The 72,089-nt window shown below is 40.0% G+C and overlaps 3 protein-coding genes across 6 annotated transcripts in view; 1 reads left to right on the top strand and 2 right to left on the bottom strand.

Annotated features, from left to right (window-relative positions):
* MOB3B (MOB kinase activator 3B) overlaps positions 1–8,502 on the bottom strand; it is a 201,630-nt gene extending 193,128 nt beyond the window's left edge. For 2 of the 3 annotated variants that reach the window (XM_024754685.1, XM_024754671.1), the window contains exon 1: positions 8,309–8,502. The gene's annotated coding sequence lies outside the window, so the exon portion shown is untranslated. Of the gene's footprint in view, positions 1–7,581; positions 7,631–8,308 lie in introns of those variants that run through there. The other variant, XM_024754679.1, reaches the window with a different exon arrangement.
* IFNK (interferon kappa) lies at positions 3,035–3,659 on the top strand. Its single transcript, XM_024754697.1, has one exon. The coding sequence runs from the start codon at positions 3,035–3,037 to the stop codon at positions 3,656–3,658; it is 624 nt and encodes a 207-aa protein (XP_024610465.1). The 3' UTR covers position 3,659.
* Positions 8,503–27,683: 19,181 nt separating the features above from the next.
* On the bottom strand, positions 27,684–50,618 carry C9orf72 (C9orf72-SMCR8 complex subunit). 2 transcript variants are annotated; one of them, XM_024754718.1, is made up of 11 exons: positions 50,558–50,618; positions 45,379–45,865; positions 44,194–44,253; positions 40,617–40,712; positions 39,834–39,898; positions 38,497–38,569; positions 36,623–36,739; positions 33,516–33,751; positions 31,101–31,158; positions 29,613–29,722; positions 27,684–29,507 (listed from the first exon to the last, which is right to left on the bottom strand). In XM_024754718.1, the coding sequence occupies exons 2-11, from the start codon at positions 45,820–45,822 to the stop codon at positions 29,321–29,323; spliced, it is 1,446 nt and encodes a 481-aa protein (XP_024610486.1). In that variant the 5' UTR covers positions 45,823–45,865; positions 50,558–50,618; the 3' UTR covers positions 27,684–29,320. The 2 variants fall into 2 exon arrangements, with proteins under 2 accessions (XP_024610486.1, XP_024610493.1); XM_024754725.1 differs by lacking the exon at positions 36,623–36,739.
* Positions 50,619–72,089: the final 21,471 nt, after the last annotated feature.

Consider the following 72,089-nt stretch of genomic DNA (forward strand, 5'->3'; position numbering starts at 1 on the left):
ACAAAACTGTACACGGCAGAAAATACAGGGACCTTCAAGATGGTTGACAACGGCCAAATCTCCAGCCACCTCCATCACCCACGGGCAGAACCTCTTAGCATAGAAGGTCAACTGAACAATCTCTTAGCTTGGTTAGTACGTTTGAACTGTCTCAAGCACGAACTATGCTAAGCACCCTGGGTGGGTGGAGGTGGGGGGCACACAAAATTGGGAGATCAACACTTAACACAATTATTTACTTTACAAAGCCAGAATTAAGGAGGACCAAGTACTGTAGAAGCCCAAAGAGGAACAAGCAGTTCTGACTGCGACAATTCAAAAAGCTTTAGGTATAAGAAGTTAAGTGAGGTATGTAAGAAGGTCTGGCCCTGAGAAGAGATTTGCATTTTATAAACTCTGTGTGTGTACGTATGTGCAATAATAAATATATGTATTATATATATATATACATAAACCTATATTCTTTATATGCAAAGTTGTAACAATACTACACTGAACTCCCACATAGTCTACATTATTCATATCAACTGAATTAGAACTGAATCTCAGAGAAAATTCACATCTCCTTTTTAAAGTACCCTAGAACGGAAATGTTTACATAAATAAAGTAGTATTGATCCTACTGCAGATGTATAATATCTCTTTTTTTCAATATATTTTGTTTGAAAAATAGTTTGCCTTATTAAATAAGAAATACTTGCTGCCTATAGAAAACTTTAAAAGTCTAGGTAAATAAAAATACAAAACTAAAAATCACCCATTATTTTTCTAGTCAGAGATAATGACTCAATATTTGTAGCATATATACTTCTAGATTTCTTCTGTACATATATGCATATGTTTATATTTAACAAATAAGACTATATACTACCACGTAAACTTGTTTTTAAGCTACAAAGTGTATCCATCCAAGTAACCAAATATATTCCCACAACATAATTTTTAATGCTTGCACAGATGTCTTCTACAGATGGTTTACTTAACCAAGTACCTACTGCTGAACATTTAAATTGTTTTCAGTTTTTTGCTGTGATGAACTTCCTGACAGCTAAGTCCTTAAAAGACATCCACCATTATTTCTTGGAGGATAAACTCCTAGAGGGAGAATTGCTGAGTCAAAGATTAGGTACATTTTTAAGGCTTTTGATACATAGCACCACCTTGCTCTCCAGGAAGTTTGTGTCAATTTATATTCCTGTGTAAAAGGGCCCATTTTCCTAATTATTTTTCTAAGTTAGTCATCCCACAAAATATCTCTGTGAAATCAGAATTTATACAGAGAGAGCACATAGAGTAACATTATGTAGCAGGTTTTCTTCTCATAGTAAACCAGTCCAAAAAGCCAGGATTTTAAGAAGTCTCACTTGTCTACAATTAGCCTTTGGTGTAGCCAGCTAATTTAAACACAAACATTTTAAGCAATTTTGCGGTCCAAGTTTGCCATATTTATGGAACAGTGGTTGCTTACCATTCTAAAATGATTTTATTGAAAATTAATGCATTTCTTTTTTTAAGGTGGTAATTAAAGCTAACCTTATTTAATGACATCCCATTTCACATTCCTGGAGAAAGAAATTTTCTTTGACCATAACCAGAAGAAGATTATCTGGTCAAACAGGGTGAAAACCATAAGTGGTGGACAGCCATTATTACCACAGTAATACTGATCCAGGTGGGAATTAGCTTGGCTAAAATGGGTGATCACCTACTCATATACCTCCTCAAAAACAAACAGGAACAAACAAAAAAAACTTTCCAGCATGCAGAACCTCTAAACAAGAAGGAAAGACAGCTAAGTTAAAGTTTTAAAATACTGTCTAAACCATATCTAAAAGTTAAAAAAAAAAAAGCATGATACTACAAGAGAGAAGTTAATGAGGCAGAAAAATATTCCCCAATATACAACCCGCTGGAGAACTTCTAAGAAAGAGATCAGATCATACAAAATGCTATGCGGGGGTGGTAAGCACTGGTTCAGGTTTAACTAAAGGAAAGGATAGTTGGAGAGTTTCAACATTTCCTAATGGCAACAGAAAACTAAGCTGGCCTAGTCTGTTCTGTGATAAGTGCCATGCTCAACGACCCACTCTGTTTTTCATCTTTTTTGAGGCCCAGAAAAGTCAAATAAAAAGAGAAAATATCCAAACATAGAAGTTTAATTTAAGGACTTCCCTAGTAGTGCAGGGGATAAGAATCCGCCTGCCAATGCAGGGGACAGGGGTTCGAGCCCTGGTCCGGAAAGATCTCACATGCCACGGAGCAGCTAAGCCCATGCGCCACAACTACTGATCCTGCGCTCTAGAGCCTGCGAGCCACAACTACTGAGCCCATGTGCTGCAACTACTGAAGCCTGCACGTCTAGAGCCCATGCTCCGCAACAAGAGAAGCCACCGCAAGGAGAAGCCCAGGTACTGCAACGAAGATCCAACGCAGCCAAAAATAAAAATTAATTAATTATTTTCTAAAAAGCTTAATTTATCAAGATTAGAAACAACCTAACCTATGTTATGTTCTAGTGGTCTTGCAATCAAATAATCATAGTTATTTTGTCAACGTCTATGATTAACTCAATGAGAGAAGATGTTCGGCTACAGGGTCAGGTAAAAATATTTCCTTGGAGGATTGCTCTCTCTTATGTAATAGTATTAGGTGAGTAAGTGTATAGAGTCCCAGTTTTCAGTTCTTTCTGAAACAGTCTGCATCAGGCTGGTTCTGATGATTCTATAGTACTGGGATGGATCACCCAGGCACCTAAGATAACACAATGATAATGCTTTGCTCACTTCTCTGGAAAAAAAAAAAAAAAACAAGATTGCATTTCCAAAGTCAATGTAGTCACCCAAAGTCAAAAAAGCCTCAGAGGCAAAGGGGCTGAAACCCTGAGTACCATAAAATGACGAATGAGAGAACTCCTCCCCACTGAAGATACCCAGGTGTATAAAAGGCACACGAAGTAAGACTTAAGACCTAAAACCTCACTCACTGTCAACCTTGAGTCTTGTGGGTTTTTCAGCTAAGGGGGTGAGGAAAAACAATGAGCGCCGAGCCTGATGTGATTAGAAAGTGTATGTGGCCGGTGTGCCTCATGGGTCTGTTTGTCACCGGCATCCTCTCTCTGGACTGTAACTTGCTGAATGTTCACCTGAGGAGAGTCACCTGGCAAAATCTGAGCCTTCTGAGAAGGATGAGCAAGTCATTTCCTATAGAGTGTCTAAAAGAAAGCAAAGCTTTTGAGTTGCCCCAAGAGATCCTCTCACACACCCAGCCTCTGACGAGGGACATCAAGGAGGCCTTCTATGAAATGTCCAGACAGGCCTTCCACATCTTCATTCAAGACACCTTCAAATCCAATTGGGAAGAGAAACACCTGAGACAAGTCCAAATCGGACTTGATCAACAGCTGCAATACCTGGAACAATGCTTGGAAGAAGAGGAGGAAAACGAAGACATGAGAGAGGTGGCAGAGGATGAGCGGACACAGTCAGGAACTCCAGTCCCCCAGCTGAGCAACCTAGAGCTGAGGAGGTATTTCAACAGGATAGACAGGTTCCTCAAAGATAAGAAATACAGTCACTGCGCCTGGGAGATCGTCCGAGTGGAAATCAGAAGATGCTTCTACTTCTTTCATAAATTCACAGCACTACTCAGGAGGAAATAAGGTATATTCTTAGAATTCAAATTCCATTTCCCTCCAAAATCTCCTTTTCCTTCTCTTCCTCCTTCATCCTCTGTTTAAGGATTACTGTGCTATGCCAAGGCTCCCCTCGGTTGGATTGGTGGTGGTTTAGGTAATGTTCACTGTTTCTGAAGTTTGGCAGAAAGAAAGTGATGCCAACCACCTCCTGGGTGACCAAGAGTCTTGTTAGGAAGTCCTGAAGACAGTTTTAAAGGAGGATTCCCCCTCCACCTTCTACTCTCTGTTCCTCTTTCCTTTTGCTCTTTCGTACTTGCTTTGCTCTATCTCTCACCTTTGAACTCCACCAAAACAATGGCTAGAGGACACGGATCAGAGAATATTGAAAAATGGAACACCTCAATGACTTAATGCTCTTGCTGCCAAGGTTGTTTATTCTAGGGAAGTTCAGCACGTTAAAAGAGCTTATACACGCTCCCATAGAGTTAAAACCCTTCCTGTCTCCCTACTGTTAAAAAAAAAAAAAAAAATTGAAATTTCTGGCCCATTTGCTTCTCAACTTGGTTTAGTTAAAATGATACAAAGTTTGTGGCTTGGTATTTTATTATTTTAAGAGAGTGAAGATCCATGGTGATATTGGATGGTTGAATTAGATGCCTGTGATTTAATGCAGAGAGCATTGTTCATTGCTAATGCATACGGTGTGATTTTCATATCTAAAGGCATGGAAAATGCTACAGAAAAGTTTAATATCTGCCTTTCATTGTTTTTTGTTTGTTTGTTTTCTGCCTGAAATGAAATGTCTACAGTCAGACTATGGAAGAATTTCAGATTGGATTTTCCCAATTAGAAAGCCACTCTCTATTTGTTAAATAAATTTAATAATACATGACACTTTAATAGACTTTATCTTTTTGAAAGTTAATTTGTACCTAGATTACCCAGACTGTTTACTTAAATTTTCTTGTGTGGTCCTTCATCTGTATTAATTCATCTTCTAGCTGAAATGAATCTTCTCTTCCTCTCTCTCCTCTACCCCATTTCAGAACCATCTACCTTCAAGCAAGAATTAACGGAGACTGTGGCTACCCAAATGCATCAAAGAGGGTGAAATGTACCCGGTTCAGTTCTTGGAAGGCTTCTCCTGCTATTACTTTAACAGCACGCTGCTAAACTGTTTAGATTCAAGATTTATCCAAGTACAGGGCTCCAACAATGTAGTCAAACTGAGAAAGTCTTATGATAAAATTGAGGCAAATTCAGTCCAAAAGTTAGGAGAAATGTTTAAAGGCACAAGAACTAGATACTGGTTATCAGTGGAAGGATCACACAATAAAATGAGTTAGCATAATCCATTTAGAAAAAACAACTCATCAGTAGTAGTTCTAAATTTTAAAAAAGCATTACAAGCTATAAAGGAATTAGGGCATGCAAGCTACTGAGCAGAAAGTATACACTTAATATTTTCCATGAATTTCTCTAATAATGCCTTTGCATGGTCTCCCTTGTAACTCCACTGGGATCGTGTCAGTTACTTCAGCAACTTATGGTTGCAGTCTTGCTAAATGCTTGCAATGCAAGAAGGAAGAGAATTGGCACTTCCAGTCAATAAAGATTGTCTGATTGTACTGGCAGAGGCAGGAGTCAGACAGGATGCTTTAATTACGAGCACCATTAGTCAGAAAAAGGAGAACACTCTCACTGAAAAATAGGTAAGGACAGAAACTGGCACCATCACAAAGAAATACTAACGGGCAATGTGAAAAAATGTTTAATCCCGTTTATGATTAAATAAATACAAAAGAAGACAATAAGATACTCCCCTCCCACCATTCTGGCAGAGATAAAAAAGAGTGATAATATAGACTATCAGTGGGGTATAGGGTATAGGGGAAAAAAACTCCTGTGTATTGATGGGGAGAGGTTAAACTGGCAAAAGTTTCCTACAGGACAATATGACATCTTAACTACCCTTAAAAAGTACATTAACTCCTTAGACCTGGCTATCCTATCTCCAGAAATTTATTCCAAGGAAATACCTGGATAAGATTGTTTAATGGAGCCTTGTTTATAATATCCCTCCTTCTTCTGCTTTAATTTTCACCTCTCTGTATTTTCTGGTTTTTTCTACAATGCTGGGGAGGGTTTTCTTTTAATTCTAAAATTAAAGAAACTGTACAAGCTTATCTTTCACTCCAATTACCCTGTCTTCCTTACTGGAGTAGACTGGGACAGACACTGCCCTTTCACTTTGTTAATGACGCCCTTAGACACTTCTTGAGCAACTCAGGTCCTTCTTGTTTTTCTCCTGCTGCTGCTGCTGCTGCTAGTTTCAAAGGAATCCTTCCTTGGGGATCAGTTTCATAATGTAATCTTCGTAAAGTGCCTTCTGGTACTTCAAAGATTTTGCTTGCTTGCTTTTGTTGGTCCCACTGGTAATATTCAGAAGTCACTGGAGAAAGTGCTCTATGTGTCCACTCTCCTGACTTAGTCTCCTTTGTTCTTCTTTATTAAGTGGAAGCTCAAAAGTTATAAGTCCAGTAAAGGGAAAACTTCTGGAACTGGGCAGAGGCCACTGTGCAGTTTCTACTTAAAATGCTTGAGTGGGTACATCGGTCACGAGTGTTCAGATGGAAGCTTCCTCCCTCCCCTGTCTTGGGGCAGGGATCAAATGGCGGAGGATAAAAAAAGGGTGTAGTTGAGTCTCCTTGGAAGGGGACTGATGGGGTGTCAGTCAGACAGAAAAGGCTGACACCAGTATATGTAAGACTATGTGCAGGTATAGATTCCAACAGGTGTACAGACACAGTCTCCTATCACAGTCTAACCGACTCTAGGGGCACCAGCTGGGGGCCCTGCCCTCTCAGAGTGGCTACTGTGCTTCGGCCCTAGCTCTTCCCCCGCCCCACCCCCGCCCCCGAGGTATAGTTGATGTACAATATTAGTTTCAGGTGGTAAGTCCTAGTTCTTTAATAATCCACAGCCATTAAGAATAAGCACCATGTGTAAGCAAACAACTTGATAGGAAAGGCAGAGAAACAGGGCCACTATAATCTCACAGGCGCACTCACAGGAGAACTCTGTCTCCAGACACCGATCCACAAGGCCTGGGTATCGTGAACTCGGCCCTGGCAGCGTCTGCACTGGGTCCTCCGGATCCGCTTTTCCTAAATGCCGAGAGGGGACCGGGACTTTACACTTGGAGCCCTATGCGAAGACAGAACTCCAGGTTCATTCTGGAGGGAGCCACTTCACTCCTGTTTCTAGACAAAGTCTCGAGGCTTCCTAGGTTATTTGCAGATCTCCATTCTCTTTAAGGCGACTCGCCTGCCCTTCGACCCTTGGAAACTCGCAGACCTCAGAGCCTTAAAGCTGTCGGCCTACCAGAAGTGCCCTGATCCCGTCCCGCCGCCTGGCAGCCGGCCGGCCACACGCCTTTAGGCGGAGATCGGAATCCACTGGAACCCAGCAAAGGACACCCAGATTGGGGCGGAACCTCGCTTCCACTCTCTGCCGAAAGAGGCACCCATCTCAACCTGCGCTCTTCGGCGCGCTGGGGATAAGACCTGAGAAATGCGCCCAGGGCCACAGGCACCCGAGGAGGCGGGGAAGGAACAACTTTCCCTCCGCCCTCTAACCGCAAGGCCCGGGTGGGGCGGCCCCGCTGGGGTCGGGCTCCTCTCCTTCCCCAGGCGGGCTCCCGGGCGCGAGCTGGCCGGGTGGCTGGTATGGAGGCGGGGGGAGGAGGACCCGAGGGGCTTCCTTGTCTCCCGAGCCCCGCCAGATGTGAGAAAGGCAAACAATAGGGGAAACGCGGAGAAACAAAAGGCTATTCGCCACGATCTCAATCGGCTCTGTCGCGTGGTCCCTGCGGGAAGGACGTCTGGGAGGGGTCAGGAAGGTGGGTGAAGGGGGATCTTGAGGAGTTTGGGGTCTCTGGTACTTACTTGCCAGGCGCCGGGAGTCGGCCCTTTACCCTTCCAGAGGGGTCCAAAGTCAGGGAGGGGCAATTAAAGGAAAGTTGAAGGGTTTCCACCTTCTTCCTCAGTGCAGGGAAAGGGAGGGGCTGGGATTCCAGATATTTGACAGTTGTTGGCCCAGGGGTTCGGCAGGATTTGTACGTCCTTTTCACACCCTCTCCCTCCAAGAAGCATCCACAGTCCCCGGGGCGACCTCGCCGATGGAGCGGAGTCCCCCTTCGCAGACCCGAGCCGAGCCTCCTCCTTCAGTATCAAGACGCCCTAAACGTGGTCCCCCTGCCCAGGCGCACTTTTGTAAAAGTTTGTCTTCCCGCCACCCACTGCCCCGCACGCACCCTGCAGTCATCTGCAACGCGGGATGGATTCGGGGACAGACTTGTACCCCGAAGAAGATCGATATTTTTGACAGATCTTTTAAAATCAAGGCCCCGGAGCCCGGGGTGGACTCTTGTTCACACCCGGGAAGGGCGCGGGAGGAGCCGGCCAGAAGCCAAGACGCGGGCAGGGGTCTGACGCGGATTCCAGCCCCGGAAGCCAGCGAACGGCGGGCGGGGAAACGGGGTCCGCCGCCTCCCGCCCTCCTGTTGCACCCGCACCCAGGTGCGCCCCGCACCTCTACCCTCCTGAGCGCGACCCGGCGCAAGCGGCCGCGGGCTGCGCCACCTCCCCTCGCTTGAAGCGAGCTCTCACTCACCGTGGGGTTTTTACCTTCTGCCCCGGGGCCCTGTCGGCTCCCCGCGCCGGGGCAGCTGCAGGCTGCGCGAGAGGAAGAGGATGAGCTCGGGGCAGGAGGGGCGACGCTCGCGAATCCAGCGAGGGGCTCCCGGGCCAGCGCGCGCGGTCTCAACGAGCGCGCGGGCGAGCGAGCGCGGGACTCCAGCTGCAGACGCCGCCGCTCCAAAGCAGCCCCCACCGGCACCCGGCGCGCGGCTACCAGGCGGAGGCGCGTGCGGGGACCCCCTGGCGGTCGCCCGCGGAATGGCAGCTCCGTCGGAAAGGAACGTTAGGTCGCCTTTGGGTCATCTTCCCTCCGGAAAGAGGTGGGGAATGGACAGTCTGAGCAGGGCTCCCGGCCTTACGGAAAAGACATTGACCCTGTGGCCAAGGCGGGGAGTAGGATATCAGATCAGAAAGGGTGCGTTCTGGGTCCACCAGGGCCACATCCAAGGCACCTAGAGAGGAGGAAATTGCTTACCTTCTCCAGGATTTTCTGACTTGTTGAAAAATGCTGTGGACTGCCCGACTGAGGAGAGCATTAATCGTTGGAAAATACTTTGAGATTCTAGCAATTTGCTAGAGCAAGCTGGGAGTAATGGAAAGAGCATGGACTTTGAAGCCCAACCCACATTCTGCCACTTTCTGTTTGTGTGATCTTGGTCCATGACCTCTACCTTGTAGTATCTACCTTGCAGGGTGGTAGTAAAGGGTAAAGTAAACATAGAAAGTATTCCTAGTTCATAGTAGGAGTCATTAAATATAAGCTTCCTGAGGAAAAGAATGAGTCTTCCACATCTTTTAATTCTCCGTATGATAGCATCTTAGTGCACATTGATTGAGAAGTACCAAATGACTAAGTATTGCATTATACAGTTCTTACTACACACTTTAAAGAAGTATGGAAATATATTGAGTAGAAACTAGAATACACAGAGAAAACATCCTTCCCGCAAAAGCTGTTTCCACAACTACCAAGTGAGACCCTCTAAAATCTCACCCATCCTTTGCAATATCAAGTCAATTCTGATATTATAAGAAATATTTAATAAATAGTCATGGTCTAATGATATCAACCCTGGATTAAATGAGTTAATTCTGTGTCATTTGGCAATGCAGAGATAATGAATATTGTGAATATAAAACTCAAACAAGGGGCTTCCCTGGTGGCGCAGTGGTTGAGAGTCCGCCTGCCGATGCAGGGGACACGGGTTCGTGCCCCGGTCCGGGAAGATCCCACATGCCGCGGAGCGGCTGGGCCCGTGAGCCATGGCCGCTGAGCCTGCGCGTCTGGAGCCTGTGCTCCGCAACGGGAGAGGCCACATTGGTGAGAGGCCCGCGTACCGCAAAAAAAAAAAAAAAAAAAAAAAAAAAAAAAAAAAAAAAAAAAAAAACTCAAACAAGAGAAGAAAAAATGGTCAGATACAAAAACCCAGCCACTAAAGCAATGTTTCTGTTCATTGTTGAGTCATGCAATCTCATTTCCAAATTGTCTAAAACCCCATTCACTGCTTTCAAGTTCCTTTTGTTCCTGGGCTCCATGGCAATCAGACAGCACTTCATCATCCATAACAATCAGGGTAGAAGTGTCTCTTAATTACTCTAGTTTACCTTTAATAGTCCTTCTCTCATACTCACTTGTCCCTAATTGGGAAGAGGCTGTTGCCTGCCCCAGAATTCTCATTACGTGGTCTTTTCTGTTCTGTCAAGAAGAGAGGAAAAATAAGGCTTCCTGTCTCAGAAATTAAAGCAGAACATTGAGATCCAACTTCTGCCCTCGAAGATAGGGTTCAAGCTCCAGCGCGCAGATGAGCAGGGCATGTGCGGGGCAAAGAAGGCATTGGATTCTAATCAATAAGCATTAATGGAAGGGTCTCTGCCTCTCTCTTTGGGTTTCAGCCTTGCCTGTAGGGAAAAGAGAACTTTCATCCCACTTCATCCCCTTAGTGGCCCCTTCAGTGGGGAGAAATGGTGAACCTGGTGGTTGGGAGGAAGCCTTTGTTATTTCCTCGATAACTTTAACCAGTGAGTGGGGTCAATATAATGAATCACATCCTATCTCTCACCCACCCTTGATCTAGCTTCCCTGCCTGTGAGCTGGTGGCTGGAAGAAAATGGCTCAACCTTCAGAATCTGCTCTGAAGGGCCAGCATTTTAAATTCAAGCCTTCTTTGGTCCTGTTTCTTAGTCTATTCAGGCTACTAAAACAAAATGCCATAGACTGGGTGGCTTATAAATAGAAATTACTTCTCACAGTTCTGGAGGCTAGGAAGTCCAGGATCAGGGCACTGGCAAATTCAATGTTTTATGATGGGCCGTTTCCTCATAGACATCTTTTCTCTGTGTCTTCACATGACAGAAAGGGACAAGGAAGCTTTCTCAGGCCTCTTTTATAAGGGCACTAATCCCATTCATAAGGGCTCTGCCCTTGTGACCTAATCACATCCCAAAGGCCCCACCTCCCAATACCATCACCTTGGGGGTTAGAATTCAACATACGAATTGTGTTTGGGGGGACACAAACATTCAATCTATAGCATCTTGGGCTACATCTCTTCTCCAGTCTGGCTTTTATCAGAGCCCTGTATTGTACAGCAAACTGGCCCCATCATGATGTGAAGTAGATATTGTTTCCCATTGGCTATTATTCCTTACATGTATGTGTCTTTGCTCGTCTGGAAAAGTACTCTGAAGGAAAAGAATGGGGGAGGGAGAGGATTCAGATATCAAAAGTTCACCCACACTGAATGGACTCTCCCTGTCAGACTTGCTCACACTGCTGTCTTCCCTCAACTCAGGGAAGGGCCAGTCCAACATTTCAATTGCTTAAGGCCCCGTGGAATCTTCTTTGACTTTCCTCCTTTTCTATTCCACCTCTATCAGAAAAACTCATTGGTTTTATCTTCAAAAGATATCCAGGGGCTTCCCTGGTAGCGCAGTGATTAAGAATCCGCCTGCCAATGCAGGGGGCATGTATTCAAGCCCTGGTCCGGGAAGACCCCACATGCCACGGAGCAGCTAAGCCGGTGCACCGCAACTACTGAGCCTGCGCTCTAGAGCCCGTGCTCTGCAACAAGAGAAGCCATCGCAGTGAGAAGCCCGCGCACCGCAACGAAGAGTAGCCCCCACTCTTAGTTGCTGCGCTCACCACGTGCAGCAACTAAGACCCAGCACAGCCAAAAATAAATAAATAAAAACAAAAAAAAGATATCCGGAAGCAGACCTCCGCCCACCACCTCCACAGTTACCATCCTGGTCCAGCCACAAATACCTGCAGCCTGGAATACTGCAATAGCTTCCTACCTGGTCCCCGTGCTTCCTCCCTGCCCTGCGTTTGTTTTATTTTCAATACAGCCGCCAGTGTAATTCCCTTAAAATGTATGTTGCCTTTCGTCACTCTGCTACTCAAAATCCTCCTGGGCCTTCCTTTCTTACTCAGAGTAAAAGCAGCACAAAGAAGTACCCCTTTATCTCTGACTTTGTCTCCCATTACCTTCCCCATCACAAATTCCGCTCCATCCACACTGCCCTCTTTGATTCCCACCAATGCCAGGTAAGCTCCTACCTTTATACTTGCTGTGCCTTCTGCCAGGAACACTCTTTACTCGGATACTTCAAGGCTTACTAACTCACTTCCTTCAGGTCTTGGTCAGAAGTCACCAGAGGGCCCCCCTTTCTGCTCTATTTAAAATTACAGTCAACTGCCACCCTCAACACTCCCTCTCCACATTCCCCGCTCCAATTTTCTCCATAGAATTTATCGCCATGTGATATACAATATATACACTGCCTGTTTTCATTTTCTATGGCTGCTGTAACTAATTACCACAAACTTGGTGGCTTAAAATAATACAAATTTATCTTACAGTTCTGGAACTTAGAAGTCCAAACTTAGGTCTCATTGGGCTAAAATCAAGGTGGCAGCAGGGCTGCAATCCTCTTTTAAATCTATGGGGGAAAATCAGTTTCCTTGTTTTTACTAGCTTCTAGAGGCCACCCGCATTCCTTGTCTCATAGCCCCTCTTCTCCATCTTCAAAACCAGCACGGGCAGGTCAAATCCTTCTCATATTGCATCACTCTTGTATTTCTGCTTCCTTTCTTCTACTTATGGGGAAATTACACTGAACCCATCCAGATAATCCAGGATTATCTTCTTATGTTAAAGTCAGCTGATTAGCAATGTTAATTCCACCTGCAACCTAATTCCCCTTTGTAGCTTAACATATTCACAGGTTAGGGAGATAAGGAAGTGGACATCTATGACAGCAATTATTCCCTCTACACACTGCCTTACTCTTTCCAGCAGAATATAAACTCCATGAGACAAAGGTTTTTATTCTGTTTGATTTATTGCTCTATGCCTAGACCAGCTCAATAAAAGTATAGAAAATGTATAGATACTTGCTATGGACTGTATTGTTGTCACCCACTCTGTGCCCATCTCCGCCCGCCACAACCTACCGCCCAATTCATGTGTTGAAGGCCTAATCCTCAGTATGATAGTATTCGAAGATGTGGTCTTTGAGAGATAATTAGTGTTAGATGAGCCCTCATAGTGAGATTAGTGGCTTACATGAAGAAAAAAGAAAAGACAAGAGATCGCTGTCTCTCTGCCATGTGAGGACATCAGTGAGCAGGGGCCATCTGCAGGACAAGAAGAGATTCCTCACCAGGAATCAAACTGTCTGGCACTGTAATCTTTGACTTCTCCGCCTACAGAACTGTGAGAAGTAAACGTCTATTCTTTAAGTCGTTCAGTGGTATGGTATTTTGTTGCAAGAGCCTGAACAGACTAATACAGCACTCAATAAATACATATTGAAATAATTAATGAAAATACCTCACTGTAGGCATTGCAAATACTTAATATCTATTAAGCACCTACAATATGCCAGGTACTTGCTAAACACTTTACATGGAATATCTCATTTAATACTCAGAAGATTCCCTAGGTAGTAGGTACAGGTGAGGAAATTATAGGCTAGAAAAGTTTGAATTAACTTGCCCAAGGTCATGCAGCTAGTACATCATGTAGGCAGGTTTTAGACTGGGCAGTGTGACTGAAGCCCATGGCCGTAACCCTCACACTTTCTCACCACTATCACGTGGCAATGGGCAACCCTGGCTCTTGCCCTCGAGATACTTACAGTCTAGTAAAAGTGACAAGAGAAACACAAATAGCAATAGCACTAATTGGAACATAGAGATGGGATAGATTCATTCTGGGTGGAGCTGATGGTAGGGAGCTTCAGGGAGGACGTGGCATTTGAGCTGCACTTAAGACGGTGGACCTTGCTGCAGTCAGATGGAAAGGCTGTTTCAGCTAGAGGGAGCCACAGCAGTAAGGACACAAGAAGGGAGAAAATGCTAGGTGTGCTCTGGAAACCAAGATACAGCTAGTTTTCATGCAGTTAGAGGATAAGGGCTGGGATCCCGAAAGCTAGGCTAGAGAGCAAAGGGATTTAATGATTTCTGTTAACAGTTCTTAATGGAGAAAAATCACCTCAAGGAGCTTCCAAAGTAATGTCTGAAGCTGTAACTCAAAAGGCAACAAGTAGAAGAGAAAAATGAACCTTTGAGAAGAGAAAAATCAACTTTTCTTGTTGAGTATAATGTTTTCATTAGACTGTTAACTCTGTTTGCTGCCTTATAAAAGGGCAATCATGGACCTATAAATCTGAGTCCAGGGCACAGATTCAAATATCTGAGACTCAAAAAGTTCTAAAAGAGGGCAAAAATGGATAATGAGAGCAACCGTCCATTCCCGACCTGCGGACAAGTATGGTTTTCACCACTTCCGTTTCACAGATAAAGTAACTAAGGCTGGAAGGATTAAGTGACTCACCCAAGATTACACAACTAGTAAAACTGGGACATTGATTCTGTGTCTCATGACCATTAGTGTTCTGTGTGTCCTGATACCTAAGTGGAAAAGGCCACAAGGGTGCATTTGTCCCAGATGACGTTGTCAGCTTTTCAGCTGTTTCAGATAATCCTCTCCAGGTTCCTATGGGACAAGACTGAGGAATTTGGATGGGACCACTCATGAATCTCACTTCCAAGCTTTTCTTGGGAAAAGAGAGAAGCCAGGATCATCTGAAGGACAAATTATAGAGAGACAAGGTGCATGGTAATTAAGAGAATAGACTTCAGAGTCTGAAAGATCCATATTAGCTGTGTCTAATCTCTCTGAGTCAGCTACTTCATTTTGTAACACGGGGTAAGTAATGTAAGTAATCGTATGGACTCAGTGAAGGGTTGCATGTAATGTGCTTGGCAGAGTGCCGGTCACTGTAAGTGCTGACAGATACGTGCTCAGAAACACTACCTTCTTTTCTTTCCAGCATGTCGTTCTCACACCACCCTCATGTAGCCCCTCCCCCTTGAGGGTAAGAGATCCCAGCACCCAGCATGTGTTATATTCCACACTGAATCCAAAAGACTCACTGTCCCTTGGGATGACATCTCCTGGAATTGGGAACAAAAAGACAATATTTCTGGTTAGGTTGATACAGGGTGAATAACATTCACATTCCTTGCTCAAGTCAGTGCAACTTATTTTTCATAATTTTCAGTTCACACTTTATACATTCTTGGTAAGAGGAAAGCCCTGCTGGTCTTCAGTCACGTGTGAGAAAAGTCCCAGAAAGATTCTGTCGCCAAACCACTTCGTCACAGCTTCCCCTGAGAGGGTACCAAAAGAGCAAAGGGATATCGGTAAGGTGTCACCATAGCAACGTCGTAACAGTCAGATTGCAATAGACTAAAAATGGAGAAAGCACGTTTGCCTAGTCATTGATGAACTTAGACCCATAATCATGTTGCTCTGGAGAGCAGTGCTCAGAGTTCAAGGGCTACTCCAGTTAGATCTGGTGAGAGGTAAAATTTTGTGAAAATTCTATTCATTTTGGCTGAGTCTGATTACCCAGTGTCATTGTGCCGCTAACTGCGATTATTACCGGCAGCTTCCTAACAAACAGTAGATGTTCTCAGAGTCTTTCCTTTCATCGCAAGCAAAGACAGTTTGCAAATCGAAGTGTCTACGTAACAAATCAAAAGTAAGGAGCACTTCCGGCTTACCTACTTTGATTTTGTTTTCAAAATTCTGACTAGTCACAAGGTTGGAGGAATTGTCTCAAAACTTTGTGGGATCTGTAATACTAGCATTTATGTTAATGAACGTTGGGTCCTGGAAATAAATGTGCGTGGCTCCTCCTAAGCACTGAAATAATGGTAATTCAAACAATGTATATATTGGGTTGGCCAAAAAAGTTCATTCGGATTTTTCCGTAATACCTTATGGACAAACCCAAATGAATATTTTTGGCCAACCCAATATTTCAAGCAATTCCAACCCATGACAAGAATCCATGTTACACATGTTATCTTTATAATGACACTAGATGTCTATAGTCATTTTTGGTGAAACCCACATTAGACCAATCCCTTTTTTTTTTTTTTTTTTTTTGGTACGCAAGCCTCTCACTGTTGTGGCCTCTCCCGTTGCGGAGCACAGGCTCTGGATGCGCAGGCTCAGTGGCCATGGCTCCACAGGTCCAGCTGCTCCGCGGCATGTGGGATCCTCCCGGACCGGGGCACGAACCCGTGTCCCCTGCATCGGCAGGCGGACTCTCAACCACTGCGCCACCAGGGAAGCCCTAGACCAATTCCATTTTATAGGAGTGGGACTGAGGCATAGAGAGGTCATAGTCTGAGGACTGGAAAGAACCTATGATACTGTTCAGAGTTATATCACTGCAGCTGAAACAATGATGCAGTTTGGAATCATAATGGACAATTACCTGCAACTCTATACGAATAGAGTGCGTATTCTTTCCTAAGTCATTTTAACATCAATTTTACTGAAAGGAGACTGTGATCTTTCTTTCTGTTTTTAAGATCTGTTTGTACTTTTCACAGTGACCCAATACTCTTTCAGATCTTCCTAATAGACTGTGGGTTTGGGGTTTTTTAAATCAGTTGAATCTTGAGTGAGGGACTCTTCTTCTCAGGAGATAAGCTTGACGTTTTTGCTGTGGCCTGACACAAGCCAGGTGTGGTACACTTGTGGTTGGCCTCAGCACTTTGAGTAATTGAGAGGAACTGTCTCACCATTAAACAGGTCAGCTTAGATATGATCCAAGGAGGGAGACTTGCCAGGAACACCAGCATCTAATGTAGTCTTATCTGAAGACACCGTACAGAGTCTGGATCCCCAAAGTCAATTTAAGAGTAAGATTTGAGGACCTTTCTCAAGTGGGAAAATCAGACCGTTGCGTGCTCAGTGGATTTGGGAAGTTGTGCTTCACAGTAATTCATACAAAAGGGCATAGGAAGATAGAGAAGAGGCTGCTGTGTCATGGATGCTTCAAACGTGGTCACAACCCCCTTCCCTCTTCCAAACAGGAACATAGCAGGAGTCTCAAATAGACTTTCCCTTGAAGGGGGGAAATCACTACAGTACCTTTGTGTTCAGTGCCTACCCACTACCATGGTTTATAAGTCAGTCATTAACTCCCAACTGCCTTGTATGGCAAACTAAGAAGCCGTTTGTGACTATTCAGCTCTCCTTGCATATCTGTGCAAAGAAATGAAAGAAGTAAACTTTCTACTGTCAAGCGGAAGGTGCATGGAGGAACCTCTCCCAACCAACCCCTGCCCTCCTGGCATAAAAAATAACAAGATTTTCCTTTTTACATCATAATTAAGGCAAAACACAAAACTGAGGGCATCACTCATTCTGCCCTACGTTAGCCCCCAGATGTTTTACCTACTCAGGACCCTATTTCCTCAAGATTCCAATTAGATATGATACACTGTTCAATATTTAATTTCCTCCTAAGGAGCTACATCATCATTTGGAAAGCCCCTTGGGTTGAATAATTATTTAATTTCTGAATGGCCTCCAGCCAACCTCAAATGTGATAGTGTCTCACGTCCAATTAGATGAAAGAGACTTGCCCTGGGCATTGAACAGCCCAGATGATGCCCGTCTGAGGAAACACACCTCTCTGAAAGGTTTTCAGGAAAGTTTCATTTTAAACTGGCCCTGAGTCTTATGGTCTAATTCTCAGCAGAGTCCCTGCTGGATAATTTCTTTCCTTCTTTCTTTTATTTATTCTTTCCTTCTTCCCGCCCCCTTATCCCTCCCTCTTCCCTTCCTCCTTTCTTTCTTTCCCTTCCTTCCTGTGTTACTTTGCTCCAGAGAGGATTTATGACAGCTAGGTCACTCAGCAAGATTTCCACCCAACGTTCCAGAAGAACAAATCTCCGTTTTTATAAAATTGAATTACACTTTCATTCCCTTTCCTTGGCTTTTTGCTTTCCTGCGTTCTTTTCTGTTTATGTCAGCAGATGCTAAATCAGGTTTTCACTTGAAGTGGTTCCTCACTGCTACTCAGATTGGGGGTAGAGTCCTCACCAGGAACCCAAAGGAAAGCACAAGTGAAGAGTTGGAAGGACCTTAGAGCTGGTTTGCCTCAGCGTCTAGTACAGCTCCAGAACTTTCACAGGAGACGGAGGGCAGGGGATTCACATTTATTGAGTGCCTATTATGTGCTAGGAGCTGTGTTGGGCATTTTCAATTATATTAGCTCCTCTTATCCTCACAATGACCTTGGATGGTAGGTATGAGTCAGCTTTATATTGGCCTTTCCTCTTTCTTCTTTCAGTCAGCCTGCTCTCTCACTCCTGCTTGCAATCACCTCCCAAATAAACTGACTGCCCTCGAGTCCTTGTCTCAGGCTCTGATTTGGGGGAGATCCAACCAAGATCCTTAGGTTCCTGGTAGACTGGAAATGAAGACCATCTTGTGGGCTGATTAGTAAGGGAGAAGGTTATCGCTGTGAGGTCTGTAAGAAAATAGGCTAAACCAGAGAGAGACCGTGAAGCAGAGTAAACAATTCCAAGCCAGAAATTCTATTAGGAAAGTTTCCCTTAAGTAGAGCTTTCTTTGTGAAAATCTATACAAAGTGTTCATTCAACATGCCTGGGAGACAATACATCAAAACATTAACTGTTTTTCTCTTCCGAGTAAATGTCAATAGAAGTTCCCCTCACTTCTCTTTATCTGTCAGTCTTGACTGCGCCCTGGGGAATCTCAATTCCCTGGGGAATCTCAATTCCGGTCATTGGAGATAATGACCTTTTTTTCCTTCTCCTTACACCAGGTAGAAGACACAGCCATCATTCTCTACCTGGAAGGTAGCACAGCATGTTAGTTAAAATAAGTTGTGGGCAGTAGAGGCAGGTCAAGTTCTAGTCAGCTGGGTGACTAACAGGTTTCGCTTCAGAAACAATCTTCCAAAGTCGGTGGCTTAAAACTGTAAGGTGAATGTCTCGCTCATGCACCATGCTCACGTTGGGTGGATAGGAGTGGGTGGGGGACTCTGCTCCCGTGGCCCCCACTGTAGGACCAAGGCTGGGGAGCAGCCACTTTCCAGAACGTTAATGGTCACTGCGGCAGAGAGAGAAGGAGGCAAAGCTCACAGCGGTTTTCTTACCTTCCATCTGAAATCGACACACGTCTCTGGCTCAAATTTCATTGGCCATTCGGGTGGTCATGCCTGAGTTCCACGGAAGGGGAAAGTACTATCCAACTCCTCGGTGAGAAAAAAGAGAGAGAGAGAAAAGCAGAATACTTGTGAGAAATGTCTATCACATTTGGACAATCATTTAACTTAAGTTTCAGTGTCCTTGTGGTGGACCTTGGGGATACTCTATCTCCAAGGTCGTTGTGAGGGTTAAATGAGAAATTAGCACGTAGCCATTACTCAATAAATGTGGCTTATTTGACCATGATCCTTTGTATACCTGAAATATAGTATTAAGTTTTACTGCAAATAATAGCAAGTTCTTTAACCCTTTTCCATAAATTGCATTTTCTAGTCTTTAAAAATGATCCCTGTGCCCTTTCTCTGAATTTCTCCAAGTTCTGTCTGTTCTAAGATGTGGATTCTAGCACAGCGCTCCCAGCATAGAAAGGACCTCACTACTATTAAGAAATGAGAAAGTACTTTTTTTTTCTTTGTGGAAGGGGAGCTATTCAAATATAAAATGGTGATCACTGTACTTATTATTTATAGCAAGTATTGTTCTAGAACAGAGATGAACCTCTGCATAAGTTCATTAGAACAGTATGGGTCTCATCAGAAAGAACATATTATTACGATGCTCGAAAAACTCAGACTGGGAATGAAGTTACTATAAAACGATGGGCTAAAAAAAAAAAAAAAAAAAGAAGGGGTTTTTTTGGCAATGGGCTTCTTTGGCCAGTATGTTATTATGGTTTCAGCGGAACCATTATCTTGTCAACAGACACATGGTAAAACCTGCAGGGTCTTCCTCTGACTTCATGAGAGTGAGTAGCCTCTGACTTTCCCTAGGGAAGGCAGGGTCCTGGTAGGGTCTGAGCAGGGGCCTGAGGCACAGGCTGTACTCACGCCCTGCCCCCCATCCCTCATCATTCTAGCTTTTGGTTGGGAAAGCTGGCATTTTGAGTATCTAGTCATGAGACTTTCTCATTTTCCCACCCCTCCCGCCTCCCCCACCTTTTTTTTTTTCACATCATGGCCATCGACTCCTGCTTTTATAAGGTATTTTTTATTCTGGAAGAATTTGGGTCAGGGACTCTTTCTGTTCAGCAAATGGCTTGGCTCATGTGGACTCTGGGTTTGTTTACGTTTTTAGGACCTGCTGTTGCGAAATCCTAGTTTATGTTATGTAGCTGGGTTGCTTTAACCAGAATGAGTTCATTTGCTCAAGTTATTTTTAAAATGTGCCTTTTCCTTAGCATATTAGAGAAGCTCTAGTCTCTTGTTTGTGTGGGTCTAGGTCAGAAAAACAATTCCGAGTCTATTGATGGAAGCCAGAGAAAATGTCTAGCCAAAGTGGCTCAAGGGAGGCTCTCAGCTTTGAACAGAAAAGCCTCTCCTCCCTGAATGCTGAGTTGAAACACTGAGTGCTGGTCCCGGGGCTGAAATCCTTGATGCTTCCAGAACCGAAAAGGTCCTGCAAATGAGTCTCAAACTGATCCTACAGGTGTGTGGGAGGGGGCTTTCAGGTGGATATCCACGTGGCAAGAGACAGCCGCTGCAGCCAGGTGGAGCCTCCACCGTCCAGCAGCAGGGAGACTGCTTGAGGCGGTGGGCTGTAGAGACACAAGCCCTCTACCTCCTCGGGCCACATGGGCTTATTCATCAGACTACCTTGGAAACATCTTTTGTGCGTGCATGGTTTTTCTTTCCTTTTTTTAAAAAATATTTATTCAAGTATAGTTGATTTACAATGTTGTGTTAATTTCTGCTGTACAGCAAGGCGATTCAGTTATATATAAATATGTACATGTTTTTTCATATTTTTTCATTATGGTTTATCACAGGATATTGAATATAGTTCCCCGTGCTATACAGTAGGACCTCGTTGTTTATCCATCCTGTATATAAGAGTTTGCATCTGCTAACCCCAAACTCCCAATCCATCCCTTCCCCTTGGCAACCACAAGTCTCTTCTCTGTATCTGTGTGTTTCTCTTTCACAGATCAGTTCATTTGTGTCATATTTTAGATTCCACATATAAGTGATATCATATGGTATTTGTCTCTTTCTTACTTCACTTAATATGATAATCTCTAGGTCCGTCCATGTTGCTGCAAATGGTATTTTCATTCTTACTTATGGCTGAGTAATATTCATATATTTGTGTGTGTGTGTGTGTGTATATATATATATATATACACCTCATCTTCTTTATCCATTCATCTTTTGATGGATAGTTGTTTCCATGTCTTGGGGCTATTGTGAATAGTGCTGCCATGAACATACGGGTGCATGTATCTTTTAGAGTTATAGTATTGCCCAGATATATGGCCAGGAGACGAATTGCTGGATCATATGGCAACTCTACTTTCAGTTTTTTGAGGAACCTCCATACCGTTTTCCATAGTGGTTGCACCAATTTACATTCCCACCAACAGTGTAGGAGAGTTCCATTTTCCTCCACACTCTTTCTGGAATTTGTTATTTGTAGACTTTTTAAAGATGGCCATTCTGGGGACTTCCCTGGTGGTCTAGTGGGTAAGACTCTGCGCTCCCAGTGCAGGGGGCCCAGGTTCATTCCCTGGTCGGGGAACTAGATCCCACACGCATGCCACAACTAAGTCCGCATGCTGCAACTAAGACCCGGCAGAGCCTAAATAATAAATTAAAGAAAGAAAAGAAAAGAAAAGAAAAAGATGGCCACTCTGACCAGTGTGAGGTAGTACACACATTGTAGTTTTGATTCCTTGCAAACATTTTATTTCACAACTGGTTTTTACATATAACTCTTTAGGACATAGATTCCTACCTTTGAGGGGAATCAGAAACCCCTCTGAGAATCTGATGAAGGCTATGACCCCACCATCCAGAAAAATATACATATGTACAAACTTTTGCTTAAAATGTCAGTGGTACCATTGGGATAACACCCAAGAACTGCCAAGAGGGGTCCATAAATCCTACTGCTTCAGAATTTGGAGAAACTTCCAAACTGAGATTAACGGTATGTGGATACCATTCATTCTTTCAGAACTTGCTGAGTTCCTGTTTCATGGCTGGTACTATGCTGGAAGCTGGGGAACACAAGGATATATAAGACAAGGACTCAACCTCGTGTGTGAAGCTCACAGTCTAATGGAGACACACAAACCCATGATAATGGTGATAATAATGAGTTAAGCGTTATGCTAGGCCTACAGGCACAGAGACCTACAAGAGCCCTGAACGGAGGGCAACTGATTCAACATATACCTAATAAACGCATCAAGTGCCAGGCAATTAGGTGTAACCTAGTGCACAGACATGGTCCTAGCCTCAAGGAGCTTAAAGTCTGGAGGCTCTAAATCCAAACTTGAGGGAAGGGACTGGAAGAACAGGACACCAGCCACAGGAAAATCCTGATGGACAAGTCCATCCAGGTGAAGGGCGTGAGTATTCCCAGCAGCGAGAACAGTCATGAGACTAAGGTGGGTGGGCAAGTACAAACTTCATCAGGGCCCCTGAGTGAGGGGACGCGTGGCGAGAGAGAAGGGTGGAGAGGTTTGCTGTGGTCAGATCCCAAAGGCCCTTGTGCTTCACCCAAGGATGGCAGGCCTTCTATTGTGTCAAAGCTTGTCACGGAGTTTTTTGTTTTTTTTTTTTTGCGGTACGCGGGCCTCTCACTGCTGTGGCCTCTCCCGTTGCGGAGCACAGGCTCCGGACGCGCAGGCTCAGCGGCCACGGCTCACGGGCCCAGCCGCTCCGCGGCACGTGGGATCTTCCCGGACCGGGGCACGAACCCGTGTCCCCTGCATCGGCCGGCGGACTCCCAACCACTGCGCCACCAGGGAAGCCCACGGAGGGTTTTTTAAAGCAAGCGAGTGAGGCCAAAGAGGAGATGATATTAGAAAGATCACTCTGCCTTCTGTGGAGAAAATGGATTGGGGCGGGGGAAGGGCATGGAAAGGAGGGCGGTTAATGGGTGAAAAGATCAGAAGTGGGGAGCTGTTGATTTAACGTGGATGAGAAATAACGGCAGCGGAACTAGAGCGGAGAGATTTGAAACACAGGGTGAAGCGTCCGGATAGTACCTTTCATGGCCTAGAATGACCTTCTCCGTGGGCGACACTCTACTCTGTGCGATCAGGCAGTGATGGGTTCACAGTAATAAAATAATCTGGCTACTAAGGTGGTATCACCTGGAATCACAGCTGTAGAATTGTTGTGGTTTAAGAATCAGAAATGGGAACTTTATATTCAGTTTCTTAATGATGCTGATAATGACACGGATACCACTGACAACAGCTGCAACTAGATTTTATTGTTCACTTGCTCTGTGCCCGTTACCCTTTCAGGCGTTCTGCATGTATCAACCCACTTATTTTTTCAAACAATCCTGTGATGTAGGTTCTTTTATTCCTATGGAATAGAGGAGGATATTGAGGTAGCACGGAGACGTTCAATACCTTGCCCAAGGTCACACAGCGAAGAAGTGGAAAAACAGGGATTTGAGCCTTGAGGTCTGGTTCCAGGACTCACGCTCCTATCAGCTCTACTCTCTGCCTATAATGATAGCTATAGTGTCTTTTCCCATAAAAAATCAGTATGAGCATTAAAAAGGAGTTTTTCAATTTGCTCTGAACACTGTAATCACAAAAAAAGGTTTCCATGCCACTCATGTCCTCTAGAAATGTAGCAGAAGAGGTACATGAAGCAAAATGCTGGGTGTGAACGTTTTTGCAGATTCAGGTTCCAAAGAACAGAAAAGGAGAAAAAACAAACAATGGTGTTTTTAAACAATGAATGCTGTTTTCCTTTAGCCACAAGGGAATTTTAAAACTTGACAAATCCATTCAGCTTTCAAAGCATTCCACATTCCCCACCCACAAGCAAATGCCAGAAGGTGCCAGTTTGAGCCAACTCTGAGCTCAGGAATGATTTTCTAAATACTGGATCAGATTTCTTGAATGTCCACGTTCCACAAATGGATACTTACCACTGTCCTAATGGGTCTGATGAAAACTGCTTAGCAATTTATCAAGCTATTCACTTAAAAAGAACATTTCAGCAAGAGATGAGATAGTGAGACACAAATGCAGAAACAGAAAATGACAGGGTCTTACTACTTTGAAGGGATTGAAAATCACCGCCCTAAGATCTTTGAAATTTTAGAGCTGGGTCATGCATAGGCTGAGTTTTAATGGACTCTCTGAGGGAAAAAAAAGCTTCTGATTACAAAAAGAAAGTAATTTCCTTATTTTGCAAGAACTAATTGTTTTTGGAGAGGACAAAGAAAATAATATTTAATAAACTCATTATATTCATTGAAGTAACTTTTTTAGAAGCACGCCTTGTGCCCAATACCATGCTAGACACTGAGATACAAAAATGAAGACACGTACCTTGTTGTCTAGCCTAGTGGTGGAGAAAGAGAAGCAAAGAAATGGTATAATAGACGCAACAAAAGAATGTACTAAGAAGTTAGAAGTAAGACAGTGAAAAGTGAGGTTAGAGGGATGAACAGAAACCGTGTTGCAAAGATTTGGGACTTAGATTTGTGAGTGATGTACAGCCACTAAACAGAAGTGATCATCGGATTTAATTTTAGAAGGATCATGCTGTTATCAATATGAAGAATGGGTTGCAGAGGGGAGACATCAAAGGCAGGATGAGTTCCAGTCTTCATAAAAATCACCCCACTACATTCTGATACATCCCTTTCTGTTCTCCAATCCATTTCCTCTTATCCCCCAGACACATGATTTAGAAATTATCTAATCTTTTAAAAGTACTATTTAGTTTCCAACTATTTGAGGTTTTCCCAGATATCTGTTATTGATTTCTAATTTATTTCCACTGTGGTCAAGAGAACATACTTTGCAAGACTTGAATCCTTTTATGTTATGGAGACTTGTTTCATGGCTCAGGATGTGGTCTATCTTGGTACACATTCCATGTGTTCTTGAAAAGAATGTGTAATCTACAGTTGTTGGGTATGGCTATGTTCTATAAATGTCATTTTCATCAAGTTGGTTGATAGTCTTGTTCGAGTCTTCTATATCCTTATTAAGATTTTTTTTTCCTGTTAAGTCTTTCATTAAAATTGAGCCTATGCATAATGTAGCTCTAAAATCTGTCTTCTTATTCTATCAAACATTGAAAGAGGTTTCCAAATCTCCAACTATAATTGTAGATTTGTCAATTTCTCCTTATAGTTTTATCAGTTTTTACTTCGAGTATTTTGAAGCTGTTATTAGGTGAACAAGCATTTAGGGTTTTTGTATCCTCGTGCTGAATTGACTCCTTTAGCATTATGAAATAATCTTTATCCCTGATAAAGGGATTGCTCTGAAATCTACTTTGCCTGATTTTCTTAATTTTTTTTTATTGGGGTATAGTTGTCTTACAATGTTGTTAGTTTCTACTGTACAGCGAAGTGGAGTTCCCTGTGCTATACAGCAGGTTCAGATTAGTTATCTATTTTATACATATTAGTGTATATATGTCAATCCCAATCTCCCAATTCATCTCCCCCCACCCCTGCTGCTTTGCCCACTTGGTGTCCATACATTTGCTCTCTACATCTGTCTCTATTTCTGCCCTGCAAACTGGTTCATCTGTACCAGTTTGCCTGCTATTAATATAGCCACTCGTGCTTTCTTCTGATTGGTGTTAATATGGTATATCTTTCTCTACCCTTTTACTTTTAATCTGTCCTTTATTTTCAACATGTGGTTTTTGTTGGTAGCATATAGTTGGGACTTGTTTTTTTTATCCAATCTGACAAGTTCTGCCTTTTAACTGAGGTATTTAGAATATTTATCTTTAAATCTCTTGAAAAGATAATTGGCTGTTTAAGCAAAAATAGTAAGTGTGAAGCTTATAGCATATGTAGATGTAGAATGTGAGGCCCCAACAGCACAAAGGCAAGAAGAGAGAAATAGAAGTTTTTCATTGTAAGGTTCTTAAACTGTACGTCATGTGGTATATCACTTGAATGTAGACGGGTATGTTAAAGATGTATATACCATAACCCTAAAGCAATCACTGAAATAAAAGAGTTACAACTAATAAGCCAACAAAAGCGATAAAAGGGAATCAGGAAAAAATACTCAATCTAAAAGAAAGTAGAAAAAGAAGAAAAAAATAACAAAGAACAAATGGTACAAATAGAAAACAAATAGCAAGATGATAGATTGAATCTAACCATATCAATAATTACATTAAATGTAAATGTTCTAAACACCCTGATTAAATGGTAATGATTGTCAGATTAGGTAAAAGAGCATATGAAACACTCATCAGGTACTGAGCTAAGTACCTTACATAGTCTCATTAAGTCCTCTTTTTTTCTTTTATTTAAATTTATTTTTGGCTGTGCTGGGTCTTTGTTGCTGCACGTGGGCTTTCTCAAGTTGTGGCGAGTGGGGGCTGCTCTTCGTTGCAGTGCGCAGGATTCTCATTGTGATGGCTTCTCTTGTTGCGGAGCATGGGCTCTAGGCACATGGGCTTCGGTAGTTGTGGCATAAGAGCTCAGTAGTTGTGGCTCACAGGCTCTAAAGCACAGGCTTGGTAGTTGTGGCGCACGGGCTTAGTTTCTCTGCAGCACGTGGGATCCTCCCAGACTAGGGCTCAAACATGTGTCCCCTGCATTGGCAGGTGGATTCCCAACCACTGCACCACCATGGAAGCCCTCATTTAGGTCCTCTTAACAATCATGAGGTTATCATCATGTCCTCGTTTCAAATATTTAACAAATGAGCCTCAGAGAGGTTAAGTAACTTCTCCAAGTAGCAAAGCAGGGAATCACACTTGGGCACTGCAGAGCGCTAGTAAGCCTGTATGTAATACTTGCTTCCTTCCCCTCCCTCCAATTCAACAGCATTGAGTACCTGCTACATGGAGGAACTGTCCCAGGAGCTGTGCCACAGGACAACTCTGATAACTGTTTGGGAGGAAATCCAGCTTAACCAACTGAGTGACCACAGGCTGTGTAGTATACTTCTTTAAGCTCTAGTCTCCTCATTTGTAAAATGGAATTAAACATACCTGCCTCACAGTGTTGTTGCGATGATAGATTCAGAAAGTCCAGTGGATAGTGTGTGTCACGTGGGGGTGGTGAACTGCTTTTGGTACTTTAACCTGCACCCTGCAGATGACACAAGAAATATCAATTGGTACAATTCCATGTAAAAACCAAAATAGTATTAGAGAAGAGTGACATTCACTGTCTTCCTGTTTGACCTGCAGCACTACAGAAATAGACCATAGAGGTCTCATTTTTAACTTCCAGCATTATATGAAGTTTGGGTTTCTTCTTTGAGAATCTTAGCAATGCAATGAATCAGTCTTCTTCTAGAGAAACCTTTCAACTCAACTATCACATTTATGAATTAACTTTGTTTTCCTGGAGTAAAAGTGTCAATCTTATTTGTTTTTCAGATTAAGGGGTTTAGATTCCTTACACTTTCACTTTCATACTGGACACCTATACTGGGGACCTGGAAGGAATAACTTCAACTTAGGTTGTATTAATATTATTATAACAATAATTTTAAAAAAGAATTTACACAAGTATTATCTTATATTTGATATATTAATATAGAAATTAAAAAATCAAAATGCAGTCCTGGGAGTTAAGCAGACAAAAAAATAAAAAACAAAACAATCAAACCACATATAATTCCAGTATCACACAGAACCTTTAAATATATTTTCTTTCAAAAGAGAAAATCAATCAAAAATTGTTTAGATACAACATGACTGTCAGCAGAGCAGGAAGCCAATCAGTCTTTCAATATCATAGCACTGCTGTTCCAAGTAAATAACTGAAAGACACAAAATTTCAAAGATATTTTATTCAAAATTCTCCATCTAGGAGAAAAGATATATAACAATGTACACACATGCTTTAATAACTTATTTCACTGTACAACTTGCATCCCATACAATGGTACAATAAATCAGCAAAAGAAAATAATTAGCACTTAAATAATCTATCATGTAAATAGCACTGAATACAGGGTTCAACAAGGTGGAATCTGTACATTTTTTCATGACTGAGCCAGAGCATCTGTCAATCTAGTTGAGTATGTGTCTAAAAATCGAGATGTCTACACCTTTATTAGTGATGTGAAAGGCTATTAGGACCTATGTTGGTTTTGGTTAAATTTGGTGGGCGAGGGCAGAGGGGCTCTATCACTTTTATCCCTTTCTTATAAATACTTTTTCCCTTTTATGTTACTTCCACAGTTTTAAATAAAAATATATTTTATGCTTGTGTATACTATTTTGTCAATACTGTTCTAGCACAGAATTATGTTAATTGGTTATTTTATAGCTAGCAAAATGGTCCAAGCACATTAAGGAAACAAAAGAAATTGACCACTTAGTTCTGCCAAAGTAGCACCTAGTAAAATAGCATGTCAGTAACCTTTCTCCTGCTAGTCCTCCTACGATGCAGGCAAAGAGACGTGGCAACAACTTCAAAAACATGGGCAGAAATTTAAGGAAGAAGATACTATTCTTGTTCCTGAAAAAAAATCTTACTAGTTAGTATTTCTCTATTGCATTTAATAATCTCGGAGTTATAATGACTGCTAAATCAAAGGAGGACTATACAAGAGGAAAACAAGATAAAAATGAGAGACTAGTGAAATCTGAACTTCTTCCAAGAGATTATATTTTCCAAGAAAAACAAAAGGCACAGGAGGTATACATTTCAATTTGGCTCAAAAATAATGAAAATTAACTGAAAAACTTGGCAATAACTTCTGAAACATAAAATCCAATTCTCTACATTTTCTGTGACAGAGCTCAACAAACAAACAGAAAAACACCCTGATTGTGGTTCACCATAATCGGGACTATACATACTGCCTGACGTTTCTACACAGACTGAATCCGAAGGACTAAGTCTGCAAAGTAGGATCGAACAATTGATTTCAATAAAACATCTGCTTGATCAATATTTTCTTTCTAAAACTTAACTTATGTTCAAGCTAACTTCCTTTTGTGGAACTGAAATGATTTGAACGCTCTAATTTTTAGCTGATTGTAGAAGTATTACAGTAATCCCCCATACCAAGGAACACCAAGAGATGGAAAGTCAACTAGTATTATATCTGTGAAAGCTAACTCAGATTTCACTTGGATACTTGTAAACCATGAATCATAAGTTTCAAAAAACAGTAGCTGTGGTCAAGTCTATATCCTATATCTTTAAAAGATAGCAATAATATTTATTATAATTGTAAACATACGTCTGTCTCCCAAGAGAGCACATCTAGGAAAAGGTGCATTTATTGTAACTGCACCTAACATCCCCTTACAGGCTTTCTGTGACAACTGGAGTGTAACTAACTACCACTGCTGAGTAGGACTCTAGGGCATAACCCGAGGGAATCATGTTTCCCAATACCACGGAGCTACTTTACCAGCAATTATGATCGGGACGCAATATTAACAAGTTACACATTTAAAAAGTCATTAGAACATCTCGCTCTTGGACACTAGTATAGAAAGGTCTTCCAAAGATAAAGGAATGGAGGCCTGGTTTAATTTTCTCAGCTAGAGCCATTATTATGTTAAGATCGCCCTCTGCTGTTAAATCAAGGTCTATCTTCAGGTTCCGAAGCGATTTAAAGGGCTTTTTCCCCTTCTGCCTACAAATAATAATAAAAAAGAAATCATAATACAGAAAATGTCCAAAGGGAACAAAACAAAAGCAACGTATGAAGGTTTTTCTTCCATTTAGGAGTCTGACTTACGTATCATCTTCTATATATTTTATTAGTGTCAAGGCTTTCCTGTGAAGGACGAGCAGAAACTGTGCAAGGAAAGTACTCCTGAGAGATAGACCGGGTTTCAAATGAAAGACCTGCAGGATAATGAAGCGTTTTTATAAATAATTTGCCCCGTTCTACTTATACACAGCATGTTTCTGTCTCAGCGCTGACAGTGCCTGGCAGATAACTCACATTAGAGCAGCTAACCACTTCCACAGATGCGCCCTGACACACAGGAGGAGGTGGAGGTATGGGTCTAGGAGTGATCTAACAGTTTTGTTATCTTTAAGAATTGACTCAAATTTTTCCTTCTGCCTTAGACTATATCCGTGTTCATTTTATTATTAAAAATCATGATATAAGTTACTTCTAGCTGTGTTATTTAAGTTTTCTCTGCCCACATCTTCAAATAAAATTGGAGCTACCAGAGGTGAGCCATGCTTAGACTATGGGGTTTTTAAATTTTATTTATTTATTTATTATTTTCGGCTGTGTTGGGTCTTCGTTGCTGTGCGCGGGCTTTCTCTAGTTGCGGCGAGCAGGGGCTACTCTTTGTTGCGGTGCTCGGGCTTCTCATCGTGGTGGCTTGTCTTTGTTGCGGAGCATGGGCTCTAGGCGCGCGGGCTTCAGTAGTTGTGGCTCGCGGGCTCTAGAGCGCAGGCTCAGTAGTTGTGGCGCACGGGCTTAGTTGCTCCACGGCATGTGGGATCTTCCCGGACCAGGGCTCGAACCCATGTCCCCTGTGTTGGCAGGTGAATTTTTTACCACTGTGCCACCAGGAAAGTCCTAGACTATGGTTTTGAGATATTCATATTTTTCAGTTCTGGGGGGGTGGGGCTACATGTGTAGTGGTAGAAGGATTTTATTTCTGCTTGGGAAGCATGGAATTACATGACTTGGAATTATCCTTGAACTTTGCAATATGTCACAGACCACAGACCTGGATCCAAAATTCCTAGTCAACGTAACGATTATGTTATTTCAAAGCTACATCTATGACACTATTTCTTGGTCTGATCCCCAGAAAGATAATTATGACAAATCTCTGTTACCTTAAGAAATAAGACCCATATAATCTAAAATTTTCTTCAAAATCTAGATTTTTTTCAAAGGAATGAGACAATAAAGATGCTATCATGTAAATAAGTTTTAAAGACGTTTTTTGCTCAATTAAGGCAAATAAACATTTGTACAATATCCCCCTTACCAAAAAAAAACACCCTTAGGTTATAAGTTAGTGCTTAGAATTAAAACATTTATTATTTGAACTGGGGGATGCTGCATCTTTAATTGTTAATATACAGGCTACTCCCCTCTAACAATTCAGAAGAAAAATAATTTTGACACTTTAGAAAGATCAGAGACTCTACAAAAGGACTTAATTCTAAATTATATTATAGGCAGTGTGGGATATATTGAGAAAGAAAACGTCATACCATTCACTCTGACAATCTCAGGTTTAACATTTACCTGATCCAGGAAGGCTTTTACTAGAGTGTCTCTGTGTAAGACATCTTGAAAAATATTCCTATGAAGAAAACAGGACAAATGTTGAAATGATTTCCACAACCTCTCACACCAGTCAATAAATTAAATTCTTAGAAGTGCGATTATAAACATATTTATAAGAATTAGATATATATATTTGAAAATATAAAATACATACTCATTTTAACTCAAGGATACATTTGTCTATTACTGGAGTTTGTCAGGCCACAAAGTAATTATTTTCTCTTAAATAGTATAAGCAGTCCCAGGAAGGGTATGTATGTATCTATCATACACATTATAAAAAAATACCGATTGCCTTAGGCAATTAATAAATATAATTACCAATTCCTGCCATCTCAAAAATATAGAACAGCAACAAAAATAAACACATACCACTACCACCAAAAACTAAAACAAAATAAAAGGTTAACTTCACATACTAATAACTTCTAATAAGCAGTTTAGGAGAAAAAAAGGTAAGAGGACGAATGCTGGGAAACATTCAGGCGGGATTAAGGAACACACACAGATGGTTATCTGCAACGTCTTGATCACTGGGTTTGTATCCACAAGCCCATCATCTGGCAAGTAACATGAATCAGCTACCTAAGAAAATGTTAGCTACATTGGCAATGAGCAGAGTAAGAAGTTAAGTTGTAATTCACACTGGAGATAATGTTTATCTACCACACAACCTAGGATATAGTAGGTTCTTAAATAAGACTGTCCCTTTCCCAACCCCCTTTGATCTTTTCTCTTCTTCCTTCCCTTTCCTTGCCTTCTACTTCCCTAAGGAATTTACTGGGATGCTAGGTTGTACTCAAGTCAGAGGGTAATATAACATTTACTAAGGTAAGCAATTTTTAACTGAAAAGAAAGACTGAAAATAGCAGGGATCATCATATAACTGACAGGAGTAGCAGGGAAGGAGGTGCGTGCACAGAGGTAATAGGAAAGTACCTAAAATTTCCTAGTTTTAGCAGATGGGTGTTCCCTACTACAGAAGAAGGAAACTCAGAAGGGGGGAAAAATCAGCATTTCACAATTACTGGCTGTCCAACTGCTGGCCAGTGTGGGCACTGACAACAACCTTTCTCTGGCTTTGGAGAGAGAATTCAGCTATTTAAGTCTAGTGTTCTGAATATATCTGTTTCATAAATTGCTTGTATTGGTCATATGTGAATTAGGTGAAGCAAAGTGTTAAAAAATTCCCCCAAAAGCGCTCTCCAGGAACCCACCAAAAAATAGAAAAAAAAAACCCAAACACTTTAGGAAAGAAGAAAATGCTTGAAGGATCAGATTAATTTTGAGAATTTTGACACGTGTGCCAAAATTACCTATATGTGAAAACTTCGGGACCTGAAATTCTTATTGTTTCGTTTTCTAAACCAATTCCCCTAAATCTTTCAAAGGACTCAACAAGAACACCAGAGAGCTGGGAAAAGCTGGGTCCTAATGAAGCCATCTTTCTGCACCTAGAGACACATGAGGCTGGGGATTCCTTGGACATGGTGTTTCCTTACTATGCTTTTGGGCAATACCTTCTGTCTGACTATCAGTGCTTCACATGTCTGTTGCCTCAGCTCAAAATTTTTCTTCAAGACACAGGACAGGGTTGCTTGCTCCAATTTTACTGCTGCCTTATACACTCAAACCTGGATTATACTAGTTAACATTTATTGAGCACATTCTATGTGCCAGGCATTTTAAACTGATTAAAGAGAACCATGATAGTATACTACAATTTCTTTTCCTGATTTCAGAACATCATTTAAGTGTTTTATAATTCAGATTTATCATCTTTTTTTTTTCTAGTTGAGTCCACATTCAACATGTTATTATCATTACTTTTTTTCTTGTTAATTTACTGATCAGACTTTATGGTAAGAAATGAATAACACAATATAAAATGCAAAGTAAAAGAATGCTCTATTAATATATTTTGACAGTTTTGCCATATTTTATATTTATATATCAAGGAAAAACAGACTTAGAATTACCTCTTTAGTTAATAAGGTTTAGTTAATCAGCCTTTTACGACTCTTACACACTAGTCTATAAGCAATGTAAGGAGCTGGGGCTGTCTGGCTGGCCACTATGAACCTTAGCACCAAGTACTGAGCCTAGGGGCTCAATATACGTTTGTTAAATAAATACTTAAATACTTATTTTTAAGGACTAATCTAACCTATCTTATGGGAAACACATTTATATTAAGAAAAGCTGACATTTAAGAAAAAACGCTTGATTAACCAAATACTTCTTCCAGTATAATTCTCCTAGTAATGTTTCTTTCCTTTTAAACACCAAATTGTTTGTTTTCTTTCTACTCATAAAAGATACAGTTTCCTAATATTGCTTAATGACAATATCAAAAAGCAAGGCACGACATACAAATCAGGAGTGAAGCTTTCGTCCGTGTAGATGATGGTATCCTGAGCCATGTCTTCTTCTGAAGTGGCTCTCCAGAATGCTGCCAGCTCTGATCTCATGTATCTACGCTGATTATAAATATGTTCGTGACAGGGTGGCATCTGCTTGACGGTGTTGACGTCCACATCTATGTGTGTGGTGGGATAGGGCGCGTACATGACTTGCCGGAAGGGAAGCACAAAGCTTCCAGTTGAATCCTGTTATAAACGAAAAGAAAATTTACCGAGAGAGGAACCAAGATGGCGGAGTAGAAGGATGTGCTCTCACTCTCTCTTGCGAGAACACCGGAATCACAACTAACTGCTGGACAATCATCGACAGGAAGACACTGGAACTCATCAAAAAGGATACCCACATCCAAAGACAAAGGAGAAGCCACAATGTGACAGTAGGAGGGACGCAATCACAGTAAAATCAAATCCCGTAACTGCTGGGTGGGTGACTCACAGACCGGAGAACACTTAGACCACAGAAGTCCACCCACTGGAGTGAAGGTTCTGAGCCCCACGTCAGGCTTCCCAACCTGGGGGTTCGGCAACGGGAGGAGGAATTCCTAGAGAATCAGACTTTGAAGGCTACTGGGATTTGATTGCAGGACTTCGACAGGACTGGGGGAAACAGAGACTCCACTCTTGGAGGGCACACACAAAGTAGTGTGTGCATCAGGACCCAGGGGAAGGAGCAGTGACCCCATAGGAGACTGAACCGGACCTACCTGTTAGTGTTGGAGGGTCTCCTACAGAGGTGGGGGGTGGCTGTGGCTCACCGTGGGGACAAGGACACTGAGCAGAAGTTCTGGGAAGTACTCCTTGGCGTGAGCCCTCCCAGAGTCTGCCATTAGCCCCACCAAAGAGCCCAGGTAGGCTCCAGTGTTGGGCTGCCTCAGGCCAAACAACCAATAGGGAGGGAACCCAGCCCCACCCATCAGCAGTCAGGCGGATTAAAGTTTTACTGAGTTCTGCCCACCAGAGCAACAGTCAGCTCTACCCACCACCAGTCCTTCCCATCAAGCCTCTTAGATAGCCTCATCCACCAGAGGGCACACAGCAGAAGCAAGGAGAACTACAATCCTGCAGCCTGTGGAACAAAAACCACATTCACAGAAAGACAGACAAGATGAAAAGGCAGAGGGCTATGTACCAGATGAAGGAGCAAGATAAAACCCCAGAAAAAGAAAATTTACTGTCTTTTACGCCAAAAGGTATGAAGAGCTATCTTTTAATTAAAAAAAAAAAAACTGGCTTTAACTTAGCAAACACAGCTCTAGAAATTTATCCTGGACCATGAATCATGATTGTGTGCCAAACTCCAGTGATGTGTGTGTTACAGCACTGGGTTAGGCAGTAAAACGCCAGAAACAACCTAAGTATCCAAAAAGAGAAGGGATTAAATAAATAAAAATGTTTTATTGTTTAGCTGCTAAAAATTAAGTTGCCAATGTTTATGTGTTCATATTGAAAGATATTCACAATACAGTGTGAAAAAGGAAGTTAAAACATGCAGAGTATAATCTAATTTTTGGGGGGGGAGGGGAAGATATGAAAAAAACACTAACAGAAGAAAAAAAGACCAGAAAGATATATGCCAAATATTAACAGGGGTTATTCATTGGATTATGAGATTACAAGTGACTTTTTACATTCTTCTTGATTATTCATATATTCTGTTAAGTCTCAATGAATACGTATTTTTACAGTAAGTAAAAAATGTACTTCTTTCCAGGTATAGTCACTTGGGTAGCCAGCTGCCATATAACAAGTACCTATTGTTATAATGTCAAAGTATTCTCTGGGAAGCTATACAATTTAAACTTGTGTGGAAAACTCTTAACAAATATTTTTTCATTAAATTATAGTTTCAAGTTTTCCACTATGCATTTGGTATAGGTCCCTTTTAGGGATAAAATTATACAATAAATGAGATGATGCTGAGGAAATAAAAGTACTAAGTACCTTATTATGCCTTTGATAGGAGAAGTTCTAATTTTCAGATTTGTACAATTCAAATCAAAAATGAGTTCCCTTTAAGTAGTTTCTGTATTTAAACAACACTATTATTCTTAGTTCAGAGCACGCACATTATTGAAAATGTAAAAGCTGAAAATAATTTTTATTTGCAACAATTTTTATTATTTTTTTCTTTCATTTTACTATGCCTATATCCTCAAGAAAGCATTCACTCTGAGAGACTCACATAGCCATTAGGAAATCTACTTCTTCACACCTTTGACTATAATTGAAACATCAATAACAGATTCAATAAAGTGAAGAACAATTCCCCATAATTATTGAAAATAATTGCTAATTTATATTTATCTGTTTTGCTCCTTGAAGAGCAGAGTCAAGTAAATAAAGGAAAAATATAAAATAATTTTTTCTTTTGTATATATGTGTGTGTATACACACACACACATACATACATCCAGGAATTGCTTGAGTCCTATACACTGTTTCAAGATAGGAAGCAGCTTAACATTTTTTTCAATAAATGAATATGGTACTTTAAACATAAAATGGTAACACAAAAATTCAAATCCATTCAGTAAAAAAAGAAATGTTCCCATTTAGTTAGGGAAACTGATTCAAGCACATATTAAAAAAAAAAAATCCTGAGGCCAGACAGGTAGCTACAGGAAACCAGAGGGAAACACAAAGAAAGCTATTCTGTGATGTTTCACAGATACTAACTATAAACTCATATGACATATACTCCATGTTCAGACCTGTGTAAAAGAAGTCAGCTCCTTGGCATATAAACATGAGACACATTAAATGCTAATGTTCAAAATATGTGTATAAAGATTCTCAAAAATGATTTTAAAAAATTGGGTTCGGGCTTCCCTGGTGGCGCAGTGGTTGAGAGTCTGCCTGCTGATGCAGGGGACACGGGTTCGTGCCCTGGTGCGGGAAGATCCCACATGCCGCGGAGCGGCTGGGCCTGTGAGCCATGGCCGCTGAGCCTGCGCTCCACAACAGGAGAGGCCACAGCAGTGAGAGGCCCGCATACCGCAAAAACAAAACAAAACAAAACAAAAAATTGGGTTCACCCATGATAAATGGAAACTATACCTTTAGTAGGCCTTGTACAAAGAGCCCTGACTCGTATTTAAATGATGATTCTGCTTCACATAATCTGGAGCATTTTCTCTCTGCTGGAGTCAGAAAAAGGCATAATGTTCTTACTATCTGTAAGTGAAAATATTTTAGCATTAAAATATGAAGTAAAAAGGTCACTGGTTTGCTTATGAAAGAGATGTGAATAGAAATTTCAATTGTTATTGTCAATAAAATCTATTCTGAGAAATAAGTATTCCATAGTCACCTGGAATAGTCTATGGGATATCACACTTGTTACTTAAAATAGGTATTCTATGGTCAAGTAAGTTTGGGAAATGTTAGTAAATTTATTGTATGGTATCTCAAAACCTTTAACATTTGAATACATATTGTGACTCTCCAGGTGACTGAAACAATATGCAGACTTTCTCAAACTTACTTGACCATGGAACCCTTATTCCTAATCTTATATTAGGAAATAATGACCTAATATAATTATTGATTGTATCTCCACCCAGCAACAAGTGTATTCCAAACAAGTAAACCGTTTGGACGAGAAAACTAAATGCAGTTAAATCAAGCAGAATTATGGCTTCTGTTAATAGTTCTATATGTAAAATCCCATTACAATGAATATCTAAGTGTCTAACTCCTTCAACAGAATGAGAATTAATTCTTTCAAATTTAATTTAAAATAAGCAAGCCATTGGTTGGGGATTAGAAACCTATCATTCTAACAGGATTTGATCATAGTTCTATTAGGAAAAATAAAAAGCCATCTAACTACCTTGGAATTCAGACTATATTCAGAGTTTTTATATTAGAGCAGTGGTTTTCAAACTAGTGATGGCAACCTTTTCTTAAATTAAAAAGAGAAAAGATAAAAGAGAAGTTATTAAGCTAGAAGAGGATGTGGGATGAGAAAAATGTTTGAAAAACAGAGCCCCAACCATAGAGGCTTTCTCCCTCCAAGAAGCAACTGGGAAGGCCCTGTGGAACCTGAAGGCTTTGGAGCACACAAATTGAAAGCTACCTTCCTTGGGTAACAGAAATAATAATAAGTCACTAGATGCAATATAATAACAGAGGTAAGCTAACCTGTCATAAATGGTTGTACCAGAAATATAATTTGGGTAAATCAAGGGTCAAGTAATTATACAGGGTACCTTATTATATTACAGAAAAAAAATATAAATATATTTGTCAAGCAAATAATCATTCCTAATATATTTCCTGCGTAAAACTTAGAAAAATTAGGTTTGCTTAAATTGATAGATATGTGCACTTTTCTCTAATTAATCATCAGTGAAGAAAAGTACAAAATTCCTTAGTTTATTACCTAATGCTTGGAAAGGTAACTGTTCATTAATTATTTATTAACTCATATAGCACTAAAACAAATGGTCACAAATGTTACTGAATAAGATATAACCTCCATCGATCACTTCATAGCAACAGGTCCCTAAAAGGAATAAATTTAGGGGGAAAAGCAAGATAGTGAAATCAAGATGAATGATCAGATACCATTTCTCTGTAATTAGTACCAAAAGTACATGGCTATCTTCACATTTATTAAAGATAACATTAGGAAATAGAAGACAAATATTTTCAAAACATCTGACCTTAAAATATTCTCAAAACCACTTATACAGTACTGAGACAAGTATTTATGAATTATCACAATGAAACTGATAAATGACTTCCTATTCAAACAGTTTACTTTAAACTCATTTTTGCCACAGGGTGTCACAGTAATTTGGTCAGATTATATTGCCTACTTATACTATTAGATCATCTTGATGGCAACCTAACCTTTAAATTACAATCCATAATACGTTAGCAGTTTTAAAAAGTCAGATCGTTTGCTGGATTATAAAATAAATTACCTTATTTACTTTCTCCGCACTGCTACCTACTACAACAGAACAGCCACACGTCTGCAAGTGGGAGCTGATGGCACTATAAATTGGAAAAAAAAAAAGATTAAAAACACTGACTGTAAAACAATTTCACAAACTAAAAAAAATAATAATAAAGTGAGCTTCAAATAACTCAGAATAGCCTTACATGATGAACACCAAAACTCTGATTATAATGTCATCTCCTATTTTCCACAACATGCCTCTCACAGATTGTATTTGAACCTTAAAGCAATGCAGTTAGTAAAATATTACCATTTTATCGTGGAAGAAACTGAGGTGTAGAGAGGTTAAGTGGTTAATTTAAAGTCAAATGGGATTAAAAATAACATGGATGGCTGACACTGATCAGAATCAGGACTAAAGAGCTCCTGATTCAAGCCATGTAAGGCCTGGAGATTAAACAAACTCACGCCTCTAAGACTCCATCATGAACCTAAAGGAGAAGACTGTAGACATAAAAGCAAATGCTTTATCCTTTCACTCCTTATTTTTTAAAATAGAATTTTGTGATAATCTGTAATTGTAAAGAAACACTCAAGTAGGAGATGAGATTATACATGTAGACGCAGTACTCAGTTAAGGGACTTAGCACATAGGCACTCAATAAATACTGGCTATTATTATTGTTATTATCATTTTCTTAGAAGAAATATAAATAGGAAATGTAAGCTATTAGCTATTATTATGTGCTTATATGTGCCATGCACTGTTTTAAATGCTTAATATGATTTATCTCACTCAAGGCTTACAACAATCCTATGAAGTAGGTACTACTAATATTCCCATTTTATAAATGAGGTAATGGAGGAACAGAGAGCTCAGGTGGCTTGCCCAGGGTTACACAGCAGTAAGCCAGGAAGTCTGGTTTTAGAGCTCACACTTTTAAGCACTGAAATCTGTTGTAAAATGGAAAGGATCAGTACAAATATGAATAATTTTCTTTTCTAGGCCGAAATAAGTCTATACACAATGCAACTTAATTTGAAAGGATTCTTAGTTTCAGCTTTAATGAGAAAAAAAACAAGAAACCAGAACCAAACAAGGGTCCAAGAATTCTTGCCTGAGTACTACGGAAATTCATCTTCTTTAAATATTAAATAGAGTAACATCAAATACCTCATAGGCATGTGGTAAGTAAAGAAGTAACACAAAACTAAGCAATAGTTCAAAGATGCAGTTTTGACCCTAGAATAATGGAGGTAGGCATTCTGTTATTTTCTTCCTTCCCAATCTTGTCACAGGTGAGCGTAAGATTTGCGTCTGCTCCACCCAGTTTTTACAAAAAGAAACAAAATTCTTACTTGAGAAGAAAGCCTTCATGACAACTGTCACCAATATCATCATCATTGAGAACTGTATCAGCTATCTAAAATGAACCAAAAAAAAAAAATTTATTCTGGCTGTAACAAAACGCTGAAATAACACTTTTAATACACAAGTTTTCTGAAGTCTAGGCTCAATATAACACACTGCCCTCATTTCTGAGCATCACAAATCCCCATAAAACAATCTGTGTGCATCACTATAGACTTGCAGAACAAATGATGTGAAAGCTGGTCAGACAGCTTAAGCAACAATGTTTACAAGAACAATTTCCTCTTCTGGGCTGTCACAATCAGGAGACACATCTTAATTACCAAGTCAGGGAGCAACAAAAATAGTTTCCTAAAGATTTCTCTATACATGCATAGTGTGTAATTCCTAATGTCCTCAACAACTGAATGATTAAGGAAATCAGATTAGTGAAGGTAAGTGAACTTCCATTAACTGCCAGTGATTTGTACACTGCTTTGTTACAAAAAGTACTGCATTAAATACTGACTGATTCTCTAAGGTCTGAAATTCTCCCGCTTAGGAAATGCAAAAGTGGAGAAATTAACTTAATGAATTTAATTTTATCATATTACCATTACTGACCAAAAAGCCTCTGGCCATAAAATTCAGGATTTTAAGTGTGTTTGTTAAAGTGGCTAATAATTCATATGAACAGTATATGTGACAAAAAAATGTATATTACTAAAATTAGAATATTACTAATATACATCATAGTAATATCCTATTTAACATTACAAGTGAGAACTTACATCTATTTCTTCAGGGACACTGTGGGATTTCATAGATGAAAGCAGTTCCATTACAGGAATGACTTCTCCAGTAAGCATTGGAATAATACTCTGACCCTGCATAAAAAAGTAAAATGAGGTGAAGAAAAATCACACAATATAGGATAAAGTGGGCAATAAAAAGTAAAAAACTGAAAGCAAAGAATAACACCCTTTGATAGAAATACTTGATAACTTGTTCAAACAGCCCCAAACAAGTCTACTACTCCAAAATATTTCTATTTCTAAAGGATTTACATGCTGTTTAAAACTCCTTTTCATTCTTCCAGGAATAATTTTCTTTTTTTCTCTTTTTTTTTTGGCTGCACCATGCGACATGCGGGATCTTAGTTCCCCAACCAGGGATCGAACCCGTACCTCCTGTATTGGGAGTACGAAGACTTTTTTGTTGTTGTTAATTAAATATCTTTATTATGGGAAAGTTTCCCATATCCCATAGTATGCCTAGAATATGTTACGAATTAAAAGTATACAATTTTGTTTTCTTTTTTTATTGGGGCTACAGTTGTTTTGCAATGTTGTGGGAGCATGGAGTCTTAACCACTGAATCGCCAGGGATATCCCAGGAATAATTTTCTTTAGTCAGAATGGAATCATTGGTTTATCATTTTACACAAAATAATTAAATCACCACACCAAATTTAGAAAGGTTCTCCTTTGAAATTTTATTTGAGATATAAGAACTTCTGTTAATCAAAGGTCACTGATGCATTTTATATTAAAAATGAGGAAAGCCAAGCATAAAAAGGCTTTGAAATCCTCAGCAGATAACTCAGTAGTAAAGTGTGAATCAATACTCAATCTCAGGACTTCCCTGGTGGTCCAGTGGTTGGGATTTCGCCTTCCAATGCAGGGGGTGCAGGTTCGATCCCTGGTCACGGAGCTAGGATCCCACATGTCTCGCGGCCAAAAATCCAAAACATAAAACAGAAGCAGTGTTGTAAAAATTCAATAAAGACTTTAAAATTGGTCCACATCAAAAAAAAAAAAATCTAAAAAAAACCCCTCAATCTCTACATTCATAATAAGGTATAATCTACCCAAATGCAAATCAAAGTCATAACATATATTTTTAAGAATCAATAAAGCAGACAAATTTCCTTCAGTGTTCTTTCAAGGTAATGCTACTAGTTATTACATCTCAAAGATGTAATTTTAAAATCTGCAGTTTCTAGAATGAAATTGAAAATTCAGTACAGAACACCACACACATAAAGTGTCTCAAATACGGGTGCTCCCTCATTTATTCACTGCCACCACCACTCCCCCAAAATGTTTTGCCCATCCTGAATATGTAAACTTTTAGAGGCAGATGAAATTGTCATGTCTATCAATTTTTAGCTACGCATGTTTTAAAATCACCTATTATTTAAGATCTAACAATAAAACTTTTCCCCTCATTCACGTTTTATGAAATGATTATATTCAAACTCTTTACATGCATATTCAAATTAGAACCTCTGTCATCCTTGCAGCCAGTCCACTTTTTGAGTGACCAAACCTAGTTTTCAGAGCCCCTTATCATATAAGTTTCTTCAGAATTTAAATGTGATGCTGCCTCTGGAAATTTTATCCTAATAGGCCCCCTTGCATCACACAGGAGGTTTTATTATTTAAAAAAAAAAAATCCATCTTGTAGTAACTTACAAACATAAAACCACTCATTGTTTTTGCTTTTCAAAGTAATTTTTTTAATGTCTGCTTACAATTACAACAATCAACACACGCAACTCAAGAAGATTAACAACTGAAGCTGCGTTGAATTTGCTTCCTTGTAAAATGATTTTATCAGATGACAGCTATAAGCATCTAAAACTAGCACTGATTAAAGTTGTTTTAGACTATCATCCTCAAACAGTATTTATTGTTCAAAATAAAGTCACTGCAAGCACATGATATGAGATTTGCAAGAACTCGATTATCAGGTGACTCCTCCTGGATTTCAGAAAGGATAGTTATGGGAAAATACCTTCCCTTAGGTGTAGGCATATATAGTATGTTATACACAGCATCTCAGACATTTATCATCATAAGCAAATGGCTATGCTCATTGAAGCTTAACAACAATGACAAATCCTAGACGGCTGAACACAGAAGAGGCTCTAAAAGAAAATGCTTCCAGTTATTTCCTCCTTGGACTTCTCTAACTTGAACTTTTCAGCAGGTGAACGTTTCCCCTTTAAAAACCTCCAGTTTGTCCAAGTATACTTCCCTCCTGACATAGAAAGGATAGGATAACATTTTCAAGAAAAGCCCTTAAATGAGAAATAAACCTAAATGTTAATAGTTGTCAACTTTATAAATACAGGTTTCTGGTTTGAAAAAAAATCCCAGAAAAAGTAGAATTTTACTGGGTCTTAAATTTCGTTATTTTGAGATAACTCAACTAGTTACTCTGTAACTGGCGGGTACATCTAGAAGTTGGTGAAATTCATCCCATTCCTTGGCACCCTGCTTACTGACCAGCAAGCAAAGGCTGGGCTTCTCTGAGTAAAGGGAAACATTTCCTTGTAAGTCTTGGAACTTGCCCCATAATTACCTCCTTCTGACTTTTGTAAAAGTTATTTACAAAAGTACAAACTTAACAATTTTGTAAAGAAGATCATTTTATAGGGTTTTGTATTTCCCTTGTTCATGTTCCTGTATTTTGACAAACTTTTAGAAAAAGTTATTGTTTAAAATATCATTTGTCTCAGGCAGGCTAAAGAGAACCAGGGAGAAGGCTTGTTTAGACTGGAGTTTTAACAGAGGAGCAAGGAGGGTAGCCAAAAGCAATGAAAGTAAAAGCAAAGAACATTTTTTCCTTTGGGGATTCGCCTTCCAAATGCCTCTGCCCTAGGCTGAAATGTTTTGCAATTAATTTCCATAAGGGAAGCTATACCCTTGCAATCATGCTTCTCAAACCCTGGTGCCTGCTCCCTAAGGATGTTCAAAACCATGGGATAAACACAGCATGTTTTCCTGGAGACTTGATACCACTGGAAGCCCAAGTGGTAAGAAGGTGAGGAATATCACCGGCAAACTGTAATATTAAAACAAAAAGATATATCACAGAATAAAATGTAAATTTCATGAGTTTTAAAGATACAACACGAGACTTCAAAGTAATATTATGCTTAGAGCTGTGTCTGTACCCCCAGATACTTTAGGGGCACTCACTCTCCTGTTACAACTACTTCTGTGGAAATGTTTGAGAAGCAATACCTTAAAAAAAAAAAAAAAACTCCTATAGAATTTAAAATTTTTACTATGAACAAGTTATCCAAAACTTATCCCATGCAAACAGAAAAAAGAGAAGCAAAATATTAATTTGTGGATGCAATTATTATTATCCTTTACTTATTTAACTCTTCAGGTCTAAGATATGGAAATTTTCATCCAGTTTATTCCATTTATCTCCATAAAGATTCTGTTCGTGCTCAGGCTCACTCTGTCAAACTAGTATGCCTTCAAGGCCTTAACAGAAGCAGCCCTTAGCTTTATACAGACATATGTAGTGGGTTTGGCAGTGTCTTGTAATATGCAATCTGCACCTTACCTGATCTTCCATTCGCTCTGTGCCTTCCAAGACGATCTTCTGGACATTTTCTTGCCTTTCCTGAGCGAGAGAAAATTCATTAAAATAAAAAAAACCACAACATTTTGATACTTGTTTATTTTTCACAATACAGTTAAATGGCAGACATCTTCTTGGGTAATTTAGTTCATGGGAACAACACGTTCCACTTTAGGGCAAAAAAAAAAGGGGGGGGATTAACCCAACAAATCCACGCTCTCACAGACAATACGAAATAAAATAAAAACACCCTTTTTGTCTGCAGTTAAAAACAGATAATGTGACAGAAAGAGTCAATGTAACATCTGTGTAGTTTCACAAAGGAAACTAATGATTTGTACTTTTCAAATTAGATAAGATCCAGACGAATCTAGTGACTATACAGCTTCCAGATTTTAAATGATTTTCATAAGCACGTGAGAAGAAAGGAGGCAAGCCTGCAAACACAGTAGAAAAACTCTTCTTTTAAAAGATACTATTTTTCCTTACTATTTGGTAAAAGCCTTATAAAATCAGTAAGGCTTTAGTGGACTTCCATGTTAGTATCAAACTGCAAAGCAGAAAGGAGAATTAAATTTGTTCTTCTCATCTGCCAAAATTACAGTATATGGAAATATAATTATCACTATATATTAAACTATAAGATTAGGGGACAACAATGATTTCCTCTACCTCAATCTACAAAATTAAAAGGAATATCTCCTGAAAACCATTTGGTCCAACTTCTTCATTTTACAAATTTGGGAACTTGGCAAAGAAATTAAAGGGACCAAAGGTTATTTGGGCAAAGGCTTACGAAACTATTGTTCTGAACTGCTTACGCCCACACAGTGGTAAGTGAAAGACAGGGTCATGCAATGCAGAAACAAAAAGCTTTCAGAGTCAAAGGCTCCCAAGACAAATCCAGACTCTAAAACTTATGTTTCCTTATTTCTCTAAGCTTTGGCTTTCTATTTACAATGTGAAGCTATCATCTCCTACTTTCCAGAGTTAGAAGACCACAGACATCAGCCTAAGATCTATCAGTACCTAATAGGGTAGAAGCAAATAACAGCTCCTGTTTGAACTTAATTGCATATAATTTCTAAAATTTAGATAAAAATGTATCAGAAGGTAAACTTTCAGTAGCTAGGTTAGCATGCTTAATAAGCTTCCAAACCCACTCACCTTGTGCATCCATATCCTTCCCTTCCGGATAATGTGTGTTAATCTATCCACACACACTCTGTGAAGTGGGAGATAGAAACTCAGCTCCGTCTGGGGAAGTATAATTGATAGTCCATAGGTGCTCCTATCCCCATTCCAGTTTCCATCGAAGATTAATGACACAATAATTACTCCTTTTTCAGACAAGACAAAAAACTTTACGTCTATCGCCCCACTCTCTGCATTTCGAAGGATTTCTCCATTGAGGGTATGGTTGGCAAGAAAAGTTATTTCTCCATCGCTTAGAAGTAACTGTTCTGTCTTTGGAGCCCAAATGTGCCTTACTCTAGGGCCAAGAATATTGTCCCAGTAAGCAAAGGTTGCTGCTAATAAAGGGGATTCACCACTTAAAGCAATCTCTGTCTTGGCAACAGCTGGAGAAGGTGGTGGACAGAGAGTCGACATACTGCATCCCAACTGTCACATTATCCAAAAGCTCCAAGGTTATCTAAACAATGACAAACAAAACGAGTGATCAGGTTCAGCGATTTTAAGCCATCCATCAAAAACGCATATTTTGGGACTGACATATATACACTACTATATATAAAATAGATGACTAATAAGAACCTACTGTATAGCACAGGGAACTCTACTCAATACTCTGTAATGACCTATATGGGAAAAGAATCTAAAAAAGAGTGGATATATGTATATGTATAACTGGTTCACTTTGCTGTACAGCAGAAACACAACATTGTGAATCAATTTTACAAAAGAAATAAAGGGCATTCTAAGGTCAAAAAAACCCCAAACCCTCAAATGATTTACGTATATGTGGTTTTCTCCTCTTCAGTCAAAACGATTTGGAAGCATGTCTCCTACATGAAAGAGACATTAAACTAGCATGGCAGGTGCATATTAAGTGTTTGCAATATGACGATAATGTACTACCATATATAGTAACATGCCACTTATATTCAGGGCATACACTTAGAAATCCAAAATAATGATGGCCTTAAAAAAAGCCTCTGAACATTAATATAAAATATTATATACTAAAGCTCATAGAATAGATCCTCACTGTTTCTAAATATCCAGCCTATATGCAATTCTAATACGATTGGATATTTGGTTCCTAAACCATAGGAACTAAAGAGAAACAAATTGAGAAAGGGAGGGCTCAGCTAGAGACCATGACACTTCTTGTGGGCTGAACTATGTCCCCCCAAAATATATGTTCAAGTCATAATAACCCCCTGTATCTGTGAATGTGACCTTATTTGGAAATAGGTGTAATCAAGTTAAGATGGGGTCCTAATCCAATGGCTGGTGTCATTACAAGGAGAAAGATTTGGAGACATACAGACAGGGAAAACAGGGCCATGCGAAGACGAAGGCAGAAACTGGAGTGATGCAGCAACAAGTCAAGTAATGTGAAGGATCGCTGGTAACTATCAGAAGCTGAGGCAAAGAACGATTCTTCCGTGGAAACTTTAGAGGAGCATGCCCCTGCCAACACCTTATTTCAGACTTCTAGCTTTCAGAACAGAGAGAGAATACATTTTCCTCATTTTTACATCACACAGTTTGTGGTACTTTACTACAGCAGTCCACACCTGACGGTAGAAAACCTTAAAAGCTGCTAAGAAAAGAAAAAAAGAAAAAAAAAAAAAGGCAAAAGCTTGCAAGAATACAACAATCTAGAACCATAAGAGAAAATAAGGAAAAAGTCCTCAATGCACTCAATGATGCTCTTTGGGTAACAGGATGCTAAAGCCCAATACTGGTGTTTAAAATGACAGATAAATACATTTAATATGCTATTCAAGAAAGCAGCGTAGCCTTTTATCATTGCAAAGAGAGTTATACTAAACGGGTAAAAAAGCTTTAGTTATTTAAAACATGTAGAGAACTAAATGATTGGATGGGCCAGGTCAACCTTTCAATCTACTGAGAAAACAGAGAAGAGGAACTGCCCAAGGTCACCAAGCCAGGCTGAAATCCAGGTCTCTTGTATATCTTAACCCATCCCACTGTATCACTCTGAAAGTGTACATTCAGTGTGATGTTACTGTAAAATGAATCATTCCTGCCTAGTGTTAAAATTGAATACCTATGCATATTCAATACCAATTTCATTTAAACAAGTCTAAAATTGTGGAATCTATTCGTCATATAATGGTAAAGGATAGTAGTTAATGATAGGTAAACTATGATATATCTATCTTTGCCTGTATGATTGCTTTGGGAATTAACATTTTATCTGTAACTAACTTCATGTCAAAGTAAACCATTTTACTTAAAATAAAGAATTTGATCTACATCTTGTCAGGAGAGTTCAGAGACTGATGAAAAGCAAAAAAAAAAAAAACCCAACAAAAAACTACTCTAATTTTAGAGTACTGTATGAGCACTTTTATCATGATGTCAAGAACAGTTATACAGTGCTTGGCAAAACGCTTTACAGTAGGTATGTGGATATGTGCAGAAATGGCTTAACACAAGAACAGTTCTTGTGTATTTTTTATTCTAGAAATTCATTTAGGAAATATTCACTTTTTTAATGTGTTATATCAATTTAATAGACTTAAGAGACTATACTGGGCATAAGTTGTATAGTTTGTTTAAAATATCCACTGTTATGGATACAGTTTAAACAGTCAGTTTATAATGACAGAATATAGGAGTATAATCTGAATTGAAACTGTAATGGTGTTATGATAATTAACAACAGCAAACTGGAGGCCAAGGAGACGAATTAAGTAAACACAGAGCTATACAATTATATGGTAACATATTCTTCTTTTGTTCTTCCTTTTTGGATAAAAAAGGTGAATGATCATAAAGGCAATACTGCTACTCAAACATTTCATCATTATGTTGATAATAAAAACACTTCCTTAAATGGAATTGAGCCCTGGAGCAAATATGGTTAGATTATGGGACAACTTTTTACCTGATTGTGAAAACTCAACTATTATAGACCACTAATTACATTCAATCTCATTGCTAGTATCATTAGAAAGAGAATAAGGGACAAAGGCTATGTTGAATTGTTTAGCTTTAAATCCTGCCAAAAGTCACAGAGTAGTACACTTAGGAGAGTAGTAAAATGAGTCTACTAACACTTAAAGTCATCATCTTTGGTAAAGAAAATCCATACATACAGACATGGCTCAAAAAAATCAGTTCAAAACCAAGAGTCTTTTATCTATATGTCTTATTTACATGCAGTGCTGGCTATACCAGACAGTTATCAAACAAAAGCCGTAAGAGTCTTTGAGGGAAGCCAGGATTCAAATTGGTGACACAGTGGCTTGCCACACTCCTGTAAACAAAAGACAGGGTTCATGAAGATGTACCCAATATACTTCCCGAAAATCATCCAACATATGCAGATGTAAAGATTATACTAATTATCATCTGTTAAAACTGTTAGCACAGGGGTAGTTCTGAAGTTTTGCTTTTTCTTAAACCTTTGCTAAAAATCAGCCATCTCTTCTCTGATTGATATTTAGAAAGTTGGTTGGTCCACTGCTGTTGCAAATCAGAATTCAACCATCATAAGGCCCACACTTCTTGTAACCATGTTTTCTGTTTATTTTCTCCCAGCTCTAAGAGAAGCAGGATACTAAACCAGCCCACCTTCCAAAACAGGAGCTGCCCAGACCAACTATTGACAGTGATCTGCTTGTAACACCAGATAGTTCGCAACACTTCAAGACTCAGAGGTTAAGTTCATCATATCACTATCAGGCCATCTTTCACAGCTCCAGTTTCTCAAATAGGCAGGCTAACCTACTACTCCTTAGAATTACTTAATTAAAATAGAGCCCAAAGGCAGGCTTGAAAGATAGGAGTCTCCTCTGGTTTTCTCTCTCTCTGAAGGTAAATTCTGAACTGCTAACAGGGCCAAAGAAAGACACTATTTTATCAACTTTAAAAGGTGGAGAAAAAACACTTTAGCTCCCATGTAACTGTTTCCTTGGAGCAGGTTAGTCCTGGCATAGTGCACAATCTGCGATGTGGTCTATCACTTCTCTTGTTTTTGTTTCATATGTGTAAAGAGAACAGGCATGATGAGGTAGTTTCCAACTGATTCAGGGCTCTCCTAGACTGCCAAGGTGCTGGCAACAGTGTCTGTGTCACATAACACCATCATACTTCAAGTATTCTGACTCCATATTATTAATTTCCCATATATTGTATTCTTGCTTCTGTGATGTTCCCTTTATGTTAAAAGTTTTCCAATGTCTAAGATCGTATCTACCAGTATTTTCCAATCTCTTTGTACAAATTAAAGTGCTAGATATATTGTGTCCCCTTGCTTTGCATCACAAGAGAGATGAGAACAGTTTGAATTGAAATTTATCCACTGGCCACAACCAACTGTTTTAACGAGAGCCTAACAAACTTCATTGTTTCTGAAAGGGCCATGTCTCTCGGGCAAGTGCATGACCTCCCGGTCTCCTGAATACAGAAGCCTGGTGGAGTTCACCGGGGCCAGTCAGACCCTGAGGGGTCACAGCAGACGCGTAATCACTGCACTTCTTTTTGCAACCGATACCATCAGTCAAGTGATGCCCAAGTCATAATGGTCAATTCCTTTAAGTAAGTCTGTGTATCCTCGGAGAAGTGAAGTAAGCAGGTCGTGAACCACAGAACGGGAGCAAAAGACAGTCTAGATTTGCTGCCCAAATTTACAAGACATCAGCAATCCTTAGAAACTTCAACTTCTGTAGACTAGTAGTATTACCCCACGCCACGCCGCTTTATCCCCTCTCGGACCCCGACTTCGTACGGAGCAGCCGCGCGCCGCCCGCCCTCTGGTTTTCCCCGGGCCAGGCCTCTCGGTGCCCGAGGCTCCTTTCCCTTGAGCCCGCGGCACAGGGGGTCCGACGGGTCCCTCTGAGTGTCACGCCGGGACCCCGAGAAGGAGCCAGCTCGGGGACTGTGGGCGGAAAAACGGACCGACCCCTGTCCCCCTGCCTCTGCGCCGCCACTGCCAGAAAGCCCGGATGAAGGCAACTCCACTGGTCGCCGGGCTGAAATTCCCGATGCCGGCTTTCGATCAGGGAAGAGAGCGGCAAAGAGAGGACCAGCCGAGCAGAGGCTTGGCGAGAGCCTCCGCCGCCGCCCCCGCGCGGTCCAGGTACCCGGAGCCCAAACAGCCACCTACACGCCGGTTCTCACTCACCTACTCGCCACCGCCTGCGCCTCCGCCGCCTCCGCCGCCGCCGCCGCGGGCATAGAACCGCAACCGCAGTCCCGCCCCCGCGGCCCTGGCCCCGCCCCCGCGCGCGTTGCGTCCGCGAACCCGCTTCACGCCGTGGTCGTTTCCCGCCTTGTGCTCTTCTCCTGGTAAATTTTATCAGTTCTTTCCTCATTCACCCTTAGCGAATACTGTGAGAGCAAGGGGAGGAGAGAAAGGGCGGGAAAAACAAAGCCACACACCTCCTAAACACACCCCCTGCTCTCTCTAGGCCCCGCCCCCTTAAGGAAGAAACCGGGCAGCAGGGATGGCTGACGCGTGAAGCGCCATCTTTCACGCGGGCGGAACAAGTCGCCGTTGCTGCACTACCATGTCCTCGTGGGACACCGTAGGTACGCCTTGGTGTTTTCGAGATGCGATTATACGTAAACGCACGAGGTCTGCGCAAGGCGGGGTTCGGGGCGTACTTGCTCTGTCCCTTTGCTCAATGGCGTGCTCGGTAAATTTAGGGTAAGCTGATAACCAAGATAGTTCCGTTCTTAACGGGGAGGACTCCTGGGCCCCAAGAAACCAAAGAAGAGTTGGTGGTTGTGAATGATTTTGTTTGTGCTTGGCAGGTAGCAGGCGCTCAACAAATATTTGATGAACGGATTTGTTTTTTTTTTTTGCGGTACGCGGGCTTCTCACTGTTGTGGCCTCTCCCACTGCGGAGCACAGGTTCCGGACGTGCAGGCTCAGCGGCCATGGCTCACGGGCCCAGCCACTCCGCGGCATGTGGGATGTTCCCGGACCGGGGCACGAACCCGTGTCTCCTGAATCGGCAGGCGGACTCTCAACCACTGCGCCACCAGGGAAGCCCTGGTTTTTTTAATGACACAGTTCAGTACGCTGTAACTTCACCCCAAGCCTCGTTAGGTAATTTTCTTTCCCACAATATATAGTCACGACAATTTTGTCTTCTTTACATGTAAGCATTTTCTCAAGGATGATTTTCATGTCTTTAAACATCCTATAAGCTAGTTGCACAATGTGGATGAGTTGGGTGGGTTTTTTTTTTCACCTTTGAAAATGTACTATATTGTTTTGTGATGTGCTGTAAGATTTTTTTTTTTTTTAAATCTCCAGTTAAATCAGCCTTTTGGTCTGCAAGTGTATTTTCAGGTTATTCGCTACAGATGAGTGGCACTTAACATTTTTCATCTTTAAAAATCGCGTAGGACATCTTTATCATTCAGAGGAAGAAATACACAAAATGACTCCCTCAAACCTATACCCTCTGCAGAAATAGACCCTTTACCTATGCTTTATGCTTATATCAAACACCAAAAAAATCTACCATTTATGTAGTTCCTACTGTGTCTTTGGTATTGTGCTTCTCAGCCTACATGAAGAATTACGCTCGGGGCTTCCCTGGTGGCACAGTGGTTAAGAATCCGCCTGCCAATGCAGCGGACATGGGTTTGATCCCTGGTTCGGGAAGATCCCACATGCCACGGAGCAACTAAGCCCATGCGCCACAACTAGTGAGCCTGCACTCTAGAGCCCACGAGCCCCAACTACTGAGCCCACGTGCTACAACTACTGAAGCCCACCTGCCTAGAGCCGGTGCTCCAGAACAAGAGAAGCCACTGCAATGAGAAGCCCGCGCACCACAAGGAAGAGTAGCCCCCACTCGCCACAACTAGAGAAAGCCCGCGTGCAGCAACAAAGACCCAACACAGCCAAAAATAAATAAATAAAATAAATTAAAAAAAAAAAAATTACGCTCAATCCTCCTAACACATTTAGAATATAGATATTATCATCCCTGTTTTACAGAGGATATGACCAAGGTTTAGAGAGATTATTTACCCAAAGCCACTTAGCTAGCTGATTCAGGCCAGTTTTGTGCAGTTCCAGAGCCCACTGAGTCCTGAGGACACCAGGCTGGTACTGAGTGGATGACATCCTTTCTCAGAATACCTATGGGGGACAGTCCCAACACCTCCAGTTCAGAGTAAGATTGGAACTCAGATTAAGTGCCTAAGAGAGGAATACAGTGCCAAGAACAGTTTTTCCTACTTCAAAATTCTGCCTAGGGACAAAATTTCCCTTGTCGCCAATTCTGGTTTTGTGCAATATCAACCCTAGAACAACTATGCTTCCTAAGAGAGAATCAAACACCAAGGTCTAAATTTTGCATGACCATGAGAATAAGATACATACTGAAAGTGGCTCTGTATGCATGATGCTTTGTAGTTAGTGAATGTGCATTTTCCCCCTCACATGTAACTGAACAATTGTTTAGGCATTGTATAGCAGTAGCTTGTATGTCTTTCAATGGATCAGAGCAGGAAAAATCCAGTCGGAGGGAAAAAGTAGTTGTGACTTTATACTGTGGTTCAGAGTATTTTCATGCTCAAAGGTGTAAAATAGGAAGACAGGTATCCTAGCACAGATTGCTTCTTCAGGAAACCCAAAAAAAAATGATGTTAAGTATGTAGTAATGTGATCCATACTAGCAGCACCAAAGGATGGCTTGGGAGGACTTTAACCCTTAACCCCTCCAAATTCTGTTAATCAGTCCAAATAAACGACCCCAAATAACTCTACTGTTTAAGTGAAAATAGGTTTTGCTATTGAAACATATCTTCAAGCAAGAGCCCTAGTTCCCCATTTCCACCTAGGATGATAGGCCTAAAACCCTATTTAGAAATGTTTGAGCTAACCACCAATCCACATATAATTAATGAGCAATTATACAAAAAGGCTTTACCCTAGGGGAGCCGTGGAGCACATGTTTAAGAGCTTGGGCTCTGGCGTCAGAGTTGTTGTAAGTATTGTCTCTGCCCTTGATTAGTTATGAGACTTTGGGCAATACTTCTCTGTGCCTCAGTTTCCTCAACTGCAAAGTGGCAAGCAGAATAATTTCCCGAAGGGTTGTTGTGAGGCTGACCTGAGATCAAGCAAGCTAATAATTTAAGACAGTCAAGAAATTGGGGCTCTAATCTCAGTAACTATGCAGGGGTAACAGAAGCAATAACAAATTACAAACCACGTAAGCAATGTACCTATTTATAATTCCAACAAATAGAATGTCAGAACTCAGAGAACCTTCTTGCTACATCACGAATGTCAGTTATGGTCAGAAAGCCTTTCCCCCATCCTCTTTTTATTAACATATTTCAGAAATGTGTTACGTGTTGCTTCGGAGCTGGAGCTGAGGACTTGTTGATTACCTCCTATTTACCAAGATTACAGCAAATTAGATTTAACTGGTGAACAATCTGACTTTGGACATGGAGGAGGAATATTGCTGAATAAACCACAGTGAGTTTAATTTCTTTTAAGTAATAAGATTTTATGTGGTTGCCTTAATCATTTCAGACTTATCAATATGAAATTTATGTTACCTTTTGGTTGGAATATGAATGACCCAACACCCAACTGAGGTACTTCCAGTTGGAATCTTGGTTCCTGGATATATCAAGTTAGTGAGCTAGTGTGATATAAATGGTTTAGAAAGCTGTAGTGGGTCCATGATTGGAGCTAACAGTCTATAGTTCTAATAACGCTCAATGTAGACAGTGCCCCTGCAAAGAGAACATCGTTAGGATCCAATATGTATTTCTTTTCGGGTCCTCCTGGGACTCACCATTCTATAAACAAGTCAGTAAGCCTCTCAGTGGGAGGAATCACATTCTTGGCCAGGTACTAACCTCTGTTCCTTCCATACTGGTGATCTGCAAGCAACAGTTGTGAGTGATCTAAAGCCTCAGCTAAAGAGTCTTCAGGGGAAGAAATTCCTAGTTCACTGCAGCCCCATGTAACACACAACAAGAAAGACAAGAAGTAGGAAGACAAGCTGACCATTTTCGAAAATCTTAAGACAAGATCATTAGCTAATTTATTATAGAAGACAGATTATGAAGTTTTAGCTTGATGAGTTTATCATATGTTTATGGAGTTTGGGTGGAATCAGCAGTGCACAGTGGTGGTGTTGGTGCTTCCCTACTGGAGGCCTGAGTTGCAGTGGACCAGGAACAGATGAGCGAAAGCGCTCTCAACGGCAATGACTCCCTCACTAGCCATAAGCTTCCCAGACCCACCTCAGAATGTGCCCTGGAGCACATCTGCCTGTGGTTACCCCTCTGCTTGCAACTCTCAGCATGTTTTTGTGTTTAAACCTGTACTTTATTGTACTTACTAGGATGTTGCTTTGTAAGTAGGTTCCTTATTTCCTGTGTGACTTCTGCCTCTCAGCTTTGTCCCAGGCTATTTGAGACCCAGGGCAGTGTGCTTACAGTTTCATGTTCCGACTCCTTTGTTTTTAGCTCATATCAGATGATGGGCAAATGCCAGGTGGCTGATTGAAGCTTCACTCCAACTGTTATTATCCTTAGGTCAGGCTCCTGTGGTGTAAGTGCTTCTTTTTGAAACTAACTTTTGTCTTTGTTTAAGAGTCGGGGTCCTTCTGTTTAAGGATCAGGGTCACTCTGATTTAAAGTGGATGAGGAGCTGTGAAGGAGACCATTTCTTTTTTGTCATCTGTGTCATTTTTCCTATCTCCCTTCTCCACACTATTTCTTTAACCCAACAAAGAAATATAAAACCACAACTAATGTCTCTGAGCCAAAATCACAGGTCACTAAGTTTTTTTTTCAATAAGCTACAGGTGTACAGCATAGTGATTCACAATTTTTACAGGTTATACTCCATTTACAGTTATTATAAAACATTGGCTGTGTTGCCCTTATAGCTTATTTTGTACATAATAATTTGTACCTCATAATCCCCTACCCCTATCTTGCCCCTGCCCCCTTCCCTCTGCCCGCTGGTAACCACTAGTTTGTTCTGTATATCTGCCTCTGTCAGGTCACTTAGTTTTAAAATGTTTTAACACCTGGGCAGTTTTGAGATTTATTCTTTTTCTTCTTCAAAATCATTTTGACCAACTTGGTCATTTTTCTTCTGTGAACTTGAGGACCGACTGGCCTGTAAACTTCCACAAATAACCTTTGTGAGATTTTTATTGTTGTTGCATAGAATTTATAGATCAGTTTCTTGTCTTTCCATTTATGAGCATGGTCTATCTCTCTACTTACAACTTCTCTTGTACTCGTTAATTAGGTTTTGTACTTTTCTCGGAAAAGACACTTTACCTCTCTTGTGAGATTTTTCGGAGTTATGTTGTAATTGTGTTGCTATTGAAAATTGTTTCTTCTAAAAATGACATTTTAAATAATTTTTGCTGGTGTTCAGTTTACACTAGCCTTGTATGTTCATCTTGTTTTTGGCAACCTTGCTAAATGTTCTTATTGGTTGTAAATAATAATTAAAAACAACAAAACAAAGAAGTAAGCCTCAAACAAAAAGGTACTAGTCATTTCACTTTCATGTTCTTTAACTTTCAATAGCTGCCCATATTTTTTATAGTGTCCAGGGTCCTTAGTATGGCTCTCAAGGCTCTCCCCAGTCTTCTTCCAGCTGACTTTTCAAGACTTCATTCTTACTGCCCTTTCCCCTCTTTGCTTTCTGATGCACGAGTGTTCACTGTTCTGTAACCACTCAGTTCTCTCAGCCTGGAATACCCTTATCCTTCCAATTCTGTGCGAGGAAATCTTGTTAATTGCGCCACATGTTGCCTCCTTCAGGAAGGAAAAGCTGTGTCTTGTGCACCCTTAACTTCCACTATTAATATAAAAACTAAACACCTTGTATTTATACTTTTGGAGATGGTTACAGCAACACAATGTAGGGTTTAAAGGTATCAGCTTTTAGGCTTGAATCAACCAAAGCTTGAATCCTGGCCCAACCACTTTGTAACCTTGGGTGAGTTACGTAACATCTTTTTTTTGCTTTTGTTTTTTGAAAAAGGGTTTCAGAAATAGGTTATAGACTAAGAATTGGAACAAGAGATTTGCAATATCATCCCACATCACAAAAAAGCATTGTTTCCTGACATCATGAATTTGGCTCTGTCACAGCAAACAGCAAACTGACCAAAGTTAAGCAGGTGAGGAGGACTTTGTGCAGGCTACTGCAATAGGGAAGAGAGACAGAAAACTCCATTGAAAGAAAAGTTGGGAACTAAGGAGCCGTCAAGCCACAACTAAGGAGCACATGTGCCGCAACTAAGAAGCTGGCAAGCTGCAACTAAGGAGGCCACCTGCCACAACTAAGACCTGGGACAACCAAATAAATAAATAAATAAATAAATAAAATATTTAAAAAAAAACCAAAACTGACATGGTACTTGTAGAAAAAAAAGAGTTGGGAAAGTTTTTAAGAGCTGAGGTCTTTAAGACCTGAAGGGTAATCTTAGGTTACCTATATTTGTTAATTGGCAAAAGGAAAAGCAATCATTCCCTTATCTTTATGACAGGAGGTAGTTTTACAACCTGGAGCAAGGCTGCCTGCCTACTGAAGGTGGGCTCCTACCCTCCTACAGAGACTGGGAGATGGGCTGCTATCTTCCTTGATGAATATATTTCAAAGGTATTATCCCAGAAAGACATTCCATGTTGTAAAACTTGCAAGAGGCTTTTAAAAATTTACATCTCAGAAGGGAAGATAAAGAAGTGACAAGTTTTCTAATGTAAAGACTCTAAGAAAAGGGACATCGGGGCCTAGAGTTAGAGAGAAGCCTGTTTGAAGTTTAGTCGAGCTGATGGAAACATTAAGGCCATCTTCCCATCTTGATCAACTCATAATAGCATTACTCCTTCAAAGTAGAATGAGGGAGATGGAATCCAGTTATGTTCCTGCAAAATAGACTGTTTCTGAGTATAGGGGTGTGTGTGTGTGTGTGTGTGTGTGTGTGTGTGTGTGTGTGAGAGAGAGAGAGAGAGAGAAAGGGAGAGAGAATGAGATGGAGATAGAGTTATTTTGAGATAATGGGTACTGCTTCCAAATAAATATAAATCAGAATGTTAGTAAATACCAGCAAACCAAAACAAAGCAAAGAGCCATTGAAATGATTAGAATTCTTGAGATCCAGAAAGACTTAAGAAAATTTTCCTTTATATTTACTAGATCTGATTAAATTAATTACTAAATAATGTATTTGTCAACAGGTATCAGTTTTTCCAACAATCTTTTCAAAAAAAATTACCATTTCTTTTTCAGTCTATCTCCAAAAGAAATGGTGTGTCATCCAATCTTAATGTAAGCACTGACTATACCACAAAGAAGGAAGTAAATTCAATGTCATTCTTTTTATCCCCCTCTGTGGAAATGTGTGAAATAGCTCAACATAATATTTAGTTTGACAAAGATGCAAACATTTTCGTTGTTAAAGTACGTCTATTTTAAGTGATGGTGACTTTTTTTTGTGTATGGAGGAGAGTAGATTGTTTGAAGTGTAAAAGTAGAACTTCTTGATGCTAGAACACCAAGGTTAATGACATTATCCTTTTTACAGACCTCAGTTTATATAGCAACACACACAAATATGTTTGTTTATTTATTTGTTATAGGTGATGGTCACAATTTACTAGGCAATAGTACACTATTTTCTTATGTTTCTTAGTAATGCACTGTGTTTATTTAATCCTTTTTTAACCTTCGACCCACTTCACCCATTTCTCCCACTCTCCCCAACTCACCACCTCTGGCACCCACATAATCTTTTCTTTGCATCTTTATGAGCTTGTTTGTTTGTTTTTTCCCAGATTCCACATATGAGATATAATACAGTATTTGTTTAACTTGTTTCATTTAGTATAAGGCCCTCAAGTTCCATCCATGTTGTTGCAAATGGCAAGATTTCCTCTTTTTTATGGCTAAATAATATTCCATTGTATATATCCACAATTTCTTTATCCATTCATCCATTGATGGACACTTAGGTTGTTTCCATATCTTGGCTATTGTAAATAATACTGCAATGAACATGGGGGTGCAGATGTCCTTTCGAGTTAGTGTTTTCATTTTCTTTGGATGAATACCCAGAAGTGGAATTATGGGATTGTGTGATAGTTCTATTTTTGATTTTTTGAGGAACCTCCATACTGTTTTCCACAGTGGCTGCATCAATTTACTTTCCCACCAACAGCACAGGAGGGTGCCTTTTTCTCCATTTCCTCATCAACACTTATTTCTTGTCTTTTTGATTACAGCCATTCTAAACAGCTGTGAGGTGATATCTCATTGTAGTTTTGATTTGCATTTCCTGATGATTAATGACGTTGAGCATTTTTTCATCTACCTGTTGGCCATTTGTGTGTCTTCTTTGGAAAAATGTCTATTCAGATCTTCTGCCCATTTTAAAAATCAGACTGATTGTTTTGCTATTGAGTTATATGAGTTCTTTATATATTTTGAATATATACACATATATTTATATGTATCTTAACCCCTTATAAGATATATGATTTGCAAATATTTTCTTCTGTTCACTAGGTTGCCTTTTCATTTTGTTTATGATTTCCTTCGCTGTGCAGAAGCTTGTTAGTATGATGTAGTTCCACATACTTATTTTTGCTTTTGTTGCTTTTGCTTTTGCTGTCCGATTCAAAAAATCGTTGCCAAGACCTTTGTCAAGGAGCTTACCACTTGTGTCTCCTTGTAGGAGTTTTATGGTTTCAGGTCTTATGATCAAGTCTTTAATCCATTTTGAGTTAATTTCTGTGTATGGTATAAGATAGTGGTCAAGTTTCTTTCTTTTTCATGTGGCTATCCAGGTTTCCCAGTACCATTTATTGGAGAGACTGTCTTCCCCCATTGTATATTCCTGGCTCCTTTGTTGTAAATTAAATGACCATATATGTGTGGGTTTATTTTTGGGTTCTCTATTCTGTTCCATTGATCTGTGTATCTGTTTTTATGTCAATATCATACCGTTTTAATTACTATAGCTTTGTAATAGTCTGAAATCAGAGTGCATGATACCTCCAGCTTTGTTCTTCTTTATCCAGATTGCTTTGGCTATTCAGGGTTTTTTGTGGTTCCATACAAATTTTAGGATTATTTGTTCTGTTTCTTTGAAAAAAGCCATTAGAGTTTTGATAAGGATTGCATTCAGTCTGTAGCTTGCTTTGGGTAGTGTGGACATTTTAACAATATTGATTCTTCTAATTAATGAGCACAGAATATCTTTCCATTTGTGTCTTCTTGAATTTCCTTCATTAATGTCTTATAATTTTCAGTATACAGGTTGTTCACCTCCTTGGTTAAATTTATTCCTAGGTATTTTATTCTTTTTAACGCAATTATAAATAGGATTATTTTCTTTATTTCTCTTTAAAAAATAAATTTATTTATTTGTTTGTTTGTTTATCTATTTTTGGCTGTGTTGGGTCTTTGTTGCTGTGCTCAGGCTTTTTCTGAGCGGGGGCTACTCTTCGTTGCAGTGTGTGGACTTCTCATTGTCGTGGCTTCTCTTGTTGTGGAGCATGGGCTCTAGGTGCACAGGCTTCAGTAGTTGTGGCACGTGGTTCATGGGCTCTAGAGCTCAGTCTCAGTAGTTGGGGCGCACGGGCTTAGTTGCTCCGCGGTATGTGGGATCTTCCCGGGCCACGGCTTGAACCCATGTCCCTTGCATTGGCAGGCAGATTCTTAACCACTGCACCACCAGGGAAGCCCTCTTTATTTCTCTTTATGATAGTTTGTAATTGGTATATAGAAATGCAGCAGATTCTGTGTATTGATTTTGTATCCTGCAACTTTACTGAATTTATTAGTTATAATAAATAATAATGAGACAAAGATGGCATTACATGATGATAAAGGGGTCAATCCAACAAGAGGATGTAATAATTGTAAATTTTTATGCACCTAATATTGGAGCACCTAAATATTTAAAGCAAGTATTAACAGACTTAAAGGGAGAAACGGATAGCAATGCAATAATAGCAGGAGATTATAATATCCCATTTATGTCAATAGATAGATCATTCACACAGAAAATCTATAAGGAAACATCAGCCTTAAATGACATGTTTGAACAAACCTATATAGAACATTCCATTCAAAAGCAACAGAATACACATTCTTTTCAAGTGTTCATAGAACATTTTCCAGGCTAGATCATATGTTAGGCCACAAAAAGGCTTAATAAATTTAAGAGGGTTGAAATTATTTAAGAAATCTTTTCTGCCCACAATGGTATGTAACTAGCAATTAATTATACAAAGAAAACTGGAAAATCCACAAGTATGTGGAGATTATATAACATGCTGCTGAAAAACCAATGGGTCAAAGAAGAAATCAAAAGAGAAATGTAAAAAAATACCTTGAAACAAACAATGGTAGAAATACATCAAAATTTGTGGGATGCAGCAAAAACAGTTCTAAAAGGGAAGTTCATAGTGATAAATGCCTCCCTCAAGAAACGAAAAAAGACTCAAATAGAACTTACCTGGTGGTGCACTGGTTAAGAATCTGCCTGCCAATGCAGGGGGCATGGATTCGAACCCTGGTCCGGGAAGATCCCACATACTGTGGAGCAACTCAGCCCATGTACCACAACTACTGAGCCTGCACTCTAGAGCCTGCAAGCCACAACTACTGAAGCCCATTCACCTAGAGCCTGTGCTGTGCAGCAAGAGAAGCCACCACAGTGAGAAGCCCACGCACCGCAGTAAAGAATAGCCCCTACTCACCGCAACTAGAGAAAGCCCATGTGCGGCAACGAAGACCCAACACAGCCAAAAATAAATAAATAAATAAAATTAAAAAAAAAAAGACTCAAATAAACAACCTAACTTTATACCTCAAGGAGCTAGAAAAAGAAGAACAAATGAAACCCAAAGTTAATACAGGGAAGGAAATAACAAATATTAGAGCAGAAATAAATGAAATAGAGACTAAAGAGACACTAGAGAAGATTAATGAAACTAGGCGCTGGTTCTTTGAAAAGATAAACAAAATTGACAAATCTTTAGCTAGACTCACCAAGAATAAAAGAGAGAGGACTCAAATAAATAAAATCAGAAATGAAAGAGGAGATGTTACAACTGATATCACAGAAATACAAAAGATCATAAGAGATTGCTATGAACAATTATATGCCAACAAACTGGACAATCTAGAAGAAATGAATAAATTTCTAGAAACATATAACCTACCAAGACTGAATCATGAAGAAATAGAAAATTGGAACAGATCGATTACTAGTAAGGCGATTGAATCAGTAATCAAAAACCTCCCAACAAACAAAAGTCCAGGACCAGATGGCTTCATGGGTGAATTTTGCCAAATATTTAAAGAAGAATTAATATACCAATTCTTCTCAAAGTCTTCCCAAAAAACTGGAAGAGGAGGGAACTCTTCCACCTCATTTCATAAGGCCAACATTGCCCTGATACCAAACCTAGACAGGGTTGCTGCAGGAAAAGAAAATTACAGGCCAATATCACCGATGAACATAGATGCAAAAATCCTCAAAAAAATATTAGCAAACCAAATTCAACAATACATTAAAAGGATCATATATCATGATCTAGTGGGATTTATTTCAGGGATGCAAGGGTGGTTCAACATCTCAAATCAGCCAATGTGATACACCACATTAGTAAAATGAAGGATAAAAATCATATGATAATCTCAATATATGCAGAAAAATCATTTGACAAAATTCAATATCCATTTATGATAAAAACTTTCAACAAAGTGGATATAAAGAGAACATACCTCAACATAATAAAGGCCATATATGACAAGCTCACAGCTGACATCATATTCAATGGTAAAAAGCTGAAAGCATTTCCTCTGAGATCAGGAACAAGACAAGGATGCCTCACCACTTTTACTCAACATAGTATCAGAAGCCCTAGCCAGAGCAGTTAGGCAAGAAAAAGAAATAAAAGGCATCCAAATTGGAAAGGAAGAAGTAAAACTCTCACTATTTGCAGATGATATATTATATGTAGAAAACCCTAAAGACTCCATCAAAAAACTGTTAGAACTACTTAACATCTTTGAATGTCTGTTTTTTCCTCTTGAATATGGTATTGCTTTGAGGATTAAAAGAGATGATCTATGTAAAATGTTTACCCTGATACCTGCCACATGGTAATTGCTCATTCAGGTTGGCCACTATGATCATATGGTAGATACTCAATTGGCATTTGTTGAATAAATCTATTCCCAATTCCTAGTTTACAGATGAAGATGTTGAGAGGGCAAAAAAGAGACCTTCTCAAGGTCATACCTTTAGTTTAGTGCAGATCTGTAACTAACACTTTTGTGTGCTAACAACTAGGTGTGGGCTCTTTCTGCATAACTGATCAACATAAGGCGAACATAAGTTTATCTCCTCACTAGACTAAGCTTCCTAAGGGCAGGGAGCTTCTCTGATTCACCTTTGTCTGCCCCTTGCCTCCAAGCACAGTGCCTCGCTTGTGTTAGATTCTCAGTAAATGGTGAATACAATTTAACCTAAGAAAATTCCCATCAGGAACAAGAATAAATTAAGAAAATTCCTTTAATCAGTGCATAGATTTGACTTTGAAGAATTTTGCTAAGCTCCAAATATAGCACATTATCAGGTGATCTTAATAAGGAAAAGCTTAACTTGAATGTTACTGCATTTTTAGGTGACACAAACAGGCCACTTGCATCAAGATTTCTAGATAAACATTTCATATACTAAGTGAAAAGGAGAAATTCAGACACATCATTTTTAACTGGTAATTGTACCCATTATCACCAGTTTAAAATTTGATTATGAAAGATGAGAAAGTATTGCCTTTATGGAAGTAATGGAATTTGATGAGTTGTTATCATGAAGGTTAATTAGGAGTCTTTGTGAGAGCAAATAACTGAGTCACAGGCAGTAAGTCTGTCTTCAAAAACATAAAAAGGAATGAGTTATCATGTCATTGTTTTTCATCTTAAAATATGTAGAGAGATATTCATCTTTTTAGTAGCTTGCCTGGGAAATTACAGTGTCTTTTATTTTACCATAATTAAGATTTTGCAATTTTTCATATAAATTATAAATATACAGACATGCATAAATCATTTAGTATAGAAGAATAAACTAGATGGATAGATGAGAGGTAAGTTATTACTATGAAATCAGAGTATTAGTTCTCTCCAAACTTATTTTCCTGCCCCAATGTGACATTATTTGCTTGCCCACATTCCATGTGCAGGGGTATAAAAGAGAAATAGTGCTCAAACATTGCTCATTGCATCTCTTGACTATCACCTGCTTTTACAAATAGTGCTTTAAGAATGAAAATGCTGTATGATAAATGACATAGGGATCTAATTCTAAAGCACTTTTTCCACTAATGAACTGTATATTATAAGTCAGGCGATATGCACATTTCTTTTCTGAACACAGGGGAAAAAGAAAATAAAAACAAGCGACCCCTTTGATGAATAGCAAATACTTAATACCCTTCTGGTTTTGCTCTACCAAGATCCAATTATCTCCCACATTTCTTAACAGTTTTTACAAACTGCTTGTGTATTCAAGTAGAATTACAAGAAAAAAAATCCAAATTAAAAAAAAAAAAGAACAAAAGTAAAGTTACAGTCTGTATGATTTTAAAGGCCTAAATAATGTCATTGTGAAAAAAAACACCATAAAAAGTGCAGTTCAAATTCACAGTTAGTCTAGGGTACCTTGTATATGGGCCAGCTCAGTCTGCCAAGTGCTTGTTAAATTAATTATCATACAGCAGCTTTCACTCTCTAAGTGGAACTCACAGAAAATGTGCTTAGAGTGGAGAAATGTAAATTGGGTTATGAGGTAATTTTATACTCTAGGGATAGATTTTTTTTTCATTACTTCATGTTGGAAAAGGTTCATTATTATTTATAAAGCCCCAAAGCCAACCCATCTCCAACCTCATTGTCACTTTCTGCATTCGAAACACCACTAAATTCCCAAATGAGTAGGCTAATTCTTTCCTTACAGAGCCATAACACTTGCTTGGGGTATTACTAAGTTAGGGGACAGCACTTTATTCAAAATAATTCTTATTCTCCAGGAAAAGCATTCATATACTTTATTTCTATGTGGCCATAACTCTGGTGGAAGATGTCTATAGGCCATAACTCTGGTGGCTTGTCTCCTGATTATCACTACTGAATATTGTTTCTTTGAGCTCCTGGGTCCTACAATGATGGGAGCTACTCAGGTACTTCAGAGTGCATGCTTAGAAGACAATTAGCATTCTACTTATCATTTTACGTGTTTAAGATGCTCTACTGAAAAATGTTATTTTTCAAGTGAATTTGATCAACTAGATGATTAAATGGTACATTTAATATAGTATGCTGTAATGTCCTATTTTGCAATTAATCTAAACATTGTTAGCTAATTAATTATTTTAAATGCAAAAGTGACAAAGGTTTGTTTAGAACCCAATAACAACAACAAAAACATTACTCATTCTCTTGATGAGTTCAGCAATGGGACGTTTTTCTCTTCTGATCTAGAAGTAATTTTCCTTCAGTATTTATTTAGCTCTATTCTACACTATTGATAGTTATCTCTCTTTTTTTAACTTCTATATTTGTGTATGTTTTATTTTATTTTTTAAATTAATGTGTTTATTTTTGGCTGCGTTGGGTCTTCGCTGCTGCGCGGGCTTTCTCTAGATGTTCTTCATTGCGGTGCGCAGGCTTCTCATTGCAGTGGCTTCTCTTGTTGCGGAGCACGGGCTCTAGGCACGCAGACTTCAGTAGTTGTGGCATGCAGGCTCAGTAGTTATGGCTCACGGGCTTAGTTGCTCCGTGGCATGTGGGATCTTCTCGGACTAGGGCCCGAACCTGTGTCCCCTGCATTGGCAGGCGGATTCTTAACCACTGTGCCACCAGGGAAGTCCCAGTTTCAGTGTTTTGATTCTTTCTTTGATAGTTGAATTGTTTATGTATTTCCATGATGCAAAAAGCTATGTTTTAGCATAAACCTAAAATAAAACTGCATATTTTCAAAATTATCTGTTAATCCCCAAAGTCTCCGGGGCACACCTATTAGGCTGTGGTAGGTCAGGAATTGGGGCACCTGCGGCCGTGAACGGACAAGCAGGAGCATCATGGGGCTAGGTATTGAACCTGTGAATCTGTGATAAGGTGTCTATGACTGTGTTGCTCAGGCCAGGAGGTGATGCCAGAATTAGGAGGGGGACTGAGGTCTTAGCCAGGTTAAATGGGAGGGGCATCCAGTGAGAACAAATATAGGGCTTTGAATGAGGTATAAGACACTGCTCACCAAAAAGCAGGCAGGTTATTTCCAATGTTTTAGCGAGTTAAATCTGAGAACAGATTTAACTCTTTAGAAGAGTCTAGTCTATAAGTGTGGACACAGTCCCTTCTGCTTGAAGCTGCTGTGGGATTGTATGCCTTTAAAATTTAAATTAATAGCATTCTTTTACAGTTTGCTTTTTTCCCATCTCAAGATGCTTTTGAGATATGTCAGGATAATACATATTGTTTGGGCGTAGAGAGAAACAAAGTAAAAGAATAATGCATGACCCAGACACATACCCACTGGGAGATGGAGGGGAAGGAATACAGAGGGTGGGAGTGGAGCTTTAAATCTGGGTTTAAATTGGTTGCTTTAGTCTCTGGACTTTCCTATATATTTTATATCTTTTAAATTTTTATTTTTAATTGTGGTAAAATACACATAATATAAAATTTACCATCTTAACCATGAAGTGTACAGTTCAGTATTAAGTATATCCACATTGTTATGCACCCAATCTCCAGAACTTTTTCATGTTGCAAAACTGAAACTCTGCACCCATTAAACCAGGGGTTCCCAACCCTCGGGCGCGGACCGGTACCGGTCCGTGGGCCTGTTAGGAACCAGGCTACACAGCAGGAGGTGAGTGGCAGGCGAGTGAGCGAAGCTTCATCTGTATTTACAGCTGCTCCCCATCACTTGCATTACCGCCTGAGCTCCGCCTCCTGTCAGATCAGCTGTGGCATTAGGTTCTCAGAGGAGCGCGACCCCTACTGTGAACTGCGCATGCGAGGGATCTAGGTTGTGTGCTCCGTATGAGAATCTAATGCCTGATGATCTGAGGTGGAGCTGAGGGGTGATGCTAGCGCTGGGGAGCGGCTGCAAATACAGATTATCATTAGCAGACAGGTTTGACTGCACAGAGACCATAATAAATCAATTGCTTGTAGACTCATATCAAAACCCTATCAGTGAGTGGCAAGTGAAAACAAGTCCACTGATTCTGCATTATGGTGAGTTGTATAATTATTTTGACTACTTTCATCCAATTCCCCCTCCCCCGCCACACCCCTGCCTCTGGTAACCACAAATCTGATCTCTTTTTCTTTGAGTTTGTTTGTACATTTGTTTGTTTTCGAAGTATGTTTGACCTACAACACTATGTTTGTTAATTGTTTTGTTCTTTAGATTCCATATATAATTGAAATCATACAGTACTTGTCTTTCTCTGACTTATTTCACTTAGTGTAATACCCTCTAGGTCCATCTATGTTGTTGCAAATGGCAAGAATTCATTCCTTTTTTATGGCTAAGTAGTATTCCATTGTATATATGTACTACATCTTCCTTATCCATTCATCTATTTATTGGCACTTAGGTTGCTTCCATATCTTGGGTATTGCAAATAATGACGCAATGAAGATAGGGCTGCATGTATCTTTTCTAATTAGTGTTTTTCTTTTCTTTAGATAAATACCCAGGAGTGGAATTGTTGGATATATGGTAGTTTTCTTGTTAATTTTTTAAAAAATAAATTTATTTATTTATTTATTTATGGCTGCGTTGGGTCTTCGTTGCTGTGCACAGGCTTTCTCTAGTTGCGGCAAATGGGGGCTACTCTTTATTGAGGTGCATGGGCTTCTCATTGCCATGGCTTCTCTTGTTGTGGGGCACGAGCTCTGGGTGCGTGAGCTTCAGTAGTTGTGGCTCGCAGGCTCTAGAGCGCAGGCTTAGTAGTTATGGTGCACGGGCTTAGTTGCTCCACGGCATGAGGGATCTTCCCAGACCAGGGCTCAAACCCATGTCCCTTGCATTGGCAGGTGCATTCTTAACCACTGCGCCACCCGGGAAGTCCCTCTTTTTAATATTTAAGGAACCTCCATAGTGGTTGCACTGATTTACATTCTCACCAAGAGTGCAGGAGGGTTCCCTTTTCTCCACATCCTTGCCAACACTTGTTATTTTGTCTTTTTGATGATAGCCATTCTGTGAGGTGTGAGATGATATCTTATTGTGGTTTTGATTTGCATTTCCCTGATGATTAGTAATGTTGAGCATCTTTTCATGTGCCTGTTGGCCATGTGTATGTCTTTTTTGGAAAAAATGTCTGTTCAGATCCTCTGCCCATTTTTAAATCAGGTTCTTTGTTTTTTTGAAGTTGAATTATATGACCTCTTTGTATATTTTAGATATTGATCCCTTATCAGATATATTGTTTACAAATATCTTCTCCCATTCAGTAAGTGGCCTTTTCATTTTGTTGGTAGTTTCCTTCGCTGTGCAAAAGCTTTTTAGTTTGATGTGTTCCCATTAGTTTATTTTTGTTTTTGTTTCCCTTGCCTGAGGAGAAATTTCCAAAAAATATTACTAAGACTGATGTCAAAGAGAGTACTGCCTCTGTTTTCTTCTAGAAGTTTTATGGTTTCACGTCTTACATTTAAGTCTTTAATTCATTTTGAATTTATTTTTGTGCATGGTGTAAGAGAGTTGTCCAGACTGATTCTTTTGCATGTAGCTGTCCAGTTTTCCCAACATCATTTATTGAAGAGGCTGTCTTCTTATTGTATATTTTTGCCTGCTTTGTCATAGATTAATTACCCATATAGGTGTGGGTTGTTTCTATTAATTTGATTACTCTAGATACCTCATATAAATGGAATCATACAGTATTTGTCTTTTTATAATTGGCTTATTTCACTTAGCATAATGAGTACAAGGCTTGTGTGAGTAGTTGCATGTGTCAGAAATGCCTTTCTTTTTAAGGCTGAGTAATATTCCATTGTATGTATAAACTACATTTTGTTTATCCATTCATCCATCAGTGGAGACTTGGGTTGCTTTCACCTTTTGAAAGCTATTATGAAAATGCTCCTATGAGAATAGGTGTACCAAATATCTCTTTGAGACCTTGCTTTCAATACTGAATAGTGTAATTGCTGGATCCTATGGTAATTCTGTTTTCAGTTTTTTTGAGGAAATGCATACTGTTTTCCACAGTGGCTGCATCATTTTACATTCCCACTGATAGAGCACAAGGGTTTCAATTTCTCCATATGTTTGCCAACACTTATTATTTTCCATTTTGTTTTGTTGTCTTTGAATAGTAGCCATTGTGATGGGTGTGAGGTGATATTGTGATTTTGGTTGGATTTCCCTGATGATCATATATCTTTTTTGAAAAGACTGCGTTGTGGACTAGGGTGAGGGAGATGAGTGGAACTCAGCCAGTGCTGAGGAAGGGGTGGAAGAGACATGGGCCCAGTTGGGCAGGGAGAGGGGAGAGAGAAAGGCTGAACCCTTCTGTATACTCAGCAGATGCAGAGGTCTCTATGAGTGGTCAGGACCAGAGTGAGCTGAGTGAGGAAATAAATGGGGCAGAGACTGGAGGCAGTGCCTGAGATAAGTGAGAAAGAATAGTGCTGATGCAGGAAGGGCCAGGGAAGCACGGTAATTCCTGGTCGTTAGTTACATTTTCAGTGAAATTGAGTTCAAGGGTGTTGCTTGGTAACTGCCAGTAACAATTAGGCTCCTTTCATAAGTAGAAACCAGTTATCATCTACTCTGGGGTGCTTGGATCCATCAGACTTGTATGATGATTAAGTTAATGAAATAGTTTGGAGGATAAAAAGGTGTGTACTGACACCCTGTCACAGGGTCTGTGCGTGGGGGAGCTGGGGCAATGACTTGTCCCTGGTACACGCTCTGTCTTTTGTGTTCTCTGAAGAGATACACTTCCACTTGTCCCTCAGAGACAAAATAAATGCCCAGAGTTTACCAAAGAATGAGTATTTTTCAGTCAGGAGGGAATTGGCTGCTTCTTGGTGGGCATTGTCTCTAAGTGTTTAGGAGTTGTATTATCTGTTGCTGCTGTAACAAGTTACCACTAACTGGATGGCTTAAAATAAAAGAAATGTATTCTTTCACAGTTCCACAGGCCAGAAGCTCCAAATCAGGGTGTGGACAGGGCCACACCTGCTCTGAGAGTCTCTAGTGGAGAATTCTTTCTAGCTTCTTCCAGCTTCAGATGGCTGTTGGCATTTCTTGGCTTCCTTGTCTTATGGTCACATGGCTCCAGTCTCTGCCGCTCCAGTCCCACATCACATTCTCCTCTTCTGTCTTTTTAAGGGTCATTTGTCATTGAATTTAAGGACCACCTGAGTAATCCAGGATGACCTCATCTCAAGACCCTTAACTTAATTACATCTGCAAAGAACCTTTTCCCAAATATAGTAACATTCTTAGCTTCCAGGGATTTTGACATGGATGTACATTTTGTGGTGGAGGCATTATTCTACAGGAGTATAGAGCCTTTTGGGGGAATAATAGCCCTTACCCACTGACATAAATATACTCACTCTGGCAGTGGGAAGCGCTATTCGAACTGCGTGCCTTTGTTCGAATCTCTAACAGACATCACCCAAAGTCAGTGGTGGAGTAAGCAAATTTGGCACCTGAGTCAATTTAATGTCCCCACACATGTTGGTAGGTGCTAGAATTTCAAACAGTTGTTTGCAGTGCTCCCATTTTGACTGATTCCCAGGGACATAAGGCTTCTTCTGCTCCATCCTTTTCTCATCGCCCCTGCCCAAAGCCCTACCCATTCACTGTATCCTCTCAGTTCTGTGTTGGGGGCAGGAAGCGTGTCATACTTATTGAGCCTTTCCGGGTCCTCAGTAACCAGGGAAAGCTGAGACAGAGGAACCCAGCATCCATATTCTTGGGCTATCTTATTGAAACCTGCTTAATGAAGAAAGTCATTCCCAGTTGTGGGTGTCTTCTGAACGCTGCCATGCCAGGGCCGGTTATGTGTGTAAGGACAGTAAGTCTACAATTTTATAGAAACGATTTCACATCAATAGAAACATCATTATACAGCACAAGATCCATATTTCTGATTATCATGCTTAGTGATATTGTCTGAGAATGACCAGAAATTGTCATTTATATAGAGCTGTGTTCCATTTTGATAATGCTAGAGAACAGAGAATGACTTGGGAGAACATCAAGATTAATGTTTCTAGGGTCAATATTTACCCCCTAGTCAATGTAATATTAAATCCACATTCCAGGAATGCAAGGATTCTTCAATATACGCAAATCTATCAATGTGATAAACCATATTAACAAATTGAAGGAGAAAAACCATAACCACTAGTACAGTTTACTCGAAGGGAGAATCAATCCTCCCACCCCCATTTTTTTGGTCAAAAATAATATATTATAGGAAGTCCTATGTCTGTTTCATTTACTTTGTAAACTTTTTAAATGGAAGAGTATAACACATATTCAGAAGTAAGCACAGTTCATAGATGCACAGCTCAGTGACTTATCACAAAGTAAGCACACCTGTGTAATCACCACCCAGGTTAAGAAAAAGAATATTAGCGGCCTCCCCCGCCCCAGGAGGGACCTTCAAGCCCATTCTGTCACTAACCCCCACCTGTCACCTTCTCACTGAAAGTAGCCACTGTGTTGACTGCTAACAGGTTTGTTTTGCCTGCTTTGGAATTTTATGTTGCATATATTCTTGAAGCCTTTTTTAATCAAAGCATCTGGAAACTATTCCTTTCATGACATCCCATGTCAGAGGTAGAATAATTGTTTCTTTGTAGGTAGCTCTGTCAGGAAGATGAATAGCTAACCCCATAAATCATTATCATAAAAACATTTGTAATTTACATGAGAAGTCAGTGTTGAAGAATAACATCATGACCTTGCTATCTAATACATGAACACAAATGGAATTATTAAATACAAAGATAAATGAGCACCGAAATTTTCAATTTATGAATTAGCTGGTTCTCCTTGCTCTGGACTTTCTCTCTTGATAGTAAGGTGACTCTAACCCTAGGGACATAGTAGCATTCTTTTGATCATTTAAAAATTTTTTTTCTGGGGGCTTCCCTGGTGGCGCAGTGGTTGAGAGTCCGTCTGCCAATGCAGGGGACATGGGTTCGAGCCCTGGTCTGGGAAGATCCCATTAGGCCCGTGAGCCACAATTACTGAGCCTGCGCGTCTGGAGCCTGTGCTCTGCAACAAGAGAGGCCGTGATAGTGAGAGGCCCGTGCACCACGATGAAGAGTGGCCCCCGCTTGCCGCAACTAAAGAAAGCCCTTGCACAGAAACAAAGACCCAACACAGCCAAAAATAAATAGATAAGTAAATAAATAAAATTAAAAAAAAATTTTTTTTCTTTCTACTAACTTGTTCTCTTGTTCAAACGAATTTTCCATAACAAAATGTTTTAGTATTTAACAGTTTAAAAAAGAAATGACTTCAAAGCCAATAATATGTAGAGAGGCTTATATTTGGTGACATACTTCTAAAATGAAGACTGACCCTAATTCCTGTGAACCCATGTGAGCATTATATTTACTCAATTCCAAGGGG

Source organism: Neophocaena asiaeorientalis, unplaced genomic scaffold, assembly GCF_003031525.2.
Source record: "Neophocaena asiaeorientalis asiaeorientalis breed wild unplaced genomic scaffold, Neophocaena_asiaeorientalis_V1.1 scaffold379, whole genome shotgun sequence".
NCBI lineage: Eukaryota > Metazoa > Chordata > Mammalia > Artiodactyla > Phocoenidae > Neophocaena > Neophocaena asiaeorientalis.

Bases quoted from the DNA above. Each gene is read 5' to 3' on its own strand.
- IFNK (XM_024754697.1), top strand. From the start codon at position 3,035: ATGAGCGCCGAGCCTGATGTGATTAGAAAGTGTATGTGGCCGGTGTGC.
- C9orf72 (XM_024754718.1), bottom strand. From the start codon at position 45,822: ATGTCGACTCTCTGTCCACCACCTTCTCCAGCTGTTGCCAAGACAGAG. The intron at 38,570-39,833 runs GTAAGAATTTTG...TCCAATTTATAG, and splicing joins CATGAAGGCTTTCTTCTCAA to TGCCATCAGCTCCCACTTGC. The intron at 29,508-29,612 runs GTAAGTCAGACT...TATTATTTGTAG, and splicing joins AAATATATAGAAGATGATAC to GCAGAAGGGGAAAAAGCCCT.